Source organism: Salminus brasiliensis, chromosome 1 (genome assembly GCF_030463535.1).
Source record: "Salminus brasiliensis chromosome 1, fSalBra1.hap2, whole genome shotgun sequence".
Taxonomy (NCBI): domain Eukaryota; kingdom Metazoa; phylum Chordata; class Actinopteri; order Characiformes; family Bryconidae; genus Salminus; species Salminus brasiliensis.
This window is the reverse complement of record NC_132878.1, coordinates 39,658,003-39,717,268: the sequence shown is the minus strand read 5'-3', so window position 1 is coordinate 39,717,268 and position 59,266 is coordinate 39,658,003. Positions and strand designations below refer to the sequence as shown.

The following is a 59,266-nucleotide window of genomic DNA, read 5'->3' as shown; positions in this document are numbered from 1 at the left end:
GTCTGTGTAAAGAACGTGCTGCTTAGTGCGAACTAACTGAACGGGTGGGGCGCTGCTCAACCAATCAACCAATATTATCCTTCATCTTAATAAACTCATCAGAGTCACCCGAGCAATAACAGCATCTTCAGCTTCAGCGTCCTTGCAAAAACAAAGGGGGGTTCCCACACGTTTGGCAACACAGTCTCAAGGCAAGTGCAACGTGAACAAAGCGCCACTGCCCCCTGCAGGACTGGAGAGATATGACAGCTGGATTACAGTCATCTGTAGTGCGTGGACTCCCACGACCCTGTCCAGTGTGCTTTCGGGACTTACAGGTTGTCTGACCTTGGACATGGCCAAGACAAGCGGATGGGAAGATGAATGAATTAGGGTTAGGAATTGACCACGACAGTCAGTGTCTTCTTTGAATTGTTTATTAAACAATATTCAGTTAGACCTTAACCCACCATACAGAATCACCATTACACCTCAGAACAAAAGGAGGGAGAGGGTTTTTTTTTTATCAGCATGACTCCATTAACAGAATAAAACCATAGTTACGCTGAGACAGGAGCACCAGCATCTGACTAGCATCTGAGCAGAGCGCTTCTCACTTCCCGCACGCTTCTGCCTTTCCTGTCTGTGTGCCAGGTGAGCTGTAAGTGTTCACAGTATGTGTGTGTGGGGGTGTGTGTGTGTGAGGGTCAGTATGTGTTTGTGTGTGTGTGTGCAACGTGTGTGTTCTGCTGTGTTCTGAGGATGCTGGTCACAGTGATCTGCTCAGGAGGGTTTGATCTCTTTGTTCCCTCGGCTCTGGCTCTCAGATGCTTGTCCCTGGTTTGGATTAGACACACAGTTTAATTGTCTTCTTTATATGGTTTTAATCTTTTATTTCCCCTACAGGTTTCTGCTAATGGAGTTTTGATTTATCAAAATGAGAACCAAACCTACGTCTTCTCGGTTTTCGGCCCACTTACAGTCCAATATTACAGTGTTCCTCTATTTTGTGACGTTACTTTTTACGTTTTTACTTTATTTATGTCTTTTATACATTTTTTATTTTATGGTTTTTATTTTTTTATCTCTTATTTTTTGTCATATTTAATAGATGAGGAGGTGAAAATGGTGGCCATGACATTTAAATATACAAAAAAAAGAGGAGAAACCAAACTTACTTTTTTGCCTGCCTTGATCTCTCTCTCTCTCTCTCTTTCTCTCTCTCTCTCTCTCTCTCACCCTCCATTTCTGACTTTTCCATTCATTCTCTCTTTTGTTGCTTCTCCTGAGGGGAAGTGAGGACACCGTGTATCCGTTTTGTGTGTATGGCAGTGTGTTACATTATTATAAGCACCGAGCCTAATCAGTATGTGTGTGTGTGTGTAGAGTAGTGGTCTCCAATCCTGGTCTTGGAGGCCCAATGTTCAGCACATTTTGATGCTTTTCCTGCTCCCAGCACACCTGGCCTAACTATTCGACCCAACCGCATGTCCTTACTATGTTAAAAAAGCAGTAATCAGAGCTGTGGGCCTCCAGGACAAGGGTTGAAGACCCACAGGTGTAGAGAATGTCCGTGATGGGTAGGTTCATATGTGTGTGTAGTTCAGAGACTGGTTTTGTGAGGGTGGGGAAAGGTGGCGTTCCATCATAGCCATCTAGTGTGTCATACAAAGTGGTATGTTAAAACGATCAAAAGCAAGTGAGAACAACGGACTTATTCATGCCCTGCCCACAACTGCATTCTGTCGTACCGACTGGTGTGAGGTTGGACAAATCCCATGTGACCAAAGAAGTCATAGTCATCAAGTCTGCGATTGTTTTAGGGGCATATTTGTTGTGCACAAGAAAGGTCACACTGTTAAAGCAGCATTATGCTAAATTTGGTTCCTCCACTGTTGTATATACATGACCTCCCCCTGATGGACAGCTGTAGATGTGCATTTGTTGACAAGCTAAAAGAAGACAACATCTGAAGGTAAAGAAGCATGTGGACTGAGGCGGTAGAGGAATATGACAGGATTTTATATGGGTTACATGCCCTGGGTTATGCAGCGTTACATAGTTCTTGCGAGGATGTCTTATATGCTCCACCATGGTTAGCATTCTGGACCCAGAGTGGCAATGATATAGATGCTATTTTCCCATATCACAAGTCAGTGGAGCATCAACATGTTTTAGAAGGTGTCAATATAAGGTCAAATTGCTAAAATAATGTTGCGTTAAGGCCAAACATACTGACGAACAATACATGGTTGGGGTGTCATAACAGTGTTTTTTATTTTTGGAGGAATGTAGAATGCTCCTATAATCCAGAAGTCCCTCAGTTGGAAAGCACTAATCAGTCCAAAATGTCCCGTAGGTGGTTGACCTGGTTTGTGATTTTGTGTCAACCCTAAATTCATTCACCTTTTACCTGTCTTCTGAAAAGCCTGTCCAACCTCACAACCGCTGCTACGACAGGATGCCTTTGTGGCAAAGCCATGGATAGGTCAGTTGGGTGAAACCTACTGTACATACACATATGCATACATATAAACACACTCAGGCAAACACACATCCACTCACACACCCGTACTGGACATGAGGCTGACAATATGTCTCAAAAAGGCAGTAGTTATAAACACTCGTTAAAATAAATAGAAAATAAATTAATCATATAAAATCAAGTTATATAGGTCAGTCAAGTTAAAAACCAGTAACAGACAGAATCGAAGACACACACACACATTCACACACACTCACATTCACACAAAACACTCAAAAAGTCACTGTTTTTAAACGGACAGACAGCTCCACTCAAACACATTCGGAAATCATAAAGGGGCAGTCCTGTACGTGTGTATCTGTGTGTTTGCTTTTGACAAAGATTATAGTTGTGCTTTTTGTGAGTGCGTCCGTGTGTTGAGTTAAGGGTCATGCCAATGCATACTGTTCTACAGATGACTCTAGAGATTGGCTGTTTTGCTTGTCCATAGTTGTTTGACATGTTGTGTGGTGTCTGTGTTCTGTATATAGTATGTGTGTGCATGTCGGAGGGAATTACGAGGGACAGTTAGGTATAGATGTGGGTTTGGAGTATTTGTCTGTATGGTGTGTATGAATGTGTGTGTTTCTGCGTGCGACGTGGGCTATAGAACTTCATCCATGAAGCTTGTATCGAGGTGCTGAATAAGGACCCGGATGAAGCTCATCTCTTTGCGGGTGTTCTCGAAGATGATGCGCGGGTCGTCGGACAGGCAGCGCAGGCAATTTGGGGCCATCACCATTGCCAAGTTACTCACGTCCATTTTAGTGACCGTCACATTGGCAGGCTGAGCAAATACCTGGAGAATGACACAAGAGAAACAGGCAATGGTTTAAGACAGACAGACATGTGGGCATATTATATTGTATTGGTGGTGCCCCCATAGTTCCGTGCTAGAACCGCAGATTAATCACCAAAGTTTTACCATAACAGTGTTGAGTTTTACTGCCACTGTTACGTCTTACAGTACTAATTCCCAGCTGAATTAGCAGATGGGAGTCTCATGTGGACACAGGCTGAGTGTAAAAAGCAGAAATCTTCATATGAGTCATCCTCAGGACGACAGACCCTACTATTATCTTTTTAATGTGGAAATGAAAGAAAAAATGGAGTGTGCGAGAGTGAGAGACAATCACTCCACTCAATCGTTAACAGACCATGTCAAAATCGAACAAACAGGCCGTGTCAAAATAAAAAAAAAGGCATAATGCTCATAATTGCTGGCTTATATGTTCAGTGCAACACTTTGTGCACCCCTGGTAAATATTCCCTACGCTGTGAATAGTTAAAGTAGAATAGAAAAGATGAACTGATCTCCAAAAGGCATACAGCACACAAAGAATAGACAAAAGAACCAGAAGCCATTTGCAAGGCAGAATGTGCAAATATTCCCTTAATTAAGAATTCAAAAACATTAAGTTGTCTATGAAAAAAAAGCTTTGATACTTGCCAAAGTGGGTGTTATTAGGTACAGCCCATGCAGGATGAAGCTATAAAAGAATGTCTTTTGGACATCAAGTCATCTTTTAAATACTTAGATCACAGCACATTAATGTTGTCCTGGGGGGCATGTCATTGCACATAAATGCCACAGCTTAAGGAACAATGCTTAGGTTTATCTATAATATAGTGCAGGTAATAATGTCTCTAGTCACACACACGCAAGCAGAACCTAGCCCTCATTCCCTTATCAGTAAAAAAGTTAAAAAAAAAAAGGAAAAGATCAAAGTGAGGAGAACATATAGCATGAAACGCTAAAATATAAGCTAAAATATAAGCTAAAATATTTTGAACATGCTACAAATCTTGTTAATTGTTAATTACATCCTTAATTTCCCTATTGTACTTTTGAAGAGATTTCAGAGAATTCTTTTCTTTGTGTAACACCATGGGAAAGTCGAAAGAAATCAGCCAAGATATCAAGAAGAGAATTGAGGACTTGCACAAGTCTGGCTCACCCTTGAGTGCAATTTCCAGATGCCTGAAAGTGCCTCGTTCATCTGTACAAACAATTATACGCAAGTACAAACAAGATGGCAATGTCCAGCCATCATACCACTCAGGAAGGAGACAGGTTCTGTGTCCCAGAGATGAGCGTGCTTTAGTCCGAAATGTGCCCAAATCAACCCAAGAACAAAAGCACCTTGTGAAGATGCTGAAGCTGGTAAGAGTGTCATTATCCACAGTGAAACGAGTACTGTATCCACATGGACTGAAAGGCCACTCTGCCAGGAAGAAGCCATTTGCTTCAAAAGAAACATAAAAAAGCCAGATTCATGTTTCCAAATGCACACAGGGACAAAGAGACCTTAATTTTTGGAGACATGTCCTGTTGTCTGACGAAACTAAAATTGAACTGTTTGGCCATAATGACCATTGTTACATCTGGAGGAAAAAGGGAGAAGCTCGCAAGCCTGAGAACACCATCCCAACTGTGAAACACGGGGGTGGCAGCATCATGTTGTGGGGTTGTTTTGCTGCAGAAGGGACTGGTGCACTTCACAAAATAGATGGCATCATGAGGAAAGAAAATTATGTGGAAATACTAAAGCAACATCTCAAGACATCAGACAGGAAGTTAAAGCTTGGGCGCAAATGGGTCTACCAAATGGACAATGACCCAAAGCATACTGCCAAAATGGTTACAAAGTGACTTAAAGAGAACAAAGTCAATGTTTTGGAGTGGCCATCACAAAGCCCTGATCTCAATCCTGTTGAAAATATATGTCACACGAGTAGGACTGGCATGGCCTCTGCAAAATATTCTTGCATTTCATTTTTATTTTTTCCATTGTATCATTTTACCACAGTACTCAGTTCTAATAATGGAGGAAATATATAGGATATAGGGAGTCATTAATGTTAGTGTCTAGTCTTTTCAATAGAATTTGCTCCAGGACCTGCCATCTTTCTCTAATGAGGACTTTTTTCCATCATCAAAATTTGAGCCAATGACAGAATTAAATTCATGTGATGAAATTGCATTTTACAAACACTACATGCTCAAGCCCTATGCTCATGCAAGAGAAATCTAGTAAAACCCATGATAAAAGTAAAAAACACACACACACACTGCTATTAATGATTCCTATTGTGCCGTCAGAGTCGATTGTCGTTCCAAGTACAGTCTTGTTCACCTGATCTCAACATACAGGCAGAAACACAAAACCAACAAAACCGTTGTCAAAACAGTGAAGTGAGGGAACAGTAGAGACACTGAAAAGCTGCCAGGCTGCTTAGAATCCACAGATTGGACCATTATTGAGGAAGCACTCAAAAACAGAAGGATTAGATGAATATGTGGATACTGTGACATCACTCATCAGCTTGTATGAGGACATCTGCATTTTCCCCAGCTGAGACAGTTTTGTAGTGTATAAGAGGCAGCATTTAGGAATGAGAAAGCCAAAAAAGCAGAAAAGAGAAAATGCTCAGACAAGCAACAAAAACACGTTGATGGTAAAGACCCAATTTTACTTTGAAAAGGCCTTTTGGAGACCACCAGCTACAAGGTGATAAACTCCCCTTCTTATGAATGAGTGCCAGCTCACCAATGACCTTTATATGATCACCAATGCATGAGTTCTACTGCAGGTTTTAAAATGCAAAAGACCCTGCTCCCCCACGCTGGTTCTGCTCATCACACCATCAGCGAGCAGGACATTACATGACACTGCAGGAGACAAAAAGCAAAAAAACCTCTGGGCCAGATTTAGTTTCACTATAAAGCATTGCTGTGATGATTTAGCTGTCTGAGTGGTCAGAGACATTTTTAGCAAATCACTGAAACGTTGCTCTGTTCTCACATGCTTCAAGTCCTCAGCCATCATGCTGGCCCCCTAAAACGCAAGCTTTATAGCCTGAAATGACTACAGACTGGTTGCCCTGACCTCTGTAGTCTTGCCCCCTTGCAGTTCACTTACAGATTAAATAGGTCAAAGCAGGTCTATCAATGACCTGGTAAACCTGGCTCTGGGCTTGGCCATTCTGTAAAAAAAAAGTTTTATTTGTGGACTTCAGCTTGACTTTTAACACCATTGGACCAGAGGTCCTGCAGGCCAAACTGTCTGTGCTGTCAGTGCCAGATTCCATCTGCTGGTGGATCTCAGTTTTCTTATCTATCTCACATTAGACACCTGCACCCTCAGTTTTGGAGTAGTCCAAAGCTGTGTGCTCTCACCCATCGCTCTTTAGTTTCTACACACATAACTGTATCATTAAGGACCCAACCGTTCAGGACCTCATCCTAAAAGGTGCAGACTACACCACAGTGGACGGCCTCATAAACAACGGACAATGATGGGTCTACCTACAGAAAGGACGTTGAGCCGCTGATCGCACAAAAGACTGTAGAGATGGTGGCGGACCTTACATGCACCACCTCACTTCAAAATAAATGTGGTTTGCACTATGGAGTCACTCAAGTTACTGAACACCACCATATCCTGGGACATTAAGTGAGAGTGTGAACATGCTCTTCATAGCCTAAAGAGCACAGGAAGGATGTTCTTCCTGAGGCAGCTAAAGAGCTTTAACAGCAATTACTAAGTCCTTTCTCAAATCATTTATAACCATGCACATTCACTCACAAGAATGAGCCAAACTCCAGTGCATAATTAGGACAGCAGAGAGGATAATCATGTGTAATCTGCCACCACTTTAGGACATCTACAGATTCTGCATATTCAGCAGCTGCAAGTTTTCTACATAATTTGTTTCTTATCTGGAGAATTTGGTGTCTTTTTGTAGCTTTAAAAACTTGGTGAGCCCAGTGTTGTCAGCTTTCTGACAGTTTTCTTACTTGTATAGAACAAAACATACCAGGATCATCATCCACATAGGTTTACCCCCAGTTCCCACCCCTAGTGTCTTGTAAAGGTATTTATCACCCCTTAAAAGTCATGAGGTTAATCTGGATTGTAAGTGACACACTATACAGACAAATACTCCAAACGTACATCTATACCTAACTATCCCAGACAATATTTTTATTGCAAACCAATAAACCAATTATCCTTTTAAAGTCAATTTTAAAGAATTAATTATTTAACAATATTTTCCTAACTTCAAGGATGAGTCTGGTGGTTACTGTTTCATTATGGATGGAATTATTGGCAATTAAAACCTACTTAAAGTACAGTGCTTAGCAATTAATCTTCCTACTTTTGGTTAGTTTTTATTATTTATTTTTAGTTTTATGCTATTTTTAGGGCTGTAAAGCTCTGTTGTAGTAAAGTGCTATATGAATACAATTAGACCAATAACAACATCAGCAAAAACAAAAACAAAAAACAAAAATACTCATGATATGTCAGTTAGTCACACCCAGATAAGATATCATGATTACTATATTTAGGTTCACTTCTTTTATCAATTAAACTTTTTTATTTATTTTATTTATTATTATCAACACTATTGTTCATTATGAGCATTTAAAAATATCTCAATATATTTTATTATTTAACACTTTAAAATAATAGGCTCACAAATTTATATAATATAAATATATATATAAAAAAAGAAAAAACAGGAATATTTTTAGAGGAAGTTGCATGTAAGCAAAGGTTAGCTGAATGATTAACAGGTAGAGACCAACTGTAAGCCAATTTTATCTTTGTTAAAGCAATATCATCAGTGTAAACTTGAATGTGTGAAGGCAAAATCACTTCACATTAAATTAAATGAGGTATTTATATTGGCCTGCATGTGATTTTTTTTTTTTTTTTGGAATTAGTAAAAAGTTATAGATGAGTCACAAAATACATATTTATGCCTAATGTGAAAGTGATTTTTCTATAAATAGGTTTACCAATAGATTTCTATTATATTTTTATCAGGGTTTATTTTAAATCAGGTTTATTGTCACATTACATTAACACAGGTGTAAAGATGAGTGAAAAACCATAGGTGCATAGTTTCTCACGGTAGTAAAAATAGAAATATATACAAACGATTACATACAGAATAATCTTACTGATTGTTTTACAAATTGATGTTCTTTTTAATAATCTTAATAAATTTTCCTTAGTAATTTAGAGGCATACACTTTTTACATGTACATTTGTTTAGCTGTGTTACAATGACTATTGTATTAGTTTGACTATTGGAGATAGTTTGAAGGACGACTAAGTATGAAAATGAGTGATTTCTGTTGCAAGAGTATGAACTACGAGACTACTGGCCTGTTCTACGTGGCATAAAGTCGCAGACAGGCCAGAAGACCAGACACATGTTTCCGGAGAAGGACACAGTGACACGATAAGAACTTGTTGTGCTCAGCTTTACGCTGTTGGAGCCACCAGTGTGCAGCCTGTCACGGTCATCTGAGTTGAACGACATGTTAACTAGACACTGCTGACGTAGCCATGTTGATAAGATTCCATTCAGTGGTTTTGTATGTAGTCATTAGTATTAAGCTTTCATATAAAGACCAAGTATGGATATCTTTATTTGAATATAACAATGTTGTGTATTTGATCCATTAGATTTACCTATGATCTGTATAAAGGTTCAAGCCTCTGTTAGTTGAGGGAAGGGGACACCTAAGGGTGCTCTCAACCCTCCATCTTTCTCACATTTTCCTCTCTGTGTTTATGCAAATGTGTTGACCTATTGATATAATTTTGAATAATTTTTTTCAATTATTTTATCTTGCAAATATTTTTGTATATGCCTGTGATGCTGAAACAAATATTTCAAGTTTAAACTTAAATTTTAATTTAAAGACTCATGGCCATCTTTTTCCTTTTTGTATTTTAAAAGCCATTTATCAATACTGGGAGTTTTCATATAGATTCAAGTATTATCCTTGTCTTGTTATGGTAAAATTACCCAACACCACTTTTACAAAGGGTGCCAATAATGGGCAAAACAAAAGCAATGTAATGAATTCAGATTAAACTTGGTATTATTTCCACATAAATAAAATATATTACACCAACACTATTAATGCTAATAGTAAAATTCAAGTGTTAACATACTTTTATTTATGTACACATTTGAATATAGTACCTTTCGAAAAATATGGCAAGGCATTCTTCTTTGTTTTTGCTACACTGAATTTCACTGAACTACACTGATTTCTTTTGAGATCAAAAGATGAATATGAGAGAAGTAAAACAAAAGCAAAAATATTGGAACGTGGCTGACAGGTGAGGTTGCCCAGGTATGCCCTGTTAGATTGACTGTTTAAATAGCGACTAGCTATGGAAGCCTACTTCTGTTAAAAAGGATAAACCAACATGTAAATCAGTGTGAGATTCTGAAGCTCAGAAAAGATGGAAAGACTGATCTGAGACATTGTATATGCATTAGACATAGCCAATACAACATTTGTGGGAATGTGCTGAAAAAGAAAGAAACCACTGGTGTACTAACATCCATACACTGAACATGTTGGCACAGAAAAACTGTAGAGATCTGTAGGAAAACCCCAAAACAACAGTTAGTGACATTACCAACAACCTCAACAAGACAGGGGTGAAAACATTATGATCCACCATTCGGAAAAAAAAAGAGAAAGCAGAAACATAAAGGACACATCTTACTCAGCAGTAAGAATCTGAAGGCTGCAATTTGCAAAGAAATACAAAGTTTTAAAGGCACAACTGTGGAGAAACTGTGGAGATCTGCTCTTGATCCAGAACATATAAGCTCATCAGTTAAGCACGGTGGATGTAGTGTCATGTTTTGGGCTGGCATAGCTGCTTCTGGAACAAGCTTATTGATTTTTTTATTGATAATGGTAGCAGCAGAATGTATTCAGAAGTATACTGAATCCTTCTGCCTGACAACTTACAGAGAAATCCATCCAATTTAATCAGATGATCCAAAACACACTGCTTACACAAGTGGCCAGACTGAACAAGTCAAACACCAGACCCAAACCCAGTTAAATATGCATTTCAACTCCGTAAGACTAGACAAATTGGAATCCCTTCTCCACTCAAACAAACAACAACTATGGTAAAAGGCTGAATGCATCAGTTTGGTGATGTCAGCGAGTTGCTGGCTTGATAAGTTTATTGCAAGCAATGGTCATGTTGTATTATGCGCTATTCAGTTTTATTAACTGTAATACTGTCTGTTCCCGATTGCAGACAGACATTAAAATACAGGCAGACAAACAGACAGACAGAAAGACAGATGGACAAACCTGTAGGAAACGGATGAGGTAGCAGAGCACCAGTTTGTTGATGTGAGGAAGGTTATGAATGACGCTGACAGCAGCTTCAGGACTGTCATAGTTAGAGATGCACTCTTCATAATACTCATGGGGAATTACTGGCTCCTCCAGTTCCCTATACCACAGCTTCAACAGTGATGCTATCAAAAGAGAGAGAGAGGCAGAGAAAGGAGCAGAGATTACAAATGGAGGAAGACACTCTGTTCTGTGAGGAACAGCTGGTTCAAACCTCAACTGATCAATACTGAAACTCAATACATCACAGAATGCATGTACTAGTGGGGCTGAATGCACCTGTGTATGTCTCTAACTTGTAATTCTATTTTTGCCTGGTATGTTAAATGTGTACCAGTAATATTAACCACATTGTGTATGCTGTAATTTAAATCTGTAAACTTAAACATCATTTGTCATGCACAATGTAATGCCATCTGCCTTTGTGTTTCATTTCTAATGTAAAAAAAACGTAAATTAATTGAAATAAAAGTTAAATTAACATAAAGAGAACATAAAAAGTTAAAGCACATGTAGTTCTCTTCATTGTATCAAAATCAATATACCCAGTGGTTCGTTCTAGTATTCAAAGCTATATCTATGACTCTCAGAGGGACATAATGGGCTTGTCCTCCCTGTCCCATAAATTTCAACTGTAGCACTTCCACTTTGTTGTTGCTAAACTTCTGACTGAAGCGTGAAATATGAATTTCAGGTTTTTATCCTTTAAAAGGTTTACCCTGCTTCATAGCGGACTATACTGTGAGGGGGAGTTTTGTTTCTTCTCCCATAATGCATTGAGAGATTGGGCTATTTATATTCAGTGAGAAATGGAGCACTGCAAAATGCCCAAGGCTAAAGGTGTGTAAGAGTCTGTGTGTGTGTGTGTGTGTGTGTGTGTGTGTGTGTGTGTGAGAGAACTGGATGGTGAGAGGGATGAGGAGAGATTGGGAAAAGGCTTGTTTGGTGTGATCAGTGTATACAATGAGTAGGTTGAGATCAGTGTTTTGGAAAATACAGAGAGGAAGATACAACTGTGGTTGTTCAGAACAATATAATTTTCAGTTACTTTAACCCTTAAAAGTATAGAATTCTCATATTTTTTTATTTTGCCATTTAATAACACAGCTAGTTACACAATAAAGTATATTTACATCTAATTTACACTCAACTGTGTCTGAATTTGTTTCTGAGTCAAACGATGCGAAAAATGTACAGGAGTGCAATATATTTTCAGCAAATTAATATTACAATAAAATATCTCCTCTTCTAGACTCAAAACAGCCACATATGTTAGTATTAGGAACACTACACCTATACTGGACACAGCCTCCTTTTTTCTTTTAAAACAGCTGTTGGAAACATTCCTTTAAGATTTTGCTTCAAGTCCTGCAGGTCCTGCAAATTTTTGAAAAGCACTTCCACAGATCTCTTATTCTACCAACATCTCAAACGTGTTCGATTGGATTCAGATCCAGTGACTGGGAAGGTCACTGAGGAACACTGAACTCGTTGTCATGTTCATGAAAACAGTGATGATGATGATTTTTGCTTTCGCTTTGGAAGCAGTCCTTCAAAAATGAAAAAGCTATGAAGGGATTGTCCAGTTTTGATGACCCTGTGTCCACTGCAGCCTCATCAGCCTCAAGGTTTGACATGTTGTGGTGATGCTCTGTCCCGGTATTGCCTGACCCAGCTCTCCAACACCCTGCTGCAAGTGACTGTTTAACCTGCATGGACTTTCACATTAACACTGAGCATGTTTCCTCATTCGCATTCTCATTCTCATAACTCATGGCCAGCTGTTACTGCTGTTAGCCATAGCTCTTCATTATCTCACTCTTTCTGTCCAGTTATTCCTGTTGTTCTGTTGTTGTGCTATCCGGTGGGGACCGGAGGAGCATGGGATGATTTCTTTCTCTCAGTGTGAGAGAGTCTTTCCTTGCTACTGTCGTCTTAGGCTGTCGTCTTAGGCTTCACCCGGATGTCTATAAAGCTGATTTGAAAGTTGTGCACTTGGAGATGCTTTTCTGCTCACCACAATCGTACGGGGTGGTTATCTGAAGTGTTTCTGTGAGCTGAAACCAGTCTTTACACCATTCTGAGTAAACTCTAGAAACTGCTGTGCTGAAAATCCCAGAATATCAACAGAAACAGTTGATGCTTAAAGGTCTGGTGGTTGATGTTTTTTGAAGATTTTATGTATTGGACTGCTGCCACACAATTAGCAGATTAGACACATGCATGAATAAGTAGATGCACAGGTATTCCTGATAAAGTCAATCAGTAAAAAGTGAGAAATAATTTATAGTATTCTATTATAATAGAATATGATTTTTTTATCTCCCAATCATTTGTAGTGGATAGCAGCATCAATCAAACTACCATTTCGCTTGCTTGTTTATCCTTTCTGGTAAAAATGATGGTGTCAGTTCTAGCACTCTCTGTATGCATGTTTATCAGTCCCAAAAGTGGAGATACCTGGGATATGTGGGTCTTCCAAGCCAGTTGGCACCTTCCATTGGTCCACTTGCAACTTCAGAGCATTTACCTCATCTATATCTCCAGGCACCCTGAAAGATATATTAAATCAATCACACATGTAACCAAACACACACACAGTTCATGCCTCTTAAAAAAAACCTAGAAAATAAATGGCAGCATACATGACCACTTCCCAGCAGTATTTGACAGCATTCAGTAGCTTTGCACAGTAGTGCTACTGCTGCAATGTTGGTTCTTTAGAGTAAACAACTATATGTTTCAATCACAAATTCAGGCATAGTAGTATTCACAATAGAATATGCTTCAACACAGAATTGTTAAGGTCCCTCCAAGTGCCTCCTTTTACAAGGCATGTAAGTCCCTCCACTCAAACAGGGAGAATATGCTGAATCCAGACATAATAAGAGAATTCATAATGGCTAAGACTGTCAAGATTATTTCCACCCTACGGCCAAGCTCTTAATTTGTACAAATCAAATGCAGCATGAGTCACTGGCACTGTGCTAATTAAGCACTATTCTGCACTTCTACAATGTCCTCACAATGTAATCACAATGTAATTTATGAACAATGTACAACATCAGCAATCATTCATTATTGTTTACACATTTAAACTAACAATGGATTGGTGGATATTTAGCTATTACATCATTTTAATGTGCTAATGCCCACTATTTGTATAATATAGTCCTGAAATAGTAAAAATTGGTATCCAACAAAATAACAAAACTGATCAATAAAAAAATGTGAAATACAAAAGATCCATATGCAGTCCAAAATCCTGTACATGCTTAACTGTGAAACAGTATGGACATAAATGCTACTTCTCACTCATAGATACCAGTTAATCAGCACCGAAATCAATCAGTTCTATCCAACTGCTATTTGATTGGCTAGTAGTAGTAGTAGTAGTAGTAGTACTTACTAGAACGGCAACACCACATTTAGCAGACAATGCAATACGTTATGAGAAAATCTTTTTAGGTCACTATTTAAGAGAGCACATCTCACCTAAAGATGCCCTCAGTCTGGTCTCCATTCAAACCTAGCACTTCCTCCGAAAGACGGGTCTGTACCCATGGCAACTGATGATCAGGGTAACGCTCCTTCTGCATCGCCATCACTTCCTCCAGCGAAGAGCCAAACATAGAGGGGCTAAAGATGGCATTGCGAGCATAAGCTATCTCTTCGAGACAAGGCTTTTTCAAGCCCTGGAAAGACAGAAAGAGAGAGAGAGAGAGAGAGAGAGAGAGACAGAGAGAGAGTTAAAGTGTTTTGCTTATTTCCCTGCTGAGAGCCTGGCACACTCTCTCTCAAACACACAGAGCATTTCAGACCATTTTCACAGACTGTTATCTCTACAGGCAACTGGCACACATACGCAACCGAAGCAATTAAGCCATTTACCCTTAGAGACACACACATAAACACACAAATACTCAATACAAACTATATTTTAATATGCAAAAATACACACAAATAACTACTGCTACTACATCAAAATCTAAAAAAGTGTTGTATTAACAGTATTAACTGTGCACGTGGACACAAATGACTGCTTGAAGCACAAATGCAAGATGGAGATGATGTTGCGCATATGTGTGTTAAAATTTGATCATCGACAATTATACTCGTAAGCTGACACATGATGTGACCGTGAACACTAGCAAGCATGACTGTAGTTATCACAAGAAAACTAGTGAAATGATCTGCCTGTTGTCATGGCGACATCTCCAGGGCAATAGGCAAATTCTAGTCTTTAACTGAATGTTAATTAAATCATGTTAATTACCAAGACAAAACTAGGACCTCCCTCTGCCCTGAGGCCAATCAGAACAGACAAAGCCAAAACTCTTTTAGGCAGTCTGAGCTAAAAAGAAAAGAAAAAAAGGACCAACCTTTTTAGCTCCAGTCAGTGCAGCTTTCTGTAGTTTGCGGTAGCAGTACTTCGCATAGCTGCTGATAGCCACTCCTACACACAAATGAACGCCAACCATTATGTCAGCAATACAGCAGCACAAACCTTTTTTAAAAATCCCAGGATTTTTACTTACATGTACACATTTATGAAGCAGAGACAATGAATATGATATCTAAACATGTCATTTTTAAACAAAGTTCCACTCCTTGGATACTTGACATTTTTACATACACTATAAGTCTGTTTGTGGACAACCCTTCTAATGAATGCATTCAGCTCCTTTAAGGTGCACCCATTGCTGAATGAACAGATGTGCAAATGCAATGGCTTGTCTAGGCCCTGTAGAGAAAGTACTGCCAATAGAAAAGAAATCTCTAAAGCAAATAAACATGAATCTATTAGCACCATGCCTAATGCCAGGTGTGAGGGCGAGCAGATGTCCCAATACTTGTGCATATAGTATATGTGAAGTATTACTAATATTTCATTTAGCCATTAAAAAACTTTTGCACTGCAAAATCATTGGACATGTATTTGGCTTGGAGGAAAACCAGAAGTGTCTGTTATGCCTTCATTTTTTTCATGTTGATTGGGCTGTAGTAATATTTGTGTGTGGGCCCTACCTTTGGTATCATTGAGCGGGTCCATGTGTCTATAGATGTATCCTTCCAGGTAATTGTGAAAGCGAGGTGTTGGAGGAAAGAAAGCCAGGCAGATGGCCATCAGCTCCCAGCCCCTCTGCAGGCTGTCATATCGGAAGTTCTCAGTGGTCTGCCTGCATAGCTGAATGTAGAGTTCATCCCGCAGGCCCTGGTTGCTCCAGCCCCTGACAGCCACCTCCAGTGCCACGGCAAGAGGCTCATTTTTCCCTCTGCGGTCACCCATATAGGTTTGGATGAGTTTGAAGAGCTCCACGGCTTCGCGTTTCACCGTGCGATCTGTTGTAACAATCATGGGCTTTTTGATGGGCTCGCTGCTCCAGGCTAGCATATTTGCAATGGACACCTTCCTTCTGAATAGACCCTGAAAAATGCACAGATGGGTGTGTAATAGATCATTATTTCCACAAAGAACAAAACCTTATCTTTGACAGGTAACTGATTCTGTCTTTAATAGTCTATAATCTATCCAGATTAAATCAGTAACATTTTACTGTAGGGCATCATTGATTTATATTACAACCCACAAGAAATTATGACAACTCATGATAACTAACATAAACCTACATAAGTATTAATGAAACCATATTCCATGTCAAAATGCCAAAATGTTGTTGGCAGCTCCAATGTCAAGTTTACATTACACTCAAGTCAAGAACCAAAAAGTTTTTTATTGGTATTGGGTGTCTTTTGAAATTGTTAGGTGAAATTACAATGTGTCCATGTGAAATTAATAGGTTTGCCTGTAAATTACTATCTCTTATGTATTGTAATATACAAAGTATGGGAAATACAAGTATTAAACAAAGAAAGACACCTAAGCCCTGCTTCTGATAAACCATACACAGGCTTGTGCCATTAACCTCCTCCTGGGCACTATTTCTCCAACTGAACTGTTATCTCTGTTGGGACCTAAACAGAAAGCCTAAATAAGATAAGATAAAATAAGCCTAATGTATTAGCCCTGTAATGTCCACAGTGCATTCGTTTTCACTAAACTGGACTCGCACAGCCACTACAAACTGATTTGTATTCAGGAAGGCAATGAGAAGAAGTTTTCATCGCTCCTTTGGGCCACTATGAGTATCTAGTTATAACCTTTGGAATAATGAATGGACCCACAATTCTCGAAAGGTACATGAAGAAGGACATTAAGGGAGGCATTGGCCTGCTAAGTGTAGTCTATGTGGGTGATATTTTGATCTATAGTCACTTAACAGATGAACACATAGTCCACTACAATAGGGTGTATAAAAAAGCCTGTATGTTTATTTGTAGAAATCTCTTTTCCATTTGATTTGAAGAAATTAAACGCTGCCTGTCCACAGCTACCTTATTAAGATGTTATGACCCTGAACCCTCTTTGTTCTGGAGGTTGATGCTTCTGTTGTAGGCTTAGGGGTGGTTTTGTCCATTTGTCTTCATCTAATCATATCAACTTCCAATATTCATCACCTTGCCCAAGCTTATGTTGACCAGCAATGCTGCTCTTGCATATTCTCCAAGTCCACAGGTTACCCACAGTTGTGGTGTCTGACTAAGGCCCTAAATTGTCCAGCCAGTCCTAGAAATAATAATTATGAACAGCTCCATGAAGCAGACCTTTCCAGTGCCAGAACAGTCACTGACTTTACTTAAGGACCAAATAAAATAATTGTTATGGCATTTCCATTGTAGAGTCCAAGTAGATGCCACTGTGTGTGAATAAAAAAATAAACAATATACCCGTTATACTCTCACACTTCATTTCATTGGTAGTGTCAAAGCAATTTTTGTTTGTTTCATTTTGTAACCAGCCTCACTTTTCACGCTGTCACGTTGCTACATAGATGTGATGGAGGGCAAGTTATTTGTGAGTACCTGTGTGTGTTTGTTGAAGTGCTTGGATGCCCAGTTTTCAATGTCGGTCTCGGAAGAGGGCTTTCGCAGAGTGAATTCCGGGAACACGCCACAGCTGGCACTGGGCATCATGTTCCGGGCATTCCGACTCGCCTCAAACTGTGAGCATGCTCCAAGATCTTCTGACTGAGAAAGAGATAGAGAGCAATCGAGAGAGAGACAGGGGAAGAGGCATCCAGTCATAAACAGTATAAGCAGATCCATGCAAATGACTCCATGCAAATGACTATAAAAATCCAGGGAGTTACAGTGTCTCTGTCTCAGCGGCCGAGAGGCAAAATAAGCTGCTAGAAGCCATGATTCACCCTCTTCAAATTCTCTGAGGTCTGAATTTCAAAATACTGACAACCATGTGTAGAGGAAGAATCAGTGAAGAGGAAAAACTGGATAATTATTGTAGCTATGTGGGTTTTATCACAGTGAAAGCTCATGGCACATCAACATATTGATAGTAGCAGATATAACAATGAGCTGTATCCTATAATGGATGATAAAACAGCAGCATGAAGCAAATCTTATCTACTTCCTCCTGGTTAGGGTCTAGAGCCTACCCAGGATCATTGGGTGCAAAGGCAGAAATACTCATTGGACAGGATGCCAGTAGTGCATTGTAGGGTATTGAACACAGCAAGGGGCAATTTAGCATACCGAATCAAGGTTGGATATACAGCTTTTTTACCATCCCTTTTTACTAACTACTCTTACTAATATGAAGTAAGAAGGAACAGTCTGATCTAAGTGCTAACCAGAAAAATGTCTGCTGGCGACAACTTCTTCATACACTAAGGCTTCCCTGATTCATGCTTTTAATAAATGAGTCATACCCTCAGCGCCTCTCCGGTCTCTCTCACCTCATCGAAACAACAACCTGCCAATCTAACATATCAAAAATACATATAAAATGTTCAAAATCGCACTCCCACAGCCTTACGCAAATCACCACGAAAGCTTCTAATCTTTTAATCCTGAGTGATGTTGTATACATAATTACTTAGCATCCATCGCATTGCACTCCTGCAGTATAGAAGGCACATTTTATATCTAAATGTTCCACTTTTGTTTACTGTATTTGGTAACTACTATATATTATTCCACAATATATTGTTGCTATTATAACAAAACTTTATGCCTCCAAAATAGCAGATTTGTAGAAAAGAAGAAACGGCTTAACCTTAATTTACATGAATATAAAGAGACATTTGAATCTTTTTGTCGTGAAATGTCCACACAATACAAAGGCTGACATTTTCAAACTGCGTAATATAAAAGAAATGAATAAATAAATGAATAAAAATGTACTGTTTGATGTTGATGATACATGTGCATCTGTGCATATTCTCCCTTCATCTAGTCTCTGTTCTGATACATCACCTAATACATCACTGAATGGCAACTATACCACCCCAACTGAATCCTTGCTATATGGACCAGATCCATGGAGACACATTTTTGACATGTGATTTGTAATACGTGAATACAAACTATTATGATTCTGATCATTCCTCGAGCAGTGCTCCAGCAGCACTTTTACTCCATCTCCAGAGCTCCTCTGTGGATTTCTCTGCTTAATAATTACGCTTGGACAAGTAGGGATACAACCCTCATTTCTCATCTCCTTCTCAATCACTCTCTTATCCTCTGGCACCTCAGTGCTGATAAATAGTATCTGTTCTGGTAGAAAGCCTGCATAGTTGCATGGGCTGACCAACACAGAAACACACACACACACACACTGGAAATGTCTGGAAATAGTGATGTAGAAATGTTTATCGTCGCTGTCATTTGAAAACCTTGTATCCCTCTGTAGCAACTTTACAGGAGAAGGAAATAACCTAACCATAACTTTAAACGAAAGTCAATGTAAAGAAGATTTTCATTGGTCCGTTCATCATGAAATTTTGACACAATATAAAGTTAAATATGTGTCTATATGTGTCTATAAAAGGCTGCCAGCAACAATATATTTATTGCCACTATTGTCTAGAATTGTGTGACTGTATACATACTACTGCAGCCAGTGCATGCATTACCATGTCGAATGTGTGTACATGTTTTTTGAGAGGAAAACAAATCTGAATGTTTGAGAAGCAGGCATCAATTCTTACATAAGCCCTTCTCAGTAAAGACTCTTAAAATAATCTGCAGATGCTAAAATATTTATACTCTAACAGCAGGGCGTGTCTCTCAGTTTGTGTTGATGTGTGTATGATGTGTGGTGCAGTGTGTTACCAGCAAATGACCCTCATCATTTCCCACAAATGGAAACATACAATCTGAAAGTGTATGTGAAAACCTCCACTGGATGAACTGCGTTTTCACATCTGTTCACTGTAACTGTCCACTTTTTAAAGTTAAAGTGCTTGGTACTGCAGCAACCTAACATCAAATTCAGCAAATGCATGCCCGCAAGGGAAAAAGCCAGAGATAGAGAGAGGGGGATCTGGAGAGGTTTTAAAATGAAAGGACACTAATGAATGTTTGGCAGTAGACCCAGTGCCTTTTAATGAGCTTTATATGATTATCCACACCTCTCTTAACTCAAAGGCTGCTCTGCAGGGGTGTGTATTGTGTGTGTGTGTGTGTGCTTCCTCATTTTCTGCTAGGCTAGCAGACTATAGGTACTGATAAGTTTAATGAAGGGCCACATTCAGAGATAGAAGCAAGGGCTAGCATAGTGCTAATATAATACAGCTAGCCTGGCCAATACCACAAGTGATGTAATAGCTTTTTAACATGAAGAGTCATTCCAATTAATTCCAATGACTAGCATTTAAGTAGTACTTCACTTGCAATTCTTGGCAGGCTAGAGACTTAAATAGGGCTTGAGTTCAAAGCTGGACAATCATGCTGAGTACACCAGGCAAAAAAAACTACATAGTGGACAACTAGGAAACAAGACAACAGTCATCAGTTTTATGTGACAGGGTGGTATAGCTCATATGTATCACAAGGTGCAAGAGATGACTAGGATCTACAGTTTCTTATAGAGAAAATACACAATAATACACACAGTGTCAACATGTTGTTACCTACCTTGTATTTACACACAAAAATTGTGTAAATAAACTAAGTAGATGACTGAAATCATCCATTCCTAAATTAATTTAAAGTATTAGTGTTGAATAATGTCAAAATAAAGTCAAAATCAACATAAAGAAGTGGGAGGCATGGTATTGTGAGGTACATTGTTTATCAAATGGAATATATCTCAGACTACCCCACTATTATGAGTTAGGGGGAATTATTTGATGATAAATGGGATCTTACAGTTGAATCAACATAATGAAATTTAGCCTGCTCCCACTGGGGACACATTATTTGGCCAGCTTTGAAGTGTCCCACTACAAATAAATAAATACATAAATAAATGATAAAACTTTTGTTGATTTGAATTTTTTAATACTCTCTTGCTGGTGTTGCTTAAAATGTGGGCTATGTCAATAAATGATCATGACAGTTTAACTAGATAAATGTTTGTTTTGGCAGTTCAACTTTGTTGAGTATAGCGCACATCTTTCCCATTGGCTCTATTGCTCCATATTTTTACGTATAGAGTGTATTTGATTAAGTTGCCATGATTGTGTTTTCTACCCTTGGTTGCTATTGTAATCTATAGTATGGTAATTGCTGTAACTGTTGTTGGCTCTAACTTACATAGCAGAAAGAAGACAAAATAATGTGTTGACACAAAATGTGTGAAAGAGTTCAAGAAGAATTCAAAAGTTTTGGACTTTCTTACTGGTTTCTGCCATCACTAAATTAAACCATTTGCATCTGGCAAGCTGGTCCTAAATAGTTCATAAGAACTGACTTTAAATTAGGCTAATATTATGCTGGATCAACAATATTGACTTAATCTAAAAGAAAGTTATTTTATATTTTTCATATTTTAAATATGTTATGGTAACAATTGTACAGCCATGGTAAATAGTTACTGATTATAATTCACAAGCCCCTTTCTGTACATTCATTACTGGAAATGACCAACAATGTTACTTTTCACTTTCAGACTTACTGGTCATTTTATCTGAAATGATGCACTTTTCTGACACACTGTGTAGATTTATGCTTGAGGTTGTATCAGTGATGCTGATACTGATCTACTTTGAAGTGCAACATCAAAGTGTATGGTATATACACTGGCGAAGTGGACAATGAGTGTAGGTGTGTATCTAACAAACTGGCAGCACCTACGTGCCACAAATAGGAGTCAACAAGCACTATATAATGTCCAGACAGCTAAATATTTTCAAATGAAAAGGTCAAATACATGTGTGTACTTTTTCTTTGTGAGAACCAAATAGCCAGTATTACAGGTGTGTGTCATTTTTTTCTGCAAGTGCACAAGTGTTAAATACCTGTGAGGGGTGCAGGTAAGGTTCTGGTGATGCCAGGTTGGTTTGAACAGACAAGCTCTTCTCTAGGAGCGTCTGAGGAAATGCAAGTCTATCCAATGTAGCACGTTTCCAGTGGCTGTCCTGCTGGGCCAGGGCTTCATCCTCGCTGAATGCCCGTACCACTGGCCCTGGCAGTGGCAGGGGCGTTGCCCCGTCACTTTCGTAGCCGTCCTTAGCCCCGCCCCCTGAGGCCACACCCCCACGCTGCTGTATTAGCTGCTGGGCCTCCCAGGCCAGTCGTGCTTGAGTGAGCATCGCTCCAACACCAGCTCCCATGCCTTCACCCTCCCCACCGGGCAATGATGGCTTGCGATTTTTGCGCTTTCGATTGCCACCACCGCCGTCATGGATGTGCTGTAGCGTAAAGGAGCCGCCGTAAGACATTCCAGCAGACATAACTCCAGGCCCAGTGCCGTAGCTTAAAAGTCGCTCTGTTGTCCGGAACCTAGGGGAGGAGCCTGTTTGTTCAACATAAACCAGCTGCTTTACATATTCCCGTCCTGCTGCGCTGTATTCCCGACCACTGGAATTATAATCCCGCCCACCAGAGCTGTAGTCTCTTCCACCGGAGCTGTAGTCTCGTCCACCAGAACTATAGTCCCGCCCTGCAGAACTATAGTCACGTCCACTTGAACTGAAATAATAATAATGACAATAATAATAATCAAAAGGCATACATGAAAAACAGCAAAATAAGTTTAGAGGCCCTAGAGGAACCACTGTTCGTGAACAATTCAGCCAAAAACGTACCCCATAGACAAGGTTAATTGTAACAGATGGAGGGGCAAGTAATAAAGAAGTCAATAAAGGCTGGTAAATTAAGTCAGCTCTTACTGTGAGTTTACAAAATGTCTGACTTCTGTGAACTCAGTAATGAAAATGCATTTATGGTGTAAAAGGTACTTTTAATCCTAAGGAATATCTCTCTGGCTCCTGTCAAAAGCTGCTGCCGAAATGGGAATATGGGAATATTAGAAAGTAACCACAAGCACCTTTTTTAGATATCCTTGTTACAGTTTTACCTGGCATTAGGCTCCCATAATACATAAAATCAAATCAAATATAAATCAAATATATAAAAAAAAAAGTCAAATAACCTTGACCCTTGAGGTACAATGTCTTATGTCTTGTGGGAGTGAGTTCCACCACTTCGGAGCACATGTGCTGCATATAAGCAACCTCACCTGTAATCACGGTCTCCCTGACTGGACGTCTTCTCAGGGGTGGAGCCTCTCTGTCTGGTCAACACCAGCTGACTATAAGGGGATGGGCTCTGTTTCGGTGAGTGGTAAAGGCCAGGCTTACGTGCTGGCGACCTGTCAGAACCATAGAAGCTGGGGTCACAATGCATATCAGTGGGTGGCTCCTCATAAATAGGCGGAGACTGGTACTCCGAAGGAGGTTCCTCATAGAGCGGAGGTTCGTAAGCGTAGCGTGGGGAAGGAGGCTGTGAGTCGCCGGAGCAGCGTCGCTGAGTGCCACCAAGCTCTGCCCTTTTCAAGAAGGGGGACTGTGTTTGACGGCGGTCAGGTAGAGAATGTGGAGTGAGTTCTGGGTCGGAGGGTGCGTTGCTAGATGAGCGTCTGGAGCGAGGGGAGGAGCCGGAATAACCATTTCCCTGTGACAGAAAACTGGGCTCCCTGTCTGATACTTTAATCAGCATTCTGTCCTTGCTGCCAGTTCCCCACCTGAATCTGACAAACAAGAGGACACACAGATGTTATCAGGATTCAGGATAGCCGTATTGGTGTCACAACAATATTTATCTTTGGTTTTAGTGCTACTGATAGAGAACAGAAAGTGCAATACATGTTATTGTCTGGGTGCCTCACATCATTTTGCAAAAGCAGTGTAAAACTACACCAAATCAATTGCTTCCATTCTTGTTTATGTCTTGTTAATGTTGAGAATACCAGGAAATCAGCTTTGTCAGGTAATGTTGGAGTGGGTAATTATGAGGGTTAAGAGAATTCCCAGTAACCTGAACTAGTGACATTGCATTTACAATAAAAGTGCACTGTTCCACTTATCTCTGACACACTTAAACACAAGAATGCACTCAATCTGTGTCACATAACAATGTAGTCACAATAATTTATACCTACATAATCATTTAGGGAGTTCAGTTGAGTCTCAGGGTGGATAGATACTGGCAAATTAAATGTAATTACCCTACTTTTCTACTACTTAATACACTATGCTGCATTATGTGTGTTTGTGACATAGACTTTGGGCCTCCTACATTACTGCAGTCACACAGCAAATAATGTGATGAATAATGTTGATGGGACAGGGCCAGAAGATAACAAAAAGAATACTGATAGTGAGGGCCTGTAAGACATTCTCTGCACATAGAGTAGCGATATTCAAGAACCTTGAGTTTATTAAAGCGGCAGTCCTTAACATATATTTTTTTATTAAAAGCAGTAGTATCGAAGAGGGGACATAATATCCTAATATGTGATAACAGTATGCTGGCCTGACTAATTTATTCATTGGAAAATATTCTGAAAAAAAAGTGGTCTGGTGGGTTTTGAGTTTTTCTATTTTTTTGTTTTTAAAAACTCTGAAAGTGGCCTTTGGCTGGTTACCTGCTGCTAATACATCTCTGTCTTTGTCTGCTCATTCACTGGTGGTCAAATTAAAGAAACTTACAATTAGAATTAGAACTGGAGCCCTGTGACCTGAAAGGATTAAAAATGATGCTGAGTTGGCTTTTCTCTGGCTAAACAGGTGCAATATTTTATTTTATATTTTTATGTACAACATGCTGCTAAAACGACGGTATGAGGACAGTATTTTGAAAATGACGACGTGTCTGATATGTGAAATACAATGATTTCTGTTGTGTGTCTATCTAGTACATGGCCAAATGAGCCTATTCCCACACATGCATTTAAAAGAGACTTTTATTTAAAAGAGTGTGGGGATGCTCACTGATTGGTAATGCTGAAAAAAACAAGCTCATCGTAGTTGCAAGTTAAGCGATGCAACTAGTTTGACTGAAATTAAATACAAGTAAATGCAAACCATGCTTTCAGCTCCCCCTCATGGACAGCTGTACACATGCATTTGTTGACAAGTGGAAGTGAAACAAGCATTTGGCCTAACATACATAAATATATTCACTATAAAAATTTTTTTTTTATTAAAATTCCTTAGGCTTAATCTGGGTCTGAGAAACTGCCCCAGGGGTTTTCATGTTAGTGTTATCTGACAGAGTTTAATTTAGTGTTGCTCTTATCAAAGGTTATGCTCAGTTAATATTGAAACAGACAGCTGGAAAACCCGTTATCATAAGCTGTCACTTAGAAAACCTTTCAAGGCACACTATCTATATAAATCTAAGAAGCCTATTAAGCCTAAAATATATAGTAGAGTCCTTTTCCTTTTGGCATTAAAGAGAAGAAGAGTGACAGTGGTGTGAAATCAATTCAGCATTCGGCCAGTTTGGCAGGCTGAAAATTCCCCAAGACCAGACCTGCTGACATGGCCAAGATTGTGTCAGAGTAAGAAAGAATGTGTGTGTGTGTGTATGTGTGTTTTATTTAGAAGTTGGATTAAAACTCTTTTGAGGAGCTCATCTCTCTCTCTCTCTCTCTCTCTCTCTCTCTCTCTTTCTCTCTCTCTCATCTTTTTCTCAAGAAAGAACCCCCACTACAAAGTGAACACTGTTTCTCTCTGGTCATAAATTATTCATGGATATCCGACCTTCAAATCAATTTACACATTCTTTCTCTTGCTCTCTCTCTCTTCTGTCACACACACAATCAACAGCCTCCTTCTGTCTCCCATACTTTCTCCCATGGGGTGAAACTCTTTAAGTGTTTAAGCTGTTTGAATTTTAAATCTATTGCAGACTACATGTTGTAAATAGACGCTTTTCCTTTATGTCAATGTGAATATGTCTGAACAAATATATATTTTACCTAATGTTGTTTGGAGAAGGGCTATCAGTTGCTGTTAATCTTTGACCAGTTTGAACGCCACTTTTGCAGCTCCTCTTTATACTGATCTTTAAAGCACTTTGGGTAAGCTCATTAGGACCATATTCAGTGATGATTCCTTGATGAAATTTGGAAGCTCTATAATTGAAAACAGTGGAGGAACCTCTTAAGGTGCTTTGAGGAACCTTCAAGAAAAGGTTTTTAAAGGGAAAAGGGTTCCTCAAAGCACCTTAAGAGGTTCTTCCACAGTTCCAAGCTCCAAAAGTTCCTCAAGAAAGTTATATTCCTACTGATAACAGAATGTCTGTGCTGAAGACAAATAGAACATAAATATTGCATGTGGTGTGACTTACGTTTGTCCAGAGGGTTTTGGGACAATGACTAGAGTATATTGAAATCTGCCCCGGGTTCGGATGCAAGCTTAAACAACTAATAGGAATTCCTAATAATTTAACAAAACATCGATATGATATACAAACCCCATTTCTGGAAAAAACGGGACTAACAATTTTGTAAAATACAATGAAAGTGAAAATCTCTGATTTGTTAACTGACAGAAGTACCAAGAAACAACTTTTGATGCCTGCAAAATTTCCACAATGGGCAGGTGAATTGGTAAGAGGTAAGAATATAATAAGTGGGTATAAAATGAGGATCCATCAGGGGCTCAGTCTGCATGCAAAGATGGGCCGTGGCTCGCTGAGCATTGTGAGAGAGTTGCAAAGAAGAATTTAGGCATATTGTGAAAAGATTCAGGGAATCCAGAGAAATCTCAGTCCAAGTAGAGCAAGGTCGGAAACCACTGATGAATGTGCATGACCTTTGAGCCTTTAGGCAGCACTGCTTAAGAAACTGTCATGTTGCTGTGATATATAAATTTAGTCACATGGGCAAGGGAGTTTTTCTGAAAACCTTTGTCACTTAACGCAGTCCGCCGCTGCATCAAGAAATGCAACCTGACGCTCTTTAACACAAGGAGAAAGCCAAATGTCAATTCTATGTGGAAACACTGCCAAGTTTTCTAGGCCAAAGCTCAACTCGGCTGGATTAAATAAATGGTGAAACATATCCTGTGGTCAGATGAATCCACATTTCAGCTTGTTTTTGGGAAAAAGGGATATCGAGTTCTTCAAAGATGAAAAGCATCAGTGAAAGGTGCAAAAGCCAACTTCTGTAATGGTATGAGTGCCTGGGTGACTTGCAAATGTACAAGGGTACCACTGTCACAGAGCCGTATAGATTTTAGAGAGACATATGCTGCCAAGGCGACATCATTTCCCAGGACGTCCATGATTATTTTAGAAAGACAATGCCAGGCCTCATTCTGCACCTGCTACTGCAGCGTGGCTTTATAGACACACATGAGTGTGTGTGCTTGACTGGCCTGTCTGGAATCCAGACCTGTCGTCTGTTGAAAAAGTATGGCGCATCATGAAGAGGAGAATTAGACAACAGCCACCATTGACTGATGAGCAGCTGCAGTCTTGTATTAAGCAAGAATTGGCAAAAATACTACTTGCAAAACGGCAACAATTTGAATCCTCAGCTCCCAAACGATTAAAACCGTGTAATTAATAGGAAGGGTGATGCAACACAGTGTTAAACAAGCCTCTGTCTCAACCTTTAATGTGTTGCAGGTATTAAATCTAAACCCTTTTTTATAAACTATAATAAATTTGATCAGTTAAAACATTCAAAAGCTTTTATTTTCTTCTGTCAGTTAAATTAGCACATTTTACAATTTTTAAAAAATTTGTTTGGAAATGGGTTTTGTATAAAGTTCATGGTAATGTATTTCTGGAATAGTGATACAGATAATATTCAATAGGTGTTTTTTAAATCCAGATAAAATATATATTTAGGCTAGCACATGCTAATATGCTATATATACGCTATATAAAAGTGAAAAGTGTTATAATTCCAGTGGAGGTACAGGGCACTGATTCAGCCTGCAATTTGTCAAAAGATTCTGAACAGAATGTTAATGTGTACTATGTGTGTGTTAGCTCTGCACACCATATCATATTAATGACACTATATTAACATGCATACCAAACTGAAGATTGTAGGTCTAATACAATTCTAGGTTGCAGTATGCAAATAAGCCCTCTAACAACATGTGGAGGAGGCTTACAGTTTTTGTATGTGCAAGTAAACAAACATGCTTTTTAAATGTACTGCAAGGCATTTCTGAATTGCAATAAGTGAAATTATTGGAATGTAGTGTGTATGTCTTTAATTATGTCTCATATGATTCTGAAACACTTCAGTTACTTCACACTTCTCGCTCTCTCTCTCACCCTCACCTCTCTCCTTCCTCCCTGGGTGCGGTTTTGTCCTCCTGCTCTTGTGACGACGTGGTGCTGACAGCACTCCGGGCCGGGCTGCTGTCGGCCGAGGCACTGATCGTCGCGGTGTTGGGTGGCGGCGAATCTGTGTTCTGCTTGAGGGTCTGGAGTTTGGCGAGGGGGATGATGTCACAGCCGTGGGGGCGGTGCCACACGGTGCGCTGGGTGGAGGCATTGTAGTAATAGAAGCGCGAGGTGTTGGAGTCAAACAGCTCCCACCACTGGTCCTCGCCACTGCGCTTGATCCGCACGCCCGCTGGAGCGTCCCATACACACTCCCCTGTCAGCAGGTTGGCGTACATCCGCTCCCGCGTGCGAGGCTCGATGATCTCCACCCACTCCAACCTGAACATAACCAAAATACAGATACAGATTTAGACAGGCAGACAGAAAGTTACACTGTATGGACAAAAGTATTGGGACACCTGCTCATTCATTGTTTCTTCTGATATCAGGGGTAATTAAAATTGAGGGAAATGACTCTGTCCAGGGAAGGCTTTCTACTAGATTTAGGAGTAGCACTGCTGTAAGGAATTGTGACAAGAACATTACTGTGGTCAGGATGTTGGATGATCACCACCCACCTCATCCCCAACTTATCCCAGAAATATTGGATGGAGTCCCTTTCATCATTTCTAGAGAACACAGTTCCACTGCTCCACAGCTCAATGCAATGAAACTTCAGGTAGTTGATTGCTGCATTAATTAGAAGAGGTGTCCAGAAACATTTGGACACACAGTGTAAATAGATAGTTTCAACATTGTTTTAAACAGTGTATCCTTGCTGTCACACAAAAAGCCTTGCAGCTTTACAGGAGAAGGAAAAACCTTCTTAACTTTCAATGGACGTCAATGGATTTAATTCCCAGTCTACTTGAACATTTCTATTGGTCCGTGCATCATGAAATGTTGACACAGTGTAAACTAAACAACTGTCAGTTTCACATTATGTCAGATAAGTGAAAAATGATGTTGTTGCTTAGCAACCAGTAGTCAATGGAATGATACAGTTACGTTGAAAAAACCCGTGCTGTCAGATATTACAACAGATAAGACAGATGCCCACAACAACTCAGAACTTACTGTTGTATAATGTATATGTTTAAAGTATACTCCAGTCGGAGACCACCAACAATCCAATCTGGCAGGGTTTGAGATGAGTCACACACACACACACACACATATCCATTGCGATGAATCACACACTGACTCCCGACAACGTAATCATTGTTCACCAGTTTAATGCTTGCCTAATGCATATATGAAGTGTCAGTGGGGGTGGTAATGAATGCATGTTTACACCTAAATATAGTCTTTCACTTCGGGAAATTTGAGCCTAAGCATGCATAGTGATGAAGCAGGGCGACAGACAGAGACAGTAGCTGACGAATTCTGTCCTATCGTGGAATGATGGTGTGCACGTTTGTATCCCCATCTGCTTTTGTGTGTTGCTTTGTGCAGGATGTATCCTAGCATACTTGTGATTTCACTAATGAAGCCACTTAATCCCTCAGTAAAGTTCCGCTAATCCCTTAATCTAATCTAATCTGCTCAGATCCAGGCTAATCTGATTGTTGGAATCTTGTTGAAAGATGTTTCTGGGGGCCTCTCTGACCAGAACAGAGGGTAATGTAATCCCGCTGAACGTTCTGGGGCGTACTACAGTATCCCTCCATTTCAGATTTCGCTCTAAATGGATGCGAAGCTGATTATCTGGTGCAGGTGCAGCCATGAGCACATGTGGAGCGTGTGGGGAAACTACAGGCTAAGCTTATTAATCAGAGGATTGCAGCCCAGTGACAGATGATACAAATGGATTGAAAAGACTATCAGACTAATGAGCAGGAAGGCATGACTCTAAATCTATATTTCATTAATCATACGGACATAACCGAAAACAGATCATAGATCACTTTTCCACGCATCAATGCGCAGCCTTGTCGGCAACAGGAAAACAGCTAAGCTCAGCACGCAGAGAGCATGCAGCACAACACAGTCAAAACACTGTGGCTGCTGGTGGTGATGTAATATGGATTTGGCCTCAGACATCGGTCAATATTGGCCGATAACATTTAAATGGTGAATTGGTCATTCGTTTATTGATAAAAAAAACTGCAGGTTGTCAGCAGGTTCTTGGGATGCTAAAAACGTAACCTGAAATCTGAAGCGAAGACGAATCCTATTTCCTCACTGGCCTCAAAGTTACCACAATTTATCTGTGCAAAAGTTGAAATGAGAGCGTGATGGAGTTTATCACATCGTATGATCAGCCTTACTCTGTGGTCAAGGGCCGTGACTTTCAGTGATTGTTAAGGAGCTCAGAGCCTCATTATACACTGCCAAGCGTTATTTCACTGACCATTAACCTACTAGAGATGTAGTTTGAACTACATATAGAACAGCCACTCAGAGCATCATACATCGTTTTTGCAACTCCATTCATCAGACTTTCAGGCCCCGATTGGATTGGATTTTTTAGTTTTCTAGGTAAACCATAGACAAGCATAATGATGGTATCTGAAATCTTACAGTGGTGAATACTATTTGTTGGTAGATGCCCTCAACCACTCACTGCTGAACTTACATCAGTCCTGCAGGTCAAGGTCTGGGTACATAAAAGGACATTTTCTGCCCATGGCCAGATGTGATGTAATAGGTCAGGAGACTACAGACTGACCTTGATGACCAGGCCACCTCATGACAGCATCATCCGCAGGAAGATCTTAATGAAGTATTGATCAGTCTATCTAGACCTATCTAGGTCACTCAGCTCTCTCTCTCTCCCTCTCTCTGTCTCTCTCTCTCCATTCTCTCTATCACCATCCCTCCTTTCTTTAATCTCTAAAGCTCAAGCTCATTCTCTCCACACCTCATATATTATCTCTTTATCGTCTACCTGTCCTTCAGCCATCGCTGTGCAGATAACAGATAAAATCTCAAACGGGAGCAACAGTTCTGTCGCTGTTCCAATTTGCAATATTTGGAGGTGGGATCATATGTGTTTTTTCTGTGAAAACATCTTCTAAAACAATGATATGTCAAAGTATTCATCTGGTCAGTTTTTGCTTAAAAAAATGGAATAGAAAAGAAGAAAAATACAAAAAGAATTTAGTTCATCTAAGCAATCCTTTATTACAGTAAAGCTGCTGGATTAGCTACTGGGGGAATTAAACACATCCATAGATAGCTGGAGTGCTCAAAGAAGTCAAGAACCAAATCTGTGTCCTTCTGACCCATATGTGCTCATTTTCTCACATGTTTAGCCCTCTTTCTCTATCTTCCTGCCTAGTTGTGCACTAATATAAGAAATGTGTGGTGATGATGTATGCAATTCCTTTTCTACATAAATACCAGTGCCACGGCAGGGAACGTTTATAAAATGCACAACACATGTTTACATAGATTAGTATTACAGATAATATAACATCAGGTTCTATAGGATTACAAAGGCAGTACAACAAATGAAACACAGGACATTTATTGCTATTTATTGCTATACATCATGCTATTCTGTAGAGTCCACACTCCAGACTGGAGTACAATAAATAACTAAAAGTGTTAATGATCAGTGTAATCTGTTCTAATTTTAAAAGCTATTATCTTCAGATACCTACCAATATGATTTTGATAGCATGTGATCCATAATTTCGCATTTTGTCTTGAAAATATGAAAGCAAACGAACACAGACAAAATGCTTTGCATTAGTTGGCAATAAAAATATGATATATTGACTGAATTCTAAAAATACTGTAACAAACGTGCTCAGTTGCATTTTCTGTCCCAATTCATATAAAAATAAACAGATTCAGAAGATTCGGAATACATCATGGGGAACTTTTGTCTGTTTTTTATATTTTTACTTAATTCAATCTGTTCTTGCTGTTACTAGTTACAGGTTTATAGTAATTTACTGTTTCAGGAAACATTTTTTAAGTTCTGAAATTCTCAATGTTTTGCTGACTGCTTCAGTCCATTGCTGCTCTCGAATCCCCTCGTCAATTTGCTTAAGAACTATTTACGACATCGAAACAATTTGCTGTATCAGCAAATTACCAACAACAAAATCTAGCTAGTAAATGAGTACCAGTGTAAACAGCAGATAACATGAATTACAGATAACATCATGCCACAAAATATCCACATTTAGTACAACACTGCACTAATGCTAAACTTACCACTGGCAAACACCCTTCAATATATCTGAGTTATCTTGGTCAAATAACATATTGAGAAGTAGTAAACAGCCTAGCTGTGGCTAATCAAACTTTTTTTTTTTTCATAACAGCAAAAAATGTAATCATCAATGTGGCGTGTGCAAAAGGCTTGGCACTGTACAGAGTCAAGACTTACTAACCAGAATTCGGAAATCACACTTTGCAAACATTTTTTGTAGCAGCTTAAAGTCATTCAGTCCTTGTAGCTGCAATTTGTTCCCACCCTCCTTTACAGAAGGCCTCTAGCTCTGAGATGTCCTTGGGTTATCTTGCTGCACAGCTTGTTTGAGGTCTATTCACACACTTTCTACAGAGAGTCATTCCAAAATCTTCAGTTTGTTTATCTTCATGTGGTCTATAACAGATTTGAGGTATGCTTGGATCATAATCCTGTTGTAGAGGCCATATTTTTTTATTCAGCTTCAGCCTTTTAACAAAAGCTTTAACATTTTATTCCTAAACCTGTGCAAGACTGCCAATGCCATTGGTGGCAACTTAACCCCAAAACATGGTAGATACACCTTATGCTTCCCAAGCATTTGAGTTCTAGTTTGACCTCATCAGTTCTAAACGTTGACTTTCGCAAGCAAATGCCCCACCACTCTTGACTCAGCTAAACGTTCATGCAGGTACTTGCAGGTCAAGTGGGGGGTTGATTTACCTTTCTTACCAGCGTATGAGCAGTTCTCTCCAAGAATTCATTTTTGGCTTTTGAAATCAGAATTGACACTTTGATTCACACTTTGAGTTAAAAATGCTTGACTATGTTCCTGGATTACTATCCTAGATTACATTTCTTTAGACAGTTGCTTAGAGGACACCCTATTTTCTCAGGGCACAAGCTTCGAAGAGTCAGAGAATTTATAAAGCTTCAGATTTAGCTGACAAAAAACAAACAAACAAACAAAAAACATAGCATATGCAATGCTTGGGGTACCCAAATATTTACACATGCCACAGTGATGATTCACATTTTCACATGATTCACATTAAATTTAAATAGGTTAAATTAGTTAGAAAGGCTTCTTCTCAATAAAAAAGCTTTTTTTTTTTTACAATCCAAACCAGCACACACACACAGCTATTGATGACAAGGTGGGTTCCATACCCAGGCTCAGCAAGTTGCCACACTTGAGCAAGGCCCTTCACCTTCTCTGCTTCCCGGACGCCGCAGCGCTGGCTGCCCACTGCTCCGGGCAGGTGTGCTCACTGTCACTCACTGTCAATGTGTTTGATCACTAGTGTGCAAGTGTTTGTTCCCTGCATGGATGCGTTAAAGACAAAGGCAAAAGATTCTATCTGTGTCCAAATCAAATGGTGAATATGGTTGGCTTGTCTATATATACATATACACACTTTGGTGGACAGGAAGCTTTTTCAAAAGAAGTATAATTATATACAATATAATTCTGCGTAAAATAGGAAGAGATAATAACAGAAGAGAGGTCAGTGATGGGGTGATGAGGCTTTAAATTGTAGTCCATCCAGTCTGTGGCAATATAACTCTGCCTCTAGCTCTGTGCTAATGTAATCTATAACAATATCTAGTGCAAACAGTCTTTAAACACAGATTGGATTTCATCTGAAAGGGTAGTGGCAAAGAGACAGGAATGGGAGGGAGGGAGACGGTAGAGAAAGAATAACAGAAAAAAATAAGAAGAGAGAGAGAGAGAGAGAGAGAGAGAGAGAGAGAATGATACGATGAAAGTAGGAAGAGAGAATATAAAGTGTTTCAGAATCGCACATGTCTGCCCTTCTATTAAGAAGTTCAGTGGAGTGTGACGGATTTCGCCCAACGATGTTGGCTTCACCTCTTCACCCATATTAACACCCCTGTGTGTGCTCCAATAACACACACACACAGGCACACACACAACCTTGGCCAAGCTCAACCCCCCACCTTTCTGCAACACAGCACTGCAGCATGACCTCAGAGCCTTACAGAGAGAAGCTGAGACAAATCTAGAAAAATGGGAGAGAGAAGGAGAGAGATGGGGGGGGGGTGTTGGAGAAGAAGGGAGATAAGAGAGGGAAAGAGAGAAAGAAGGAAAGAAAAAGAGGGAGGGAAAGAGATAGAGTGAGAGGAAGAGAAAGTGAAAGAGCAGGAGAATAAAGGAGCAAGACCTATAGAGAGAGTTAAAGGGAGGGAGAGAGATAGCTGGGGAGAATTACAGAAAGAGTGAAAGAAGGGGGAAAGAGAGAAAACGAAAGAAGCCAGAATGAGACAGAGAGGGAGAATAACAGAGAGACAGGAAGAGAGAGATCATCAGCCCTCCCAGGGCCATGAGGGTTGAGTTTGTAGCTGGACTGAAGAACTCAGGAGTGACTCAGTGATGTTTTGCTGATGTGGTCACACCGAGGCTGTGGCAGAGGATCATTTGACATTGCAGAAATAGTTACACTTTAATTACAGCTCATAAATAAACGACTGCTCTTGCACTTCAGAGGATGACAGATGTTCACAAGTGCATTAAAGGCTACCTGGACGCACCACTGAATTTCACAGACACAAGGTCGTACGTAGAGGTCAGCATAAAACTCTCATCTGCATTCGCAGTCGTTCTCAGAGAAGGCAATATATGATGGTGGGCTAGCACTGACCATCCAGTGATGCCATATATTAGACTTCAGAAGATATCTAAGGCTAGATTTAGTCACATCTGGCACACTCACACACACACACATACTCTCTTATCCTAGACATAATTTGCTGCTGCTAAGTTGACCCAATGATAACAATCATTTATCCTCATGAAATAGCTTGACTGATATGCTCCTTCTCATCTCTCTCTCTCTCTCTCTCTCTCTTCTCTCTCTCTCTCTCTCTCTCTCTCTTTTCAGACCTCCTTCCTCATCGCTCTTCTCCTCTGTATTACTGAATGCAGCAGTGTCACTGACACGTCTGATGTTGTATATTTTACATAGGGTTGGGCGCTATTTTGAATGATTCAATATTTTTAGGTGTTAATATTTGTAATATTTGTTGATGGTACCTCAAAATTATGATGTGTCTAATGCGTCCGTGTGCATTTAAAAGAGCCACAGTGTGGGGGCGCTGTGGGAGCTCAGTAATTGGTGTTGTCAAGCTCTGAAAACATATGGCGAAAAAAAAAAACAGGCCGTCCATAGTTGAGTTGCTAGTTTAGTGATGTGCTGCTGTTGTTGCTTGAGGGTCTTTAAGTAGGCCTAAGTTGTAGGACCATGGCAGTGTGTATGTGTGTAGGAGGGAGTTAAATATCTCTAAAATTATGAAACGATATTAAAAAACATTAGTACATAAACATTTACTAATTTGCTAAGACTAATAAGTAGCCTTAATGGCCTAATGGTCTAAATCATCTCCTTACAGTACTCCCCACACCATTACATCACCTCCACCAGCCTGGACCGTCCACACAAGACAGGCTAGGTCAATGGATTCAAGCAGTTGGCAGCAAAGTATGGACTAACCATTTGCATGACCAGTCTTTGTCTGCACCGTTTTGGTGAGCCTGTGTCCACTGCAGCCTCAGCTTTTTGTTCTTTGCAGACAGAAATGGAATTCGACATGATCTTCTGCTGTTGTTGTCCGTTCACCTCAAAGTTGAACGTGTTGTGCAATCTGAGATGCTTTACTGCTCACCACAGTTGTACAGAGTGGTTATCTGAGTTACTGTAGCCTGTCTGTCAGCTCCCACTAGTCTGGCCATTCTCTGATGACTGCTCTCCTCAGCAAGGCATTTCCGTCTACAGGCTGGATGCTCACTGGATGTTTATTCTTTATTTTTCCATTCTAAGAAACTCTAGAGACTGTTGTGCTGAACATCCCCGGAGATCATGCCATGCTCAAAATGACTGCGATCATATTTTCCCCCGTTTTGATGGTGGCATTCCATTGTTGAATTCCATTAATTATATGAGTGTGTAGGTGTAAAGTGCTCACTGAGTACATTTACACATCACTCATACAAATACTAATTAGATATATTTTTCGAATATGCAATAGACACTACAGAGTTTCTGAGAAAGGTGAAGCAAATGAAGCAAAAGCCTACCCCCATGTCTCACTGGAAAAGCTCAGGAAGCAGCTGATGTAAAGAGGCACTGATTTAAAAAGTCAGATCAAACACTTATGCTGGAGAATCAAGGGAAGGTGGAGGGAACAGGTGTTTGCTAAGCGCACAACAACGCACAATAGAGACAATACAATCCACATCCTACAACATGCATTCCCTGATATTCTCCATCATTAGCCACTGTATCGTATTACTAGCAGTCACAGCAGGAGTTTATCTTTGGTAATTCAGAATTAAAATAAAATATAATATAATATAATAAAAATACATGACACAGCAATAAACACTTGCTCGGTTTGCAGATGTATACGAAGATAAGGGAGGGATGAAAGGCAGGAACGAGGCCTATGAGAAAAGAAAACGAGCATCGTTTAGGAACTGTGTGTGTGTCTGTGTCTCAGGCCAGTGCAACGCTGCTGTCACTTATCCTGGTTGCTAAGGGCTCCGCAGCGCTGGAGCAGTCAGGGAGCCAATAGTGTGGTGCAGTTCCCGCTGTGCCTAAAAGCACTCTGGGAAAGACCATAGCCAGTGTCTGTGCTCGTGCGCGCGCGTGTGTGCATGTGCACGAGCACCATGCCGTGGACCGGCAACAGTGAAGGAAATGTTACTCAGTAATCCCAGGAGGAGAAGGTTTAATTAAAGCTCACATTTATGAGCACAATTAGTCTATATTACTCTCGCAAAGCAATTACACGTGCCATCAGTTCAAATCAAGACAGTCTGCAAATTTCAGGGTGAATGGATGAGTCTATGTGTTAGAGAGAAGCTAAGGATGTGCCAAGGTGCCATCATGATTACCTGACTATTTGCATGGTGATGAATGCCATGAACGAGCCTATTTATAGCCCTGTTGTTCTGCCTCAGAATGAAATATATTGGGATCTAAAATGATAAACTTACGTCGCTGTGATGCATCATGGTAGCCACATAGCATAGCACAGCATGGTCTAGCCTAACACAGTACCTTAACATAGTGTAGCTTAGCACTGTAACAAGAATACATTATTTATTCATGTAATTATTATACTGAATAGTGTTGCTGTCCTCTCAGTGTTCTCTCAGTGATGTGTGGTGTTAGCTAGCTGAAAAGACTGCCTGTCATCTGGGTTAGCTTTAAGCCTAGCACTGGCCTAGCCTGCCCTTCTTCCTAATGGGCCTTAACATTTAGTGTTTTTAGTCTTGCTTATTTTCTAGCAGTTGAGTTACATACATCTGCCAGTGGGCTGGATGTATGTAGCTGTTGGGGGCAATAAATAAAATGTGTCAAGACTGTTACTTAGCAGTTTTGATGTGGTTTGCTCCTGGGCTTTCCTAACTGTTGGGAAGTGTAATCCATGCTTGAGCCACCACTAAAGGACATGCCTTACACATAAATTTCTGAACAAGCAGAAAGATCCAGAAACAACATATGAAGGTAAAGAAGCACGTTAGCCAGGAGTACCAACAATAGGGACACTAGTCAGTGGAGCATCACAATGAAGCTGTTATTTTAAGGTAATAACGCTACATGGTGTCGCTTGCTGACACATTTAACTGTGTCCTCTCATGATTATTATCTGTGGTTATAAGTGAGGCATTCAGAAAAACACTGTTAGCTTTGGCATATCCCAAATCGGCAGCTCTGCATTGCAGAAACAATGTGTAGAGAGCACTGGTGGCATGTTGGACAGCAGATGTGAAAAATTCTGGAGATTTCTGGCTGTGATGGGGCATTGAGCATTCCAGAGACATTCAAGGCCTAAAATTGGCGACCATCTGCAGGCCTGCGCTTTGTGCATGTGTCCAAAAATCCAACTGTGTAAAAAAAGAATTTCTATCATATTTCAAATAGCACAGAGACATCCGTGAGAAGGTGCTTTGTACATTCAAAATGTCTACTCTTGAATTGCAGGCTACACTACAATCGAAGGCTTAGGTCTGTTGTATCTCTCTCATGCTGTGGTGTAAGAATTGTGTTCAAAATGCTTGAGAAAATGCCATTTGGCTGCCTTCTCATTTTATCCAGCTCTGAGCTTAGGCTTGCTGAGAGAACTCTTATCATCTACAGAAATAGAAGCTTGTGTAGGGAGTACCAGATTCTGTCCTGGAGTACGAGCTTCGCTCTCTCTCTCTGTCTTGGATTGCTGCTTTCAATGGAGGCCAATAATGTGGAACGGAAGCTTACAGCAAATAGTCAGCATGTACTGCGCATTTTAGCATCATTCAAACTACAGGCCTGAATCATCATACACTTGCCTGAAAATATGTTAAGTTAAGTTGACATAAAACAAAACATGACATTCATATTTAAGAATGTATTCAGCCTAGTGTGTGGTGATTTAGGTGTGATTTGTTAAAAGGATAAAACTGTTTTTGGTTTTGGCTGAATTCATGCTTAACTAATCTATTAAATCATTTGTGAACATACTGTTTTTAATAACTGTTAGCAAAAGTGAATAACTTAACAGAAAAAAAAGACGCAGCAAAAAGGAATACAGGAAGTCAGAAAAAGGCAAGCAACAGATAAAAAAATGTATGCTTTATAAATGCAGTGCACTTATAGTTCATCATGCATGTAGTTGTCACTGTACTATGTACAGCAAAATGTGTCCTCTGCATTTAACCCATCTGTGGTAGTGAACACACACACACACACTAGTGAACTAAAGACAGTGAGTACACACACACCCAGAGCGGTGGGCAGCCAACTCCAGCGCCCGGGGAGCAGAGAGGGTCAAGGGCCCAACGGTGGGAGCTTGTTGAGCTTGGGAATTGAACCCACAACTCTGTTATCAATAGCACTCTAACCACTGAGCCACCACTGCCCCCAGGCCAGGCCAGTTGCAACATATTATAGGTCATCTTTTGTCTGTATGGTGTGCAGCAGAATGCCACTGGTGAAGTTCTTCCAATAAGTAAACTGGAAGGGCTTGGAAGAGTTGGTTTAGTTCTACTAAAGGTGGCCTAGAATAGAAAACTCTACCTTGGCATAGTTGAATAATGAGAGTTCTGTAAATTGAAGTGACGTATTGTGAACCTCAAACGCTAGCCAATTCCAAAACTCCCAAACTCTTGGCTCATTATATTTACACCCCTAAAATGTACTTTTATGCAACCCTCCAGCGAAAGCCCTGCTAGCCCGAGTCAAACCTGGCTAAGCAAATGCAAAATGCAACGACCACTTTGGGAGTTTTTCCTACTTTTACGCAAATTTCTAAGATAAGCAGCAGTAGACTCTGCGGAAGGGTAACTCAAAATCAGCACCAGAGGAAGGTATCTGTACTTTGCTAAACGTTTTTACTATCTCTCCTCTCTACTGTTTGCTTCATCAAAAACAAACGGGACTACCTCAGACTAGCGCTAACCACACATCAAAAGGCCCATGTGAGGAGCCCAAACCTGGGGAAGCGAGTGGGTACAGTGCTAGGCTAAAAGCTAGCTCTAGCTTTCATTCTGAGGCAAAATAAGTGGGTTTATATGGGCTTATAAAACCACGTATGGGCATTTTCTGCCCCATCCAAAGTCACATAATTATATAATTTATACATCAAGGAATCTAAAACTTAACATACTGATTAAATGCCTTCTATGGCACCTTCAAACCTGCCCAACATGACCTTATTCCACCAAGTGGTTCTAGTGAACAGGTGTTACGCCATACCAACAGGGAGCCAAAGCATGAAGTTTTGGAACTTTCCGTTGTTTTGCCAGTTCCACACTGGCAAATTTTTTTTTCCTATATTTTTCCTTCCCAGGAGGCTCAGTAAATTCAGTGCTCACAAAACCAACATTGTAGTTTGATTTTTCCACAGGAAGCCTGGAAACACAACGTCACAAGGGACTCAGCTGAGGCTCAAACAAAGTTGTGCTGGCATTTTTCTAGCCAAAAAAACTGCATGTATTAACATGTATATAGCGGCCATTGTTATTTACACTAGTAGCCATTTTTGACGATCAGTAATTAATCAGACTTTTGAAAAGACTGTTTTACAAATGTCTGAACAATAACAAACCATAGCTTTTCAAACATTTCAAAATACTGGGAAGACTGGGAGACCCTTAATGAGACAAAAAATGCACATATGAAAAGATAAACAGTCAGCAAATCAGGCTGTGTTATTTTTATATGAGAGAAAAACAGAATTATTAAAAATATTCATAACCATCATGCAAACTACCAACCGGTTATTGCTTTATTGTGTCAGTGTCACATTGCACTGAGTCACCATGACCTCTGTAAGTGAGTCACTGCACAGACTCAGAGATATTTTTTGCTTTTTTGGGTCAGATTAATTGGTCAAGAAAATGGGGTCTGTCTAACACCACCCACACACACACAGTGCAAGCTACAGAGTTTTCCACATTCAGAATTCCAGGCATTCCACACATTGTCCCATCTTTGCCCCCACAGACTCCAGAGACTTCGGAATTTTCTGTGATTCCCTCGAAGGATTTCACACTCACATACACACACACACACACACTCTTTCTCTTTCTTTCTCTCTCTCATACATACGCATAGTAGGCAGCTATTGAGACATTAACACCCTTCCCCCTGCTCAGTGATTCACTCCTCAACAAAACCACCTGCTCCATTATTTCAAACACATCCCCACACCCACATACTCACTCACACACGCACACACAGTTGAGTTGTATCCAGATTATAGTGCCAGTGTTCTGCACAGACCACAACTAATATCAGATACAAGTGACTTTCCACTACTTAAACCATGTCATGCGCTCTGTAAGAGAAGGGGAAGGCTCTGGGAAGAAATATTACTCTATATCCAGGGCTCGATTTGCTAGGGGATACCGCCCTAGTTCCAGAACAGTTACAAAAATGGCTGCTATTGATATTTTCATCCATATTTGACAGTCACACACCAAGTTGCCTTGACCGTACAAAATGCTGCAACCCCCACAAAGCAACACAAAGTCAACATAGGACGTTTGTCACTGTTTGTCATTGCTGTTTATGTAATGCACATTTAAAAAGTGTCTAATAACCGTGTAGTTAAGCATGATTTATTCATGCACAACAATGCAACTACTGGTGATGCAGCCAGTGTTACAGATAGAATACAGTAATACAGCTTATGCAAAAACACATGTATCAGCTTTAGCGTCTCTCATTAGCTGTAACAGTGTGTTCCCTCTGGTGTGGTCATACATGTGGAATAAGACAAGGGTAATAGTATTTATATATGTATAAGAGCTTCAGCTTTTCCTTGTTTATCTGTGAAAATACACTTCATTGCATGAGTACTACTGTAATGCAGGTATAACAGTGAATACACAACAAGTACTTACATTGTTATTACATGTTTTATTCATGTAAAGTACATAATTATTAGAGACTTCATAGAAAGTGGCCTAACAATAAGAATAATGTTTGCTTAAGCTATCTGGTCATTATATAAGAGGAGACAAATCTGAGAAAACCTTAAAAACAAAAAAAAGGTAGTATAACTTACCCCTCACCCCAAGTTTTCTGAACCCACCATCTGTCTTGGTTTTCCTTTTCTTTTGTTTAATTAGACTACTGCATATAGCACTAGTCCAAGCTGGAAGAACACATTAGCTCAAATGAATTCAACTACAGGAGTCTGGATTTAGAAAGACTAAAGAGATTAAAAAAGCAAAAAAACAACAACAAAAAACAGATAAAAAAGTATTCATCAGTGCGGGAAAACTAAATGTTGGGATTTGCTGCTTAAGCCAAAGCAAAAACAAAAGCACACCATTGCAATCCCCCCGACACACACCACACACACACACAAGTATATAAAATGCATGCACAGAGACAAGCTTCTTGATTTTTCATGCACAAAGCCTCTGATTCACTCACCCATACATACACCCCACACACACACTCAATCTCGGAATTAGCCATCAATACTATTATTAATCCTCTAGTTAAAGACTCTTTCTAAAAATAAAAGCACTCCATGACGGCTCTTTGTGTTTAATTGTGTCTGTGACCTGTGACTAAGGCCAGTTTTGTAGTCATCGCCACCAATGAAATTCACCCCACCAGACAAAGACATCCTGGTAACAGTATCCTAGCAACCAAAGCCTTTGTAATTCCATGACCCCCAATGCTCCACATCTGTAGATCAGGAGCTAAAGAGAGGACACACACACCAACCCACACACACACACACACACACACACACACAAACATAGCCATACAGGCGCATTACACAGCATTACACACAAATGCCCCCACACAAGTGTGCCCGCTATGTGATGATATTTTGTCATTAAGGATACAGACATATGGGCGGCACAGGTATGCTGGCTATCACAAGCTTGCATACTTTACATTTTCTTTACAATTTTCTTTACAATCCACTTTACATCCACTTTACAATTGGAGATTTGCTTGTATTTAACTGGGACTCGACTTGAGACTTGCCTGTACTAACTTGGGAGCTTGACTTAAAATGGGAACTCAAATTGGGACTTGCCTGCACTAAATTGGAGCTCGACTGGAGACTTGCCTGTACTAAATGACTTGTGACTGTAGTGTCAATTTGGGACAGACTGGATTGTCCAAAATAAGGTCTCAAATTGGGACTTGCCTGTCCAAAATAAGGTCTCAAATTGGGACTTGCCTGTCCAAAATAAGGTCTCAAATTGGGACTTGCCTGTCCAAAAAAAACCTCAAACTCAGACTAGCCTGTCCAAAAAAAAAACTCAAACTGGGACTAGCCTGTTCAAAAAGAGGACTCAAATTGGGATGTGCCCGTCCAAATTGAAGACTCAAATTGGGACTTGTCTGTCCAAAATGAGGACTCAAATTGGGACTAGCCTGTCCAAAATGAGGACTCAAATTAGGACTAGCCTGTCCAAAATGAGGACTCAAATTGGGACTAGCCTGTCCAATATGAGGACTCAAATTGGGACTTGCCTGTCCAAAATGAGGACTCAAATTGGGACTAACCTGTCCAAAATGAGGAATCAAATTGGGACTAGCCTGTTCAAAATGAGGACTCAAATTGGGACTAGCCTGTTCAAAAAGAGGACTCAAATTGGGATGTGCCCGTCCAAATTGAAGACTCAAATTGGGACTTGTCTGTCCAAAATGAGGACTCAAATTGGGACTAGCCTGTCCAAAATGAGGACTCAAATTAGGACTAGCCTGTCCAAAATGAGGACTCAAATTGGGACTAGCCTGTCCAATATGAGGACTCAAATTGGGACTTGCCTGTCCAAAATGAGGACTCAAATTGGGACTAACCTGTCCAAAATGAGGAATCAAATTGGGACTTGTCTGTCCAAAATGAGGAATCAAATTGGGACTAGCCTGTTCAAAATGAGGACTCAAATTGGGACTAGCCTGTCCAAAATGAGGACTCAAATTGGGACTAGCCTGTCCAAAAAGAGGACTTGCTTGTATTAAACTGGGACTTGACGAGACTTTCCTTTACTAACTTGGGACTCAACTTGAGTTTCAGGATTTACTTGTCACTTACTTGCCACAACTGCTGCGTAGTTGTCTATTTTAAAATCGAATCTTCAGAAAAGGAGGGACTTGAACGTGTTTTTTAATGGACATTTGGGGGATGTTTAAAAAAAAGGTCATAAAACCTTTCAAGCTGCCATCTGTAGGCACTTCTTGTTAACATGAGACAAAGACGAGTCTATGCTTACTGGGATAAGTGTGAAATATAAAGCCGATTTTACACCAGGCGCAGTGAGGGGCTCCATATGACGCGTGTTATTTCACACCGTACATGACTCATGTGCATTGTGTTGGAAAGCAAAGAGTGTTTTCTGTCCACATTTCCTATGTGATACATAGGAAGAGATATGAGAGATAAGGCATTGTGCCATGCACTCGAGTCCCAAGAGGCGACGAGCGAGGAAGGACCTGCATGAGCAAGGCAGAGACACCGACTTGGGACTGTCGTGCCAACTTCTCGGGGGCATAGCAGAGGCATTAAGTAAATGCATATGTGTGTTTCATCAGTAATGGTGCCAACTGGCTGTGGGTCACTGAGGTTAAGGTAACAGACACAGGGCAGTACTACTTTCTATGTTTTCTTTGTGTCCCTGGGGGGGGCACCATAGATTGTCGTTACTCTTTAAACACTGTCACAGGTGTTGCACTGCTGATACTGCTACATAGACAGGAGCTCAATGAGTTCTAAGAGGATACAACAATTTATGTGGCACAGGGAAGCTGAAACCTGAGGATGCAAAGTCTCAGGAGGATACACACAAATGCACCCATTCAAGCACACACACACACACACACACATGCATCATACAAAAAATATATGCAGTTTACAACACACACACATATACACACACACAAAGAAAAAAAAGCTGAGGATTTCATCCCTCCTCTCTTGGAGCCTAGCTCAATCAGTGTGCCGCTGCGTCTCTTCGGCTCTCTTTCTCTCTGTCCGACACTCTCTATTTCTCTTGCATGTCTGTCACTTTCTCTCTATCTCTCTGTCTCACTTCCCTTCCTTGCCTTTATTCCAGACATTGCGTTCTTTCCCAAAGGCCCTTGCTACAAACAGCGTTTGAAGCATTACTGCACAAATGCATCTCTGCAGTGCTCATCTAGGTGAAGGGACCATGAATGAGGAAAACTCATATTATTTGAACATTATTTGAATTATATTAATTATATAAAATACATTAGAGCACAGCTTATATACCAGCTGGTTGATAATGTTGGCCGATATTGAAGATCAGAGGTCTTATAGGGATTGATGAAAGTATCACCAGTGAGCAGAGCTGGGTGGTTCAGGTTCAGGGAGTAAAAAAACCTCCCCAGGATTTTGGTTCATGCGATTTATCTGCAGGACACCTAGTACAATCCAAAAGGTATAACAAGTATATTAGAACAAATGACGTTTCAGTTCAACAGTAAAGGTTTTTTATTTAATTTTGCCATTGCGACTGTACCAACCTCATGATTACAGAGAATACCAAGAGTAAACCAAGATTGGACCAATTGTACAGTGGAGTTTTCAGTTTTACTGAGATAAGCACATTTCAGGGCTGTATTTTTTATACACGATTCAGAAATGAAGGAGCTGTTGGCCTTTCATGCTAAAGCTGTCACATCCTGTTAACCGGGAATTTTGTGGAAAGCATGATTGCGTGCATCACAGGAAATTACTGCTTGAAAAAGTCTTCTGACATCAACTCAGGTGAATTTAATAGCACTGGAACACGCCTTCAGCAGAATAGACAAACTGTAAGAGAGTGAGAGGCTACAATCCCGGAGGAGCTGGAACCATTGACTGTATTTTATGTTTATAAAATATTTATAGATTTGGATGTAAAAGATTGGGTGCCCCTGGCCAAATAACATTTCTATTGATTTGTGAAGTCAAAAAAAAAGGCTATCATTAATTAAAAATATGCTCTTCAGCCAGCTGCTTAGCCACAGAAGAGCTAATTGTTGTTGAGTGTCAGCACAAGGTTTGGAAGAAGAAAAAAAACAAACCTAAAATAACCACTGTCAAAGTTCTCAAGGAAGTCCTGTCTATTTAGTCCTTAAAGTAAATCAGGTGATCTGCTGGTGGAATTCAGCAAGTCCATACAGTGACTGAGTTCACAGATGAGTTAATTAAGTGTTTTTCTAACTTTACTTAATAGCGTATTTTTCTTTTTTAGATAAAGTAAGGTTACATTCTTAAACATTAAATATTATTATTAACAAATACCAAACTGTTTTACAGTTTAGATTACTGAGGACACACATGGCCAATCATTTTACTGCACTTTAGGATTTCTGAAGCTAATTAGTTCACAGCCAGTTTTAAAAATATTAAAAATAATGTAATTAAGCTCTACTTTGGGTATATACCAATATATATATAAGTAAACATTAAATGTAAAGTGCAATTTGATTGTTCTGTCTAAATACACTTATTAAGCTGTCCTAAATATTGCTAATATTTATAATTAATCATCATCATCAAGTTTACCAACCACTTCATTAATCCATATTGGCTGAATTTGGATTCTTTTACTGGTTAAAGTGTTCTTTGGTCTGGCAGAAAACCTCAAGTCAAAGAATTCTTTTTTTAGTATTATATAAAACCATTTTGCTTACAATATACTAAAGCAGCTCTTCCAAAAAGAAATATAGCTGTTTCACCAGACGCTATGCTAATCAACAGAAGGGTGCCGAGATGTGTCCTGCAACAGTTGAATAAATATCATGCTGTTCGAGTCAGCTTTGTATTAATAACTGAGAACACATTTCATCAGGTGTGGAATCGCCATTACTACCACATAGTAAAAAACACAAACATCTAGGCAGCTGGCCCACAGACTTTTCTAACCAATTTAACCAACTAAATGTAAATATACTATATGTCCAAAGGTTTGTGGACACCCCTTTTAATAAATGCATTCAGCTACTTTAAGTGGCACCCATTGCTGACACAGATGTGCAAATGAACACACACAGCTTGTCTACTCCCTGTTAAGAAGTACTTCCAACAGAATAGGTAGTCTGAGAACAGTCATTTAGCCCTACAAACATGAAGGTTACCTAATTTTATGCGTAAGTGTGTTAAATAAGTTTTAGCCATTTCACCTACTTCATCAGCAGTCGATTTCTGTCCACAGATCTACTTTTGGTGGGACTCTCAACCTAGCCGAGACACTGACATGTATAAAAATCCCAGCAATACCGTGCCTGATACGCTTGTCCTTGCATGGAAGCCATAACCTTTCCACTGCTGTGTTGAAAATGGACAGCTACCCAAAACATTATGTGGTCAAACAGTGGTCCAGTGGTTAAAAGCGAATCAATGAGGAATAGAGTAGAAAGTGGCTGAGATATTTATGGGCTACTTGGCTACAGTTTGCAGTTGTTGACCTATATGGTCCTGGAGGAATAGTAGATGTTCTCTCTGCTTAAACATACCTACTGGCAAATTGCCAAACTTGGATTAAAGCCTTCAGGACAGGGACCAAATACACCAGCCTACATAGTGAATAAACCAGTATGGTGTCATGGATTACCTGTCCAGTCTCATACTGTGTCTCCTACCTAAATGTCTGTAATCTGTTCTGCTGATTTTAATGTCCTCTTTTTCATAATGTCTTTATCTGGTCCTGCATCTCTTTGTGTGTTTGTTTCTGTGTTTCATGGTAAATCCCAGAATTTCTATTTTTCTTGGCATAGTTGAATAATGAAAGACAAACACTTTTGTCTCCTCTTTCAAAAGCAAAAACCCAGATAAGCAAAACAAGTCAATTCCAAAACCCCCAAACTGTTACATAACAAGTCTCAGCTCATCACATGTACGCCCCCCCAACATTTACATACACCCAGTCCACTAGTGAAGGCCTTTAGATTTGTAAATGGAGCGGCTATTCGGGAGAATATATGAAAGTGATGCAAATAAGGCTGAAAGCTAATGCTAATTGTAAAGCTCTGCTCAGAGAAGATAAGCACCATGCAACTCAAGAAAGTAATGAAGCAAGCAGGCTTCCATGCTAGGCTAAAAGCCAACTCTAGCAGACCCTACTACACTCCCTTAACTTAGCCAACTGAGAGAATCCAGAGAGGACAGCTACACTACTCAGTAAGACTCAGGAATCAGTGTTAATTTCATTAAAGAAAACTTGGACAAATTCTGACAAAAACTAGATGAGAACTACGCAAAATGTAAGACTTGAGAATTTTGAACTTTTTGTCAATTAATTAAAACTAAATGATAATGTGAAAGACTAACAAACCGACTAATTATATTTAATCTGTTTATCTATCATTTATTTTCATGCCTGGATTTTCCCGTTTTGCTCCCTCCTCTAGCTCACAAACAACGTCCTAAGATCTCTAAAATGACTTTTTTTTTAAATTGTGGTTGAACAAAGAACAAATTACAATCATTATATACTGTCACAATTCCTGATCTTTCCATATCGCTAATCTAAATAGTTGGAATCGCTGCAGCAAGCGCAGAATATGGTAAGGGTCAATCTTTAAAGTGCAAAAAAGTTAGCTAATGTTGCCTCCAGATTTCTGGCAGGTTAAGGCAGGCTGTGCAGGCAACGTACGTTAACAATGTTTATTTTGACGTAGTTTGAAATGTTTCGTGTTTAGTTTTTTAGCATGTGTGCAATCCATCACCGTTTAGCTTAGCTGTTCAGTGAGACAGCAATTCCTGCAGCCCTCGCAGCATTTCAAAAACTGCTGAATTATTAATATAATGAAACTAAGGGCCAACACAGAAACAAAGGGGCAACAAGGGGCTGCATATGAACAGAGTTTATATTTGTACATTCTTACCAAACTGCATGTACACACTGCACTGTATCTGTTTCACCAGACAAATATCAGTGAAACTATCAGTTACATAAATGCGTAATAAAAAAGAGGCCTTATTCCTTCCACAACATCACATATTAGTGTTACTAAATGCAATATAATATTTAGGCAATCATTTAGGACACTTAGTGATAACTATGACCTGAACTAAGTATTAAAACCTTAAGAATGAAAGACTACAATTTGACTACATATTTTAGAACTTAAACAGACTAAAACTTGACCAACTATTGTTTTTTTGGTTTTCGTCGACTAAAACTGGACTAAACTAAGAAAAACTAAATTACTACAATGTGACTAGATTAAAAATGAGAACTATCAGAAATCATTCCTATTCTTGTTGTTCTTGTTATAGTGCTAATAACACAGCTATGCTACTGTGATCCATTACAGAGTCGTGAACCAGCTGGACAAAGCATATTTTTTCTCCTCTGGCCAACAATGCAAGAAACGATTGCAAGGTTCAGTCTGAAGGAAAATAATAGTGTTGAAAAGATGCTAATAAAACTGCATCTGGCCATTTTTCACCCCAAATTTTATGCTAACTATTTATATGAGAAATTGTAATAAATAATTTCACTCTACAGCTTCTTTCACTCTAAAGTCCCATTTCTTTGCTTGGTACTATACTGAACTGTGTTATATTAAAAGATGTCAGATTAGTATGGTGTAGGATTAAAAGACTAAACATGGTGATGCCTTAAAGGAGGGAGCATTCATTTGAGTGAGCAGGGAATACACACACAGAATGCTGCCACAACAGGTTGAACAATCAGAGGAATGAATGGACAAACAAATGAGCAGACTGACAGCAGACAGGCAGAGACACAGACAGATGAGCTAACTTGCAAGCTTCTGTTTACAAGCAATTGGATTAGCTATAGCTCGCTACGTTGTTCCAACTTCAACAGAGTGAAATGGTAGTGATATGGCATAACTAATGTATCATGATACTTTAATTAACCTGGACTAATTATGTTCACCTTGTTATAAGAACCGGCACCTTCTTCTTTAGGGCAGTCTCCCTACTCAGAGTGGCCAGTGTGGGATGTTTTATTTGATATTTATTTATTTGTGTATGTATATTACACAAATAAATGTAGAACATTTAGGAGATGTTCAGATATGAACTTATTTAAATGTAGTTTACCTTAAAATGTATTATTTTACTATAAATAAAACAACATGTGAATCTCTATAGCTAGTTCTAGCATAGATGGGGCTAATTGTCTAGAGGTAAGAATTTGTGTACATTTATTTGTTATCACAGAAATAGTACAGTAATGATATTTTTTTGCATTGCTTCAGCATTTAGAAGTTGAAAAAAAGTATAATCACCTGTAAGCATTCATGTTATGCCTATATTTTATCCAGCCAGTTCTTTTATAAATACAGTACAACATCAAAATGATTGTCTACATGAACTGATAATGGAATACAGAAGTTGCGGACGGAGATTAGGTTGAACAACGCTGGAGACTGTTCCTCAGGCATACAGAAGTCAGAAGAATCACTGCTTAACAAGCAAAGTTGTGCAATACAGCCTGGGCCAAACCTGAGCAGCCATTTGCCATCTATGACAGCAAGTCTCAGGGGATCGCAATTGGACTGTAGGTGTCACTCTCTTCTTTGCAGAGTAAAACAGCTTCAGACATGGCATCCGGCACACAGTCCAGTAGAAATCTGAGTGGCTGCCGTGATATTCCTGCAAGGATGCTAAAGCACTAGGCGGCTCTGCGTTACTGGGACCAGGATGGGCCCCAGACAAGAGCGTGTAAATGGTAATGTTGTGTAACGTAATAACAAGACGGTGAAAAATAAACCTGCTCCAGAAATTGATTTCGGATAACTGAATCACATCCTTTTTTCACAGCGGTGTGCAGACGTTACAACTTACCACGTAGGCGGGGTTAACTGTAACAGATTGAGGTCCTAGTTGCATCTGTTGCTAAAAAGCCTGGTAAACTGACACAAGTGTCATTAATTCAGTACCGAAAACGTCAACAAATTTTCATGTGACTTTATACAAAACTTATAATAAGCTCTGTGCCTCATTCAGAAAGCAGTCTTGACAGAAACACTCTGTATACGGTGGGCAGGGCTAAACTGCTGTTGGCTGAATACACAATGTGTATGAAAAATTGATATATATGCTAATGTCGACACTAATGCCCCGTCCAAGCCAAAACACAAACACAAAGCACACAGAAAGTCTACATTACAATAAATGTATTTAGTGAAAATAGCTTGTGTCTCGTCCACAAAGCAAACATTAGCACCATAAAAGTGAAATCTGTTTTATTTGCTTGATATTTCTAATATTAACTATGTTCTGACTAATCTGTGAAGAAAAAACATCCCAAATATGTTCTGAATGTACATGCAGGGGGATATGGAGCTCTCCGAAAACTATTATGATATTGAAATTTCGCCACATTTCCCACGCCCTGTAGGGGGTAAGAGAACGCAATCTGTCTATGGATTTAATAGAAGCCGGCGCCGATGAGGGACTCGACCTGATTAAGAAACAACAAGGACCCCCTATCCCTGAGGTCCAGAGAGGCCTCGATTTTCACTGGGTTTAAAGAGTCACTTTAACGGCAGAGATCAATGCTCCAGCCGGGCTTTAATCTCCTCCGGAGTGGATGGTCCAGATTGAATGACAGCTAGAGCGTAGTCCCCTGCTCTGTCCAGACATGGAGATGCTCTGACTGCTGCAGCCATCCATCACGCAGCTCACACAGTAGCTGAACACAGCTCTATCCCACATGATGACTGGAAGCAATGTGACAGCGGTGCGATAAGGCCCAAGTGCAGCGTGGGTAGTTCGCCCCCAGCTTTTGAACGGGCTTCTTAAAAAGCTATGCTGCTTTTAAAGCTCATTTTGAGGAAAGCTGGTGGCCTTGTGGTAATAGTACGACAGAACACATGTGGCACATCCGGCCATGCAGCGTCTTTGATCCCTGTACACACCCAAAGCTCTGCTCACCATCAGCTTCAGCTCTAGCCACTCACTCACTACAGCACGTGATTCGGATGCAGTGAAGGAGCCAAATGGCTTAAATCGTGGACTGGTTGCAGCTGTTAGTGGCAGTAAGCGGTTCACAGACGGCAAGGCACAATATTGCCTCAGTCGTGTGGTTATGTTTAATGGCGTGCCGTTGAAGAACCCTTGAAGAGCGTCTCTCTCTCTCTCTCTCTCTCTCTCTCTCTTTTAGCACATAAGCACCTCTCCCCGCACAGCGACAGCCAGATGACTCGGCTCCAGATGTGGGAGGTAGCCCTAAGTGACCACTACGAGACGTCTCGCCCGTGGGGCAACTCGCACTGTTTGCTAAACACGCTCATCTTTGCTCGCATGCGCTCAATAAAAACGACACTTCCAGTTGGCCCTCGGTTGACTGAACCCCCCAACATTTCGCCATCAATAATTCAAAGCAACGGAAAGCCCCGTCCGCGCCAGTTGTACCTATCTATCCGTGCAAACCGTCGAGACAAACAGCCTCAAATCTCCGTCCAGTTCCGCCAGCGCGTGCCGCAGGTGTCTGCCTCTCGGTAATGACATTAGCTAGCTGCTCACGAGAGAGAGAGAGAGAGAGAGAGAGAGAGAGAGAGAGAGAGAGAGAGAGAGAGAGAGAGAGAGGGATGCTTTTGGTGATCTGGTGAGTAAAACGCTCAGCTAGAGGCCGGTGTGAAGCCAAAAAACAACCTACAGTCAACCAGGGTCTCCTTGAGCAGCAGCTATGGGTGCTATGGGTGTGGAGGCTTGCACGCAAAACGGTGGAGCGAAAAAAAAAAAAACGACCACCACAGCGACAGCGAGACCAAACGGCCGCGTGAGACGCCGCATGTTAGCCAGATTTTCACCGGTCATGAGAACTTGCAAAGCGGACCCAGGTCGCGGATGCCGCTGCTGGATGCGAAAAGCCTTGCGAACGACGGAGAGCCGTCGTTACCGCGCAGTCCCGCGCAGTCCCGCGCCCGCTAGTCCAGTCATCCCCAACCTGTCCGCCTGAACGGCGTCCTAAAACAACTGCGCTCGAAACCCACCCAAACCCGCACAGATACAGCAGTGGAAGCGGAACTGGGACGATGGTATTACCTCTCCGCCATGGTCTCTCTTCTCTCTCTGCCTCGTTAAAATCCAGTGAAAGTAATCCTCAGCGCGCCAGTCATGGTGGTAGGGGCTCGGGCACCGCAGTACGGATCTGGAGCACGCGCTGTCTCTCCGCGTCGCCGTCACCACCGACAACCCTGACGTCATTTTGCGCTCGGCTGCAAGCACGCAGAGAAGGGCCGTTGCCATGGCAGCGGCGCAACGCCATCGAGGTTCACCTCTTGGTATTTATTTATTTATTTATTTATTTAATTATTTTTCCCGTCAGATTTCAACAGATCGACTCTCTTTCGACTCAACACTCAGTATATAAATTCATCTGTATGGATGCAGCGCTACATTTGACTTACTTGATTTAAATGTGCTCCATTAGAGCAGCAGTTGGGGTGTGTGTGTGTGTGTGTGGGGGGGGGGGGTATTTGGTATTGCAGCGGGTAGCAAGAAGTAGGTTAAGTGATTACGAACAGCAGCAGCAACGATTTCAGCCTACAGTGTATAATGGTGTGAGTGAGAGAGTGACACCAGTAGCTGTAGGTTATGGAGGCTGTGGGTTACAGCACAGTGGAGCACCGTTCAGTCAGCCTGAGGTCAGCAGGGAGAGTCACTGTGTCCGGCCCACACTGCAGGATAATCGGGCCTACTGTGAGGCCGGCAAACGCAAACACATCCCCTGATATCAGGGTGATCATAAATGACGATCTTCCCAGGTTATCCTGTAGCGTGTAGTGTCTACAGTGTCCTCCGATTTTCTCCCAGAGCAGCAGGGACCGCCCGGATGAACCATGTTTAATATTTACGACTCCGTGTCCTGCAGTGTGGGGGGTGGGCGTCGATCCTCTGCTGTGAAGCAGCAGCGACGTTGATGTCACGCCTAAAAGACCGTCAGCCAATGAGAGCCGAGCTGAACTTTTCAGGTACCGTTAGCAGGGCGCATACTTACTGCAACCGGAGCATCAGTGCACAACAGGATTATTCTTATTTAGTCCTTATATAATCATTAGCTGTCCTTAAACCCACCACCGCCACACCCTTTACCATACTTGTGCAGACAGGGTGATACGCCACAAATACTACTGGGCTTCATTGAGGAGAAGTTTGAAAATAAGTAGATAGTACTTTATTATTGTACTACTTGCATTTATTAAGACGTGTTTTTTTATTATGGCAAATTAATAAATCTCATTGCCCAAATTAATGATTATTAGTTAAATATACATGCACAGACATACGAGGTGTCCGCGTCCGTTTCTTCCTCGTGTCTTTTCTGTGCGATGTGCCCGTTCGCGAGAAACTCCCGCGAGGATTTGAGGTTTGGGGACTTTGATGGCCAACGACGATCAAGCACAGAAACAGTCTGTGAAAATGGGCTCTCTCACTTTTTTTTTTTTTTAACATCGGTTAGAATTGGTAAAATCCTGTAGTGTGGGCCAGGCAGTGCTGCAGCTCACATGGTGGTCTTTAAATCAGTAGTGTGCGAGAATTGGTAGTTTTGCTCCTGGGCCCCCCCTACAGTTGGTGGGCTGCAATTCACGCTCTCTCGATTGCCCGTAATACAACCCGCGCTATGAGCACCCCCCTATGGATAGGTATAAAATGCCTGACAGTAAATCGTCTCTGTTATTCCAGTGTTGAGTGCAGGGGATGAGAGATATTATTCAAAGTGGCCAGCAGTTTGATGTCGACTTTAGTGAGACTGTGGTCTCTGCCACTAGCTTGCTCAAAAGATCCCGGATCTCTGTAAAGCTGCTTTGTGACAAAATTTGTTGTAAAAATCGCCATATAAAATTGTATTAAAATTTAAATTTAATTGAATTGAACGTAGTGGTCTGTTTGCGTTAAATCTCAGCTCGTATTTGTAGCCCTACCTTTTGGAGGAAGCACGCCTTGACGTAACCCCACCTTTGGGGTCATGTCAGCTCGCTGTGCGTAGACAAACAGCTCCCTCTAGTGTTAACCAGTCGAACATACATTGAGCAATATATGTGACAGGTCCTGTTTCAGCTGACCGTCAAGACCGGGCTAAATTTCCATTTTAAAGGGTGTAAAATCCTAAGCTTATCTGATCAAACGTCTCTGTCTAATGCAGATGCCTGAGCCTCGATCTTTTCGATCTTGTCGGGAGAGTGGAACTACTTGTGTAGCGCCTTTAAAACCCTCCCGGTCACAGAAACAGTGAGGACGCCCTGTTTGAAAACACTCAGTAAACTCTGGCTGCTGTGTTCGCTCCTCCACCGAGGCTATGCCCTTTTTCTGCTCTAACAGGCAGCAGTAAGTCCCGATCTGTGCTTCAGTCATGACTGGGCTCGGTCTGCTCTGCTGTGGGAGAAGCAGCGCTAGATGCCTTTGGACGGCTGTGCGCGTGCCCGCGGTGTTCTGTCGAGGACATGTCTCTTACACGCAAGGACAGAGTCCGGAGGCGCGGATCCGCGAGTATTTCTACTACATAGACCACCAGGGACAGGTATACAGCCCACACGACCGAGTACACCCTTCATCATGCACAACGTGCTCTGCTCCAGGTGCTGTTAGTAATAATGGTTTTATTTATAGGGTGACTTGTCCTAACGGGGGACACTGCCTAATGCGGGACACATTGGCTCTAATTTAGCGTAGGTCTTCCTCAAATAAATAAATAAATAAATGTTAATAAAACTGAGGGTTAAAATCACAAAGTATTAAGTAAGTATACATGACCAAATAGATCCTTCCACATACACAACATGCTATTTTCCAGATGCTGTTAGTAATAATGGCTTTATTTATGGGACGACTTGCCCTAATGGGGGACACTGTCTATTGTGGGACATCTAAGCTCTAATTTGATGCAGATCTTCCTCTAATAAATGATAGTTAATAAAACTAAGGGTTAAAATCACTAAGTATTGACAGAGTATACATGACCAAGTAGATCCTTCCACATACACAACACCACCTCACCCCTTCCCTGACTGCTGATCCTCCCCCTATAGGGCCAGTCTTCTCCCCTATAGGTGGTCCTGTAAAGGAGTCTTTACAGCAGCTGTACTGGATACATTCAACACATCTCTCATACTTATATCCTCAATAACAAGAATAAAAGGTGCTGTTAGTAATAATGGCTGACTTGGTGACTTGCCCTTATGGGGGACACCTAGCCTCTAATTTAGCGAAGGTCTTTCTCAAATAAATGAATGAAAGTTAATAGAACTAAGGGTTAAAATCACATGAAGCATTGTGAATAAAACAGACTAGCAAACAGTGGCTTAAACTGAGATAATTATTTCTGTTTAACCAAGGGTAAAACAATTGAAACATACATTAGAGAATTACAGTAGAAAAAACAGCAGCCAATGAATTATAAACAAGACTAATAGACTTAATTGCAAGGCCTTAACCCAGTTAAGGGACATTGTAGTGCCTTCATTCATTTTAGAATGCCTGGCAAAATGCATTTCACACTTTAGGCTGCGTTCACATTATCAGTCTGAAGTGACTGACTTAACATTGTTTGCCTTAGTGTTACACAGATCAGATTTTTTCAGGGCTGTGTGAACATGACCAATCGGATCCTTTCAAATCAGATTCGTCTCACTTTGGCTTCATTGCTACTGTAGTATTCTGTCTGAGCTTTTTATCTGATGGTATTTTTTATAATGTAAATCACAATGCAGCATTTGAACTGTGCATAATATAACAGACAATTATGTTTCTTAATCAGCTCTTCCTGGATGATACCAAAGTGAAGAACTTTGTCACTTGTTTCAAAGGTATGAGCCCCCCTTTTTCCCCACACACATAAAACACTACCCAACTATAGTGACGTCCGTGACTGAATGTGGAGCCTTTAGTTTGAAATAAATTAGTTTGTCTTGTTATTTTGCTCCAATCCGAACCAGGTTTCCTAATGGTGACTATGAGCCAATAATAAGTGAATCTGATCTCTGTGTTATATAAATGATACAGCCCCACGGTTTAGATCAGATGAGCTGCTGATTAATCTGTTCAGTATCAATTTTGTATAATGAGACATTATGGACTGACTGATTTCTCTTCTTAAAATGACTGTTTCATAGTGTGTTTAATAATTTGTAATGCAGTCTGACTCTCCTCCCTGACCAATCAGCTCCCAGCTCCTTTACAACACTGCAGTCTAATCACTTCCTGTGTGTGTAGTGGTACACACTCTGGACTGATATCTTCTGCTGCTGTTGTTGTTGTTGGTCTACTTATGTGTGTAATAACTGGTTTAAAGTGGGTGAATGTGCTGTGTGATTGGAGTTTCTATAGCATATGTATGTCTGTGTGTTAGCATTAGCGTTAGCCCACACTCGATTCTCGACTCTTCGGTGCTGGTTTAAAATCAGATAAAAGTGTGCGGTTCTCCCGCTGGTAAAACAGAGCGTTTCAGTGCTAGTTTTATAAAGGTTCAGATATTATGGTCTGTTTTCATGTTCTACTGTAAAATAACTCCACATTGAAGACCCTGAACTCTTTTATTTACCACTCTAGATGGCGCTCTGAACGCCATAGTTTAAAACAAAGACCTGGAACAGGATTGGGATTAACATAGCTGATACCCGATCCATCAAAATATGCCTGGATCGGGACATTCCTAGTTTGAATGAATAAAGAACCTAAACTGGAAATTCACCGTTAAGAAAGGCTGCACACCTCACTTTTTTGCCTCGATTGTGATCTAACATTAATTTTAGTAATTAATTTAAAGACAGACACCACATACAGGTGACACCTAAAAATAATTTTGCAAAATTTTCCTCTCTCTTTTATTCCATCAGATCAGCAGTTTCTTGCTTTCTTCTTTAAACAACTAAAAATCAATCGCAGTGGTCGCTACCAGCAGCACTTCCCCTACCTGTCTCTGTGTGGACGCGAGAGGAACTTCCTGCGATGTGATGATCAGCCTGTTGTCTACACTCACCTGTTGTCCGAAGCTGGGCGTGAGGAGCGCTTTTCATACTGCGGAGGTGGAGTTAAACTGTCTGTTCTGTTCCGACCAGAATCCTTGTTCATGCACCCAGTCAGTGGTAGAGTGTACCACCCTGCTCCGGAGCACGTAGGGGGTGTTGGACTGGTACGCTCTGCACTGGCCATTGAGCTTAGCCCTCACTTTCAGTACTCTTCAGGCCAGGACAACACTGCCCAGCCTACTCATTTTCTGTGGGCCGGGCAACAACACACACTGACCAATGAGCTGTCTAGACATTTCCTCCAGGACTAATAATAATTAATAATAGACATTTGTGAATGGCAAAACTGCAGTAGTATGCTGGAGATGTGCGACTGTGTATATGCAAATTTGACCATTAAAAGATGGGTTTTGTGTTTCTGTACTAAATATTGTTTAATATAGTACCCATCAATCAAGGTCTCATTCATTTTAAAAACTGAGACTGTATATAATCATTCATTAAACTGACAAGCATGTGTCTTCTATTAAGATGAGATTGCTCAGTATACAAACAAAGCTATAAGAAGCTGATTAATAACATGGTCAGACTTTGTCATTGAAGCACTATTCTGTTTTTTTTTCTTCTTCTTCTACTAGTGGGCATTTCCACACCCCAGCTCATGAGTGTAGGTTGGGGCAAAATAAAACACAAAAACACTGTTTCAGCTATGCTTGATTATATTCCTAAGCTATATTCAGTGGTCATGGATATGTACTGTCTTTAAAAAAAAATAGACCAATGTAGTACTTCAGAATGCATAATTTCACCACACAAGTGCAGATATATTCTATTTTAGGCATAAATAAATAAACAGTGAATTATGTCAAATGTGCAACAAAAAACTGGCTTATAATAAAAGAACAATGGCAACAAAATCCACTCGAAGAAAAGGACAGAAGACATTCAGGTACAGTTAGGTTTACCCTAATCTTACCTTTTTGCACTACTTGACACACACAGAAAATATTAAAGTTCCAATGGCGTATGTGGTTTGAGCTGCCCACAGTTAGGCAGGTGTAGGCCTACTTAAAGTTCCATATAGCTCTTATTGAGAATTTTGCACAGTTTGAGAAAATTCCAGAAAGCTGGTTTAACAAAACTTTACAGAACAGATGGTCAGCAGAAGTTCATGGTTGCCTATAAAATGACGTTCTCAGTGGTGCGCTGATAAAATGAATCATCATGGCTGTGAACGAGACAAAGAGTGGAGCGTGGTATTTACGTCATATGTTCACCACTGGAGCTTGAAATATTATAAGTATGTATGTGCATTC

General features: G+C 40.4%; 2 protein-coding genes across 2 annotated transcripts; one reads left to right on the top strand and one right to left on the bottom strand.

Moving 5' to 3' along the window:
- Nucleotides 1-400: 400 nt before the first annotated feature.
- arhgap39 (Rho GTPase activating protein 39) lies at nt 401-53,187 on the bottom strand. Its single transcript, XM_072679286.1, has 11 exons — nt 53,029-53,187; nt 28,317-28,703; nt 23,248-23,757; nt 22,025-22,697; nt 17,628-17,792; nt 15,732-16,131; nt 15,086-15,159; nt 14,199-14,398; nt 13,164-13,255; nt 10,659-10,828; nt 401-3,302 (listed from the first exon to the last, which is right to left on the bottom strand). Exons 1-11 carry the CDS (start codon nt 53,037-53,039, stop codon nt 3,108-3,110), a joined length of 2,877 nt encoding a protein of 958 aa, XP_072535387.1. The 5' UTR covers nt 53,040-53,187; the 3' UTR covers nt 401-3,107.
- A 2,020-nt stretch (nt 53,188-55,207) lies between these two features.
- c1h8orf82 (chromosome 1 C8orf82 homolog) lies at nt 55,208-58,651 on the top strand. The gene is made up of 3 exons (XM_072695945.1): nt 55,208-55,504; nt 56,741-56,789; nt 57,819-58,651. Exons 1-3 carry the CDS (start codon nt 55,337-55,339, stop codon nt 58,259-58,261), a joined length of 660 nt encoding a protein of 219 aa, XP_072552046.1. The 5' UTR covers nt 55,208-55,336; the 3' UTR covers nt 58,262-58,651.
- Nucleotides 58,652-59,266: the final 615 nt, after the last annotated feature.

Coding starts and splice junctions, on each gene's coding strand:
- arhgap39 (XM_072679286.1), bottom strand. Junction 23,758..28,316: donor CCCAGGGAGGAAGGAGAGAG/GTGAGGGTGAGA, acceptor CTTGTTTGTCAG/ATTCAGGTGGGGAACTGGCA. Junction 13,256..14,198: donor CAGACTGAGGGCATCTTTAG/GTGAGATGTGCT, acceptor TATATCTTTCAG/GGTGCCTGGAGATATAGATG.
- c1h8orf82 (XM_072695945.1), top strand. CDS start 55,337: ATGACTGGGCTCGGTCTGCTCTGCTGTGGGAGAAGCAGCGCTAGATGC. Junction 55,505..56,740: donor ACATAGACCACCAGGGACAG/GTATACAGCCCA, acceptor TTTCTTAATCAG/CTCTTCCTGGATGATACCAA. Junction 56,790..57,818: donor CTTTGTCACTTGTTTCAAAG/GTATGAGCCCCC, acceptor TTATTCCATCAG/ATCAGCAGTTTCTTGCTTTC.